At 39.9% G+C, this 60948-nt stretch overlaps 1 pseudogene; it reads right to left on the reverse strand.

Moving 5' to 3' along the window:
- Positions 1–25740: 25740 nt before the first annotated feature.
- Positions 25741–60615, reverse strand: LOC126618089 (thaumatin-like protein; annotated as a pseudogene).
- Positions 60616–60948: the final 333 nt, after the last annotated feature.

The raw sequence follows: 60948 nt of genomic DNA on the forward strand, positions 1-60948 counted from the left end.
TCTGAAAGTATTTTGCAGCAGTATCTTTTATCTGAAAACAAGCATTTCAGCCACAGCACTGATCAGTTGAAACGCCTTTGAAGAAATATCATCATTCATTGTTGTCCCTCTTCAGGATACCTTGTCAAGAATGCACGAGTGGTGGAAGTGTAGTGGACATCAGACATGATTTAGATTTGGATCGCCATTTCGAGTGGAGGAGCTAGGTTAATAGGCATCTCCACGAGTGGTGGAAGTGTAGTGGACATCAGACACAAAACTTTAGCAGGGTTGGCTCAATTCTGCAGAAAAATGGCGCGAAAACTTTGGTTCAACTACTCAGTGTTGGACTGGTTTACTTGACCAGGTCGGTCACTAGGGTGCGGATCCGAGTTCGGACACGAGTCAACCCTCATGGTCTTGGGGCATACACGTTGGACTCGTGCGAATTGAGACGCCTGGGCCTGTGTTGTGATTTTAGTAATTTACCGTTGATCTGATCACTTGGATTTCGAAGGGAGCAAGAAGAATGAAAGAGAAGAAGCTAGAGAGAGAGTCAGAGAGAATTTTTCACAGCTGCAACATTCTAATTGTTGCAGAATGATGCTCCACTTTCATTTATTCATTCATCCCTTACATCAGTTATCATCACCATTCAAATACATAAGCCATTGTGATTATGACACATGGCAATTACAAGGCATGTGAGCCATTGAAAATGAAAACTGATCTAAGTCCTACACTTGGCATATGAGCTCATCTATCTCAATAGAAAACAGTTTCACAAAATGACAAAATAGAAAATCTACTAGGTAAATCATTTACTAACAAGAAATTAGTAAGCAATTTACTTTCAACACTCCCTTCTAAATTGCTAACTGATTTCACACCAAGCAAGCTTTTCAAATAGTTGAATCTGTCCTTGGGAAGAGCCTTGGTAAAAATGTCTGCAATATGTTCTTCACTCCTGCAGTAAATCAAATCGACCACTCATTCTTGAATTGCATCTCTAATGAAATGAAACTTCCTGCCAATGTGCTTGGTCTTTTGATGAAACACTCGATTTGAATTGCATCAAATCGACCACTCAGGTTTGGGCCTGCAGTCTTTGAGCCCAAATTTATCCAAGAGAGTTGGAGCATATTTTTTCTGGTGTATAAATATACTCCCTTCAGTTTAAGTTAAGCCTATTCCAAGGAAATGATGAAGTAAACCCAAATCTGACTTCTTATATTTGCACATTATCTCATCCTTGAATTCTTCCATCATTTCTGCATTACTCCCTGTGTACACTATGTCATCAACATAGATTGACACAATCAAAGTACCAACACCTTCCTTGTTTCTCACATATAAATTTGCTTCACTTGAGCTTCTGTGAAAGCCACAGTGAATTAAGCATGTGTCAATTTCACTATACCAGGCCCTTGGTGCCTGTTTTAGACCATAGAGGGCCTTTCTCAGCCTATACACTTTGTCTTCAGCCCTTTTCATCACAAAACCATCAGGTTGGTCCATATATACCTCATCCTCGAGAACACCATTCAGAAAAGCTGATTTAACATCCAATTGCCATAGTTTCCAACCTTTATGTGCAGTTAGTACAATGAGTGTCGTGATGGTATCTAACCTTGCCACATAAGCAAAGATTTCATTGAAGTCAACCCCAGGTTTCTGTGTGTAGCCCTTGGCTACAAGTCTAGCTTTGTGTTTTTGAATGGAACCATCAAAATTCAGCTTTGTTTTGTAGACCCACTTCACTCTTACAATTGGTTTGTTGCATGGTCTATCAACTAACTCCTAAGTAGAATTCTTTTCTATCATCAACATCTCTTATGTCATAGCCTTTTTTTCAAGCTTCATCTTTGACTGCCTCATTGAAATCTTTAGGTTCAATAATGCTCATCTTACATTGAGCATATACATCACTCAAATTCTTCCATTTCTGTGGAGTATGATCATAGGTTTTTGAGATTGAAACTGAAGAACCAAGTGAACCAAATTCCTAAGATGCTTGCAGGTCTCTAGTTGTTTGTGATCTCATAGGAAATTGCATAGACTAAGGTGAGTCACTTGATTCTGAATTAAGCTCAGATATCCTTGAGCTTCCATTATCATTCAAAGGAATAGAGAATTGCACTACCTCATTAGATTCCCAGTACCATATTGCTTTCTCATCAAAGATTACACTTCTTGATAGTTCAACCTTTTGAGTTCTCAAGTTGAAAACTCTATACCCTTTTGCACAATTGCCATATCCAACAAATACTCCCTTATCACTAGTTTCCTCCAATTTGCGCCTTTTCTATGAAGGAATGTGAATATAACACAAAGAACCAAATATCTTCAAATGTTTGACACCTGGCTTCCTCCCACTGAATGCCTCAAATGGAGTTATGTTGTTCAAAGCACTTGTTGGACATCGATTTTGCAGGTACACGACTGTGTTTACAACTTCAACCCAAAATTCCAAGGGAATTTTCTTCTCATACATCATAGTTCTAGCCATTTCAATCACCGTTATGTTCTTTCTCTCTACAACACCGTTTTGTTGTAAAGAGTAGGCAACAGTCAATTGCCTTTCTAACCTTATATCTTCACAGAACTTTGAAAACTCTAGGGATATGTATTCTCCACCCCTATCGCTTCTGAGTTTCTTAATTTGGTAGCCACTTTATAGCTTAACCATGGATTTGAACCGTTTGAAAATGTTGAAGACTTGAGACTTGTGCTACAAGAAAAATACCCAACACATCCTAGTGTGATCATTAATAAATGTGAGAAAAAATATGTTGCCTTCAACAATGGTTATCTGCATTGGACCATAGATATTAGAGTGAATAAGTTCTAGAGGTTGTGATGCCCTCTAAGTTTTTCCCTTGTCAAATGGTTCCCTGTTACCCTTCCCTGTAGCACATCTAGAGCAAACATGCTCATAGACTTGTAGTCTAGGTAAACCTGCACCACTTCCTTCTCTTGCAGAAGAATCAAACTGATATAGTTTAGATGTCCATATCTTTTATGCCACAACCAAGATGACTCTAGCCATGTGAGGATTGACATATTCCTAAATTAAGGGAAAGCATCTGTTTCCTTTCATTGGAACACTTTCAATCAAATCTTCCATATATATCAACCGTGTAATCACTGAACACAAGCCAATAACCATGCTCTACCATCTGCCTTACAGTCAACAAATTCTCATCCAATCCAGGTACAATCATAACCTCTTTAATATATCTAGTCACACCTTTCATTTCTATAACCAAGGTACCTTTGCCTATTGACTGCATTAAATCTCCAGTGCCCATTTTAAGTCTACACTTCATATTTTTATCAACATCAATAAGCAAGGATTCATGAAAGGTCATATGATTACTACATGCACTGTCTACATACCATATGTTCATATTTTTTCCAATAGTAGCAAAATGATAGGCATAAAACATGGTTGCAGATTCTGTTACCTGATTTGTAACTTTACAAGCTTTCCAGCCTTGTTTGGTTTATCATAGTCCTTGATGAGATGACCAAAACGATTGCATCCATAGCATTTTGGCTTCCCTTTAAACCAACACTCACCATAGTGTAGCTTATCACAATGCTTGCATTTTCCTTTAGCCTAATCAAAATTTCCTCCTTGGTCATACTTGCCACCTTGATTAGCAAGATTCTAAGGTTTAGGGTCCCATTTCTTTCCTTTCGATTTCCATTTCTTCTTTGGTTTAGAGTTACCAAACGAGGGATTTGACTGAGTCCCTTTTGGATTCACACTCATACTACTGCAAACTCTCTCAGGGGTACTCTCAGCATGCCTATCAAGGCGCTGTGCAAATCCTCTCAATGCAGCAATAACCTCTTGCACCTCAATAGTTTCAATGTCCTTAGTTTGTTCGATCACATAGCAAACATGATCAAATTTTTTGGTTAAGCTTATGAGCAATTTCTGAACCAAACACTCTCTGGGTAAATCTTCCCCATACCTTTTCATTTGATTCACCAGCTCGAGACGACAAGTGAGATACACATACAAGGTTTCATCATCCTTCAATCTCGTATACTCGAAATATCGGCGTATGGATCTCACTAGTTTATCACCATAAAATTCCTGGTGTAAAATATCTCAAGCGCCCTTTATGGTCTCCTCATTCGAGATTATGGGAAAAATATCCTCTGAAATAGCTTTTTGGATGATACCCATCGCCTTAGCATCCTTGATTAGCTTATCACTCATGGAAGCTTTATTTGAATCTGATGAGCCTTCATCTTCAACCTTCTTACCCTTCGATTCTGGAATTTCAAGATCCTTTTCAACTAAATCCCAGATTCCATGTGATTTGAAAATAGTTCTCATTTGGATCTTCTAAAATTCATAGTTGTCACCATTGGATATTGGAGCCCAAAGATCACTACTACTTGACCTAGCCATTTGAGACTTGAATCGATGAACGTAGTTGAAAATTTCACGTTGGATTTCTGAGCACATCACTCACAGATCCAACACCCTAATTCCATATAGAACCTAGGCTCGCGATACCATGTTGAGATTTTAGTAATTTACCATTGATCTGATCACTTGGATTTCGAAGGGAGCAAGAAGAATGAAAGAAAAGAAGCTAGAGAAATAGTCAGAGAGAATATTTCACAGCTGCAACATTCTAACCATTGCAGAATGATGCTCCACTTTCATATATTCATTCATCCCTTACATCAGTTATCATCACCATTCAAATACATAAGCCATTGTGATTATGACACATGGCAATTACAAGGCATGTGAGCCATTGAAAATGAAAATTGATCTAAGTCCTACACTTGGCATATGAGCTCAAGCTATCTCAACAGAAAACAGTTTCACAAAATGACAAAATAGAAAATCTACTAAGAAATCATTTACTAACAAGAAATTAGTAAGCAATTTATTTTTCAACAGCCTGTTCGGTTCGTTCCTGACTTTTGGATTGTAGCAAATGGTGATGCAGCGTGACCGTGGGCTAGGAAACAAGCCCAGCATTTGAGCCTTATTCTGGGTTGCTGCTGCTACAACTGCTAATGTTATTGGTGGCAGAGGCTGCCTACCTTCTGTGCTTAATCGTGAAGAATAGCGGCATGGGGTTGGGGCCACGTCGTGGTTTTAATTGTCTGGTCCAAATCTAGGCACGTTGAGAGTGCCGTTCGTCATAGTTTTGAAATTCCTAACCAAGCTTTCCTTTCTCTAGGGCAAATGAATCAAGGAATTAAAAAATTCGAAGATTGGGGTATGTTAGAAAAATTCAAAAAGAGAGAAATTCGAAGAGAATTGCAAGAACTTCTTTGAGATTTGAATCAATTTCTCAATGAAGCACCCACTTGTGGTAGCAAAATTTCGTCATCATAGATTTGATGAAATTGTACCTACACAAAAAAATAAACACATTTGGTTATAGCCAAAGCCACGCGCCCAATAAAAAGGGGGTTTAAGCCAATAAACCTATGATGCCTAAGTTTCTCTGAAAAAAGAGAGAAATTTAGGATTGAGTTGTATAGAGTTCACTTTAACTTACTTGCGAAGTGTGTTGAATAAGGTATTTATATGGAGCATGGTAGTATCGAGGATCTAAAGGGAGGGATAATTCGGCTAAACCACACAATGGGTAGCCTAATTTGGTATTTAATTCGCCATCCACGAGATTCGAACCTAAGATCTCTTTCTTTCAATTGAAAAGGAATACCACTAGACCATAGTACTCAATGGCAATCCTTGTTGATATTATTAAAGTTAATTAATAATATCCTAAAAATTATCTTGAAGAATCTGCTTCCTTGAGGAAAAGAATATGTCTTTAATTGGAAAATCTTAAAGGTAGGATTTAGATATTAATTCTACCATTAATTTCCTTGCCTTATCTCCTTTTCATGGGCAGAGGAGCTTAGAGAAATTGTTATTAGCAACTCAGGTCATCTTGGTGGTTGAACTGCACGTGGGACGAATGTAAGCCTTGCCAATTAATGAAGGCATTTCCGTTAATTGGAAAAAAAATCCACGTGCCAGATCTAGGATTTTTTTGTTTTTTTATAATTATTTTTGGCTTCACAAAATCCTACCGCTAATAAGATGTGAGTTGGAACAATATCACAGGCATAGAAGGTGTACAATGTTGAATGTTGAGCCGAAGTAGTTGATCATATCTTAATTTTGTATATAAGATTGTGACCTGAAGTAGTTGATCATATATATATATATATAAAACATGTTACATAAGTATAGAGACAAAAATAGATCGGAAGAATGTATTTTTTCTCTCCGTCGTGAGAGCCTTTTCTCCTCTGTGAGAATCCGCCGTTGTGCGAGTTTCAGTGTGGGTGTGGGTGCTCTTTCCTGCTGGTTCTGGGTGCTCACCTGGTGTTGATGGATCTACGTTAGGGCGTCGTTTGCGAGGGGTGGGTGGATCTCTTTTGGGGCGAAGTTTCGAGGGGTAGGTAGAGCTTTTTATTTTTCTGCGATCGTCTTTGTTCGGGGTTGCATCTCTTCTGATTGTGGTGGGGCTTTGGTAGGGCTGTCTGTCCATGTCCTGTTTGTCTGCTGTGGTTCTGGATTTCTGTAGGGGGGTTGTCAGATTGGGGTTGGTGGAGCTTTAATTTCGTCTTGTGTTCTGCGATTGGGTTCGAGCTTCTTCTGGTGGGGCGGGTTAGAATAGAGGAGAGTGGTCAGGGATTTTATCCCTTCTATTCTCTGAGTTGGGGGTTAGGGTTATACTGGGTGGTCAATTTGGGGGTTGAGATCTTATATCTAGGTACGATTGGTTTCGATGTGGGGTTGACAGTATGGCACAAATTTGGCCTCTGTGAGGATGGAGTTAAGGTGGGTTCTGACAAATCTCAAAGCATTGAATGCTGGGATGGTCTTTATGGGTCTTATGAGATGTTGGTTGGCAGCGTTAAAAGAGCTCATCCCATTTTGTCCCCAAATGGTAGGTATGTGCAGGCTGATGCTTTTATTGACATAGTTATTGCACTTTTTTTTGCTATTACCGATGATTTGAGGCAGATTCAAGAGTTACGTCTGTCACCGGTGAAAGCTCATAGGGTTTTTCTGAGCATTCCAAGTACTCTGCGGCATCTCTGGGGCTGTCGAAGGTGTGGAGTCTGCTACTTATGGAAAATTCTGGTATGGAAGAGCTAGTTGTTCATTTGGATCGCTCGCTGGATCTGTCTACGATGGAGATTGGTGTTAAGTTAGTTGGTATGGCTTTGACGCAGAAGCCACTGAATAGGTGGTGTATCAGAAACATCCTTAACTCGGTGTGGAAGGATCTAGGTGAAGTGGGAATTAAATGGGTCCGAGAGAATGTGTTCATCATCTCGGTTCCGGATCAGAGTGTGGCTAAGAAAATCTTGGCGCAGGTGCCGTGGGCTGTCATGAAGAAAAAATTTGTAGTGAAAGCTTGGCCCCCGGACCTTGCTTTGGAGGAGGTTGACATGAAGACTGTTCCTTTCTGGGTTCAAATTCTGAGCATTCCAAGTACTCTGCGGCATCTATGGGGCTGTCGAAAGTGTGGAGTCTGCTACTTATGGAAAATTCTAGTGTGGAAGAGCTAGTTGTTCATTTGGATCGCTCGCTGGATCTGTCTACGATGGAAATTGGTGTTAAGTTAGTTGGTATGGCTTTGACGCAGAAGCCACTGAATAGGTGGGGTATCAGAAACATCCTTAACTCGGTGTGGAAGGATCTAGGTGAAGTGGGAATTAAATGGGTCCGAGAGAATGTGTTCATTATCTTGGTTCCGGATCAGAGTGTGGCTAAGAAAATCCTGGCGCAGGTGCCGTGGGCTGTCATGAAGAAAAAATTTGTAGTGAAAGCTTGGCCCCCGGACCTTGCTTTGGAGGAGGTTGACATGAAGACTGTTCCTTTCTGGGTTCAAATCCGGGGAGTCCCTTTAAGTTTGGTTTCCAAGGAGAATGTTACTCGGCTCATTAAGACGGCTGGTGTTTTTATGGAGATGGAGGATCCAGCAAAAGCTCGAGGCTTCTTAAGGGTGAGAGTGTTAGTTAATTCGGAGAACCCGCTTGTTCTGGGATGTTGGTTGAAAAGGGAGGTGAACCGTGAGACTTGGGTGGAGTTTAGATACGAGAGGCTTCAAGATTTTTGCTATCATTGTGGGCGTATTGATCATATTAATACGGAGTGCTCTTTTGCGGCGAATATGGGTGGGGTGGGAGGCTTTGGAGATTGGATCAAAGCTCCTCCTGTGCGCGAGTTTGTGGAGCATGTGCGCCCGTCGCGATTGGGAGTAAGCGAACGGAGGTTGGTTGGAATGGTTAGGGGCAGTGATCGTCCTGAGTTGAGGTTGCAGCGTTCGATCCACAATGAGGCTCCGAGCAGGAAAGACACTTCTGGGGTGACTGCTGGGGAGCTTGGTTCCCATGTTCGTGACAAGAAGAAATGGCGTAGGTTTCAGCGCCAAGCTTGTCCTGCTAGTCAGATTCAAGTGGTAGTGCCTCAGCTGCGTCGCCACCTGAGATGGGAGTGCGGTGATGGGAGTTTCCCGTCAGTAATTAATCAACTGGTCTTTCAGGGGGGAGAAGGAGAGCATTCGGTTCGGATTCGGGATGTTAGTGAGGCAGATTCTGGGACTCCACCAGTTGGTGATTTCGAGGGGTTCATGGGGACTTTGGCTTCTACCTCTCGATTGTGCTCAAGCCTGTTGCGGCATGAGGTGGGTGGCATTAAGCGAGGAGTGGAGCCATCGAGTATGGACTTAGTTCCATCCCCCCAAAAGAAAACTAGAGGGCCCAACCCGGACACTGATAGACAAGTGATACAGGACGGCACTATGGAAGTAAGTGATCTGTGGGATCAGGTGGAGGCTGATGCGGGAGAGAATGGGAGCTGTGTCTGGACTGTTTGTGCGGGCAATCTGGCTCGGGGTGGTGGCGGCTGGCCCTCAACAGCCGCAAGATCGCCATGATTCTGGTGTTTTGGAACTGCCGTGGTCTAGGGTCGGACACGGCAGTTAGGGCCCTCCATGGGCTTATTAGAAACAAACGACCTTCTATGATCTTTTTATCTGAAACTAAAATGAAAGATCATAGATTAAATGGTGTTAGGAGACGTATGGGTTTTCATTATGGTATTAATGTTTCTCCGGTTGGCAGGGTAGGTGGGCTAAGTTTGTGGTGGGATGATTCAGTGGAGGTGCAATCTCTGTTTTCTTCTAAGCATATTATTGATGTTATCTTGCGCAAGGGTGGGGATAGTAATTGGGTCCATATTACTGGAGTGTATGGAACTCCCTACAGGGAGGATAAGGCTGAGTTTTGGGAGTGGATGTCGAGTCATTTTTCTCCTGCTGATATTCCGTGGCTTTGTGCTGGGGATTTTAATGAATTTCTTTGGGATCATGAGAAGTCTGGGGGGGTGGAGGCTCTCTACAACAGGCCTAGGTATCTGGAGACTTTCATGCAGGTTACCAATTTGTGGGATTTGGACTTTAATGGTCCTGCTTTCACTTGGCATGGTATGCGCCACGGTCATCTGGTGGAGGAACGGATTGATCGGGCTTTGATAAACGAGCTTTGGCAGGATTTGTGGCCGAATTCTTTGGTTACGCATGGGACGGTTATGGGGTCTGATCATTGTCCTCTCATTATTCAAACAGAGTCAGAGAGTATGCAGGGGCGAAGAGTGTTCAAGTTTGAGGCGTTCTGGGCTAAAGAGATTGATTGTGATCAGGTGGTGCGCTCTTGCTGGAATAGGCAGGCTCCGAGTGAGATTTTGGTGAGGTGGACGAAGAAAATAAACCATTGCAAATCTAGTCTTATTCGGTGGAGCCAAAATAAATTCAAGAAGAGAGGTCTGTTGAATCAGGAACTCCTGCATCAGTTGCAGGAGCTTCAAAAGGATTGGCGCTCTAATATTGAAGTCATTAAGCAGAAAACTCAGCTCGTCGATGAATTGAGGGCTCAGGAGGAAAGCTATTGGATGCAGCGTTCTAGAGTTAGATGGCTTCGTGATGGGGATGCCAATACAAAGTTCTTTCATAATTCTACTTTGCAACGAAGACAACGCAACCAAATTATCAAAATTAAGGATGAGCTTGGGAACTGGGTGGAGCAACCGGGACGTGTTCGAAAATTGGTGGAGGATCATTTTATTCACACGTTTACTACTGGGGGAGCCCGGAACTGGGGATCTTTGTTGGATTGTATTAGCCCGAGAGTGACGGAGGATATGAATCTGGCGCTCCTTAAGCCGGTGTCCGAGGATGAAATCAAGACATCGATCTTTAAAATGGGTGGTCTTAAAGCTCCGGGACCGGATGGTTTTCAAGGCATATTCTATCAATCATTTTGGGAGCATGTCTATGAGGATGTCTGTGCTTTGGTGGGGGAGTTAATGCAGGGGTCGTCTAGCCCGACTTCTCTTAATGCTACGTATATTGTTCTGATCCCAAAGGTTCCGCACCCGGAGACGGTTTCGCAGTTTCGGCCTATTAGCCTGTGTAATTATTCTTACAAGGTGTTGTCTAAGGTCTTGGCAAACCGGTTAAAGGTGATTCTTCCTATGCTTATATCTCCCTCCCAAAATGCTTTTGTGGCGGGTCGTCAAATTCAAGATAATATCGGGATTGCTCATGAAATGTTCCATTTTTTGAAAGGGAGAACTGCGAAACGGAAGTTTGAAATGGGAGTCAAATTGGATATGCAGAAAGCCTATGATAGAGTTGAATGGGATTTCCTTGATGCGGTTATGGAGAGAATGGGGTTCTGTTGTATGTGGAGAAGGCTTGTCATGGGTTGTGTTTCTACAGTTAATTTCGCTGTCCTTCTTAATGGGTAGCCAGGCAACAAGTTTGCTTCGTCCAGAGGTCTCAGGCAGGGTGATCCTTTATCTCTTTATCTGTTTATCATTCTGGGGGAGGTTCTTTCGTGCATGATTCAAGCTGCGATTGACGACAAACAGCTGGAGGGAGTTAGGATTGGTGTATCGGGGCCCATTATATCCCACTTGTTCTTTGCGGACGACACTTTTCTTTTTTTGCGTGCGGGGGATAATTATTGTAGAAATTTGCTCTCTATTATTGATAGGTACTATGAAGCTTCGGGGCGGAAAGTGAATCTCCAGAAGTCCAGTATTTATTTTGGTGCAAATGTTCCGAAAGGGGTGGTTGCCAATTTGGGTGGCATTCTTGGTTTGTCTGTAGTGGATAATCCTGGCACTTATTTGGGTGTCCCAGCCATCTGGGGTCGGTCCAAAAAGCGTGGCCTTACTTATGTGAAGGGCAAAATTTTGGGAAAGCTCCAAGGGTGGAAGCAGAGTGCGTTGTCGAGGATGGGCAGAGAAGTTCTGATTAAGGCTGTGATCCAGGCCATTCCTGCTTATCCTATGTGCATTTTTAAATTTCCTTCTGTGGTCTGTCATGAGTTGGATGCCCTGGTTGCGAGATTTTGGTGGGGAAGCCATGGGGAGAACCGAAAGATCCACTGGGTGTCTAAGGAGGTTCTGGGCCTTCCCAAGGATATGGGTGGCCTGGGTTTTAGAAATTTTCAGGAGTTTAATGATGCGTTACTTGCTAAGCAATGCTGGCGTTTGCTTACGGAGCCGAATTCATTGTGGGCGAGGGTTATTAAGGCCAGGTACTTCCCGCATTGCTCTTTTTTGGAGGCTAAAAAGGGGCTCGGGCTTCTTGGGCTTGGTCCAGTCTTCTCTCGGGCAGGGAGCTTCTTACTAGCGGATCTCATTGGAAAATCATGGGTGGGGAGGAGGTGAGGGTTTGGGTGGATAGGTGGCTGCTCTCTCTCCCTTCGGGGCACCCTATGCCGCTTGGTTCTGTCTCTGTTACGTCGAACTTACGGGTCAGCTCCCTCATTGACTCCTCTTCCCGGCAATGGGATTTTGATTTTCTAAGACCGTTTCTTTCTTTAGCGGATCAAAGGGCTATTCAGGAAACAATTATTGGAGACTCGAGGTGGAAGGACAGGCTTGTTTGGGCTGCTAACCGGAATGGCAAATACTCGGTGAAATCGGGGTACAGATGGCTGCAAGTTCGCTCTATTGAGGTGAGGGATCATCGGATGCCGGTTGTTCGTTCGATTTCTAAAACTCTATGGAAATGCATTTGGCAGTTGGCTGTTCCTCCCAAAATTCGGCATTTCTTATGGGTTTCGTTGCATCTTGGCCTGCCTACTGGTAAGGCTCTTTTTTCAAGAAGGTTATCATCCTCTCCCTCTTGTCCTCTTTGTCAGAATGCTGATGAAACTGTGGAGCATGTCTTCCTTCGCTGTCCTTGGGTGGCGGCTGTTTGGTTTGGTGGAGCGTTGAATTACAAAGTGGATGCTGCCGGTATTGTCTCGTGGGATCGGTGGTTGCAGGATGTGTTTTCTCCTAACTGGGGTTCTTCGGCTGACAGGCAGTGGTTCCAAGCTTATGTTTCGTTCTCTTGTTGGTTCATCTGGAAAGCTCGCTGTGATTTTGTGTTCAACCAGGTTCCTGTGAATCCATCTAAGGTTATTTTTTCGTTGTCGACCGCCTTTGGGAACTTTTTGCTTGCTATGTCTTCTGTGGGTATTGCTCAGCCTGTCTCGGTTTCTCGGGAGGAGGTTGTTGTCAGGTGGTGTCCTCCTTCTTCTCCTTTTGTTAAAATCAATGTAGATGCTAGTTGGTCTAAATCATCTCGGATGGGTTTTGCGGGGGTGGTTGCTAGACAGGACGGTGGGCGTTTCCGGGCTGCGGTAAGGTCTTCTGTTTTGGCTCCTTCTTCTCTTGTGGCTGAGTCTTTTGCGATCCTGCATGGTTGTGAATTGGGTGCCTCGTTGGGTTTCAGTTCTGTTCTCATTGAATCTGACTCTCTTCAGGCTATTTCCTATTTAAATGGTTCTCTTGAAAATGGCAGTTGGGAGGCTTTCCCCATTTTGGCTAGAGCTCAAAGGTTGGGATCAGCTTTTCAGAACTGTCGCTGGTCTTGGGTTCCAAGATCAGCCAATTTGGCAGTGGATGTTCTTGCGTCGGCTGATTTTACGGAGATGTGTGATTTTGTTTGGGTTGACAGACCCCCATCTTCGTTAGTTCATGTATTAAGTAATGACGGACTGCCTTGCCCTCATTAGCAGGTTGTGGTGGGTTTGGGGTGACACTATCTCTTAGTGATTGTGTCGGTTGTTGTATCCCTGCTCACTGCTTTGCTTGGTCTTTATTTCGTTGTGTTTGCCTTGTCGTAGGCTCTCTTGCTTCTGTTTGGCTTCTTAGCCTTGGGTTTCTTAATTTAACTCAATTCTTCAAAAAAAAAAAAAAAAAAGTATAGAGACAAAAGAAAATAATCGACATAATGCTCCCAAAGATTTCAACGTATGCATTGCTGCCCAAGAATTGTATACAGTATCTCCACACATCACGAGGCCATAATGATGGAGAGAAAGTTCCTGGAAATTTCCTATGCACAGCCATATAGGTCCCCTCAGTTCGTAACTTCATGTGCATTATGATGATTCAACGGTTGTCATCCTGCATGCAAAGTGGCTCATAAAATCCTACTAGAAAAGTATACAACCCAAAAAAAATAAAATCCCTACTTAAATAATAGTATTAATATAACTCTAAAAGTCATTCAGTACTACGGTTTGATGATATTTCTCTTTATTTATAAGTAAGAGGTATTAGGTTCGAATCTCATAAATGACGAATTTGGTACTAAATTAGGTTACCCATTATGTAGCTTAGCTGAACTCCTCTCTCTTCTTAATGTAAAATATATTGTTGCACTTAAAAAAAAAAAAAAGACTTCGTTATTCTTCCTTTTTTTATGTGTGTTGAGATTATCAGTACTATTCATAAAAGATATGATGCAATAGGGACTTGCCATTGTGAAAAATTATTGTTCAGGATAGGGTTTCTCAAAAATATCTTTGGAAAATTTGTGGCAAAACAACTATGTATAACGCAAGTGATTTTCACACTACATTTTAACCTTATATAATACAACTCTTAATTTTGGCCACTGATTCTCTTTTAATTTATTAATTTAATGTTTGAAACAAAAGAGTGCGAGTAGTGAAAAGTGAGTGTAAAAATTATTTTCCATATAAAAATGTAGGACAACAACATTTACAAGAGACAATTTCCCAATGCTAGTTTAGTCCAAGCAATATTCTAAAGGAAAAAGAGGGTTGAACTAAACGCAGTAAATTGGAGATATTCTAAACACAATGACAATCCACCAAGAATAAAAAATATAAAAATACAAGTTAATTAAACTCTTATCTTTTGTTCTGTTACCATCATCCATGATAGAGTCGTTGCGCAAACATGGTGCCCAGAGAAAAGACACATCGTGCTTAGGAATTTGACACATATGCTGATAAAGACACCACCCTTTCCTCATATCCTTCTAGCTGCTGACAACAAAAACCAAAACCTAATTTTCCATATAATCCCAAACCTTTTAATATTTTTCAAGCTCATCACTCTGATTCAACTTAGCTTGCTCATTAAGAGTCTCTCTCTCTCTCTCTCTCTCTCTACATATATAGATGGGTTTTCACATGGCAGCTGTAGCACTCATCAAACTCAAAGTCGTCACCATTTCCGCCTCTCACGGCAACGCTGTGCTGACTGGGTTGATCTGGCCGTTTGTTCTCAAACTCTCTTTCAGCTTCAGACTTCTTTATCAAACCTACTCCGAATTCAGCCATGCATCGAGGCTCTTCTTTTTCCAGCTCAATCAGATTGCAGTTGCTGGTTTGGATGACGATGCAAATCATCGTCATCGGCAGCCAGTTACTAGGTTGCAACGAGCTCTGAGGCTGCTGAGACACACTGTGACTCAAGAAAGACAGTTACAGGCCTTGGAGTTGGATGAGCAGAGCATGCATGCCCTCGCCATGGTTGCACTTTGAGCTTCATGTGGGTGAGAATCTATGAATTACTATGTGACTGCGTTTTGTTTTCCTTTTCTTTTCTTTTTACTGGGATTCGGTGAATGGATTTTACTTATATTTTAACTTTTGGTTCGCTACCAAGTTTAATATATGGAAATGTCGATCTAAACTGTTAATTATGATTAAGATGCTTTAAACTGGCTGGTTGAATTTTACTCTCCGGCTCGTGTGACAAGAGTTTCCATTGTATAATTGTGAAAGAGAAATAATTTTTGCACACCTTTTTCTCTTGCAAAACATGTTTAAAGTTGTTCCTTGATTTTTTTACTCGATCAATATATTAAAAATAAAAAAGGGTTGTTCCCGTTTAATGGCATGTTTACTAATTTAGTGCAGATGAATTGAATTGAGGCAAATGATACACACTTTTTCAAGCCTCTCACGTGTTTAATTTTGTATGTTCTTTTGGTTTCACTTATTCAATATGATTTTCAGATATAAAGAGGAGTGTGAGAAACTAAAAATAGTGTGAAGAGTCGTGTTTATAAAAATTGGTTGGAGATGCGCCCTTTGTTGAAATAATTAATATAAGAAACCTAATGGAAGTCGGTGAAGCCCTGTATCAAGGGATGTCATGTAGTCCCCCTAAATTAAGGGATCTTGTATAGCCTTTCAAAAGCTTAAATTAAGGAGTTGCACGTGCTGTGCTTTAACTCCTTCCCCCTTTTATATTTACTTGAAACTTGTGTAGATTCTTTCAGTTAATACAGAAAAATCCTTTTTGCCATTTTTAATATGGTATCACAGAGCTAAGGAAATCCAAGTAGACCCTAGTTTCTTCTCGTTGCATTTTTTTCTTTTGCTTTTTTTTCTTCTGCGTCGTTGTTCTTTCATGGCTGACGAACAGAGTTCGGATGGAAATAAGTTAGACATTTCCAGTCCTTTTTTCATTCACCATTTTGACCATCCGGCGATGGTTCTCATCTCCAAGCTTCTCAACGGAGACAACTACTCCACTTGGTGTCGTTCTGTGAAGCTTTCTCTGAGTGCTAAGAACAAGCTGGGTTTTGTGAATGGCACACTGAAGGCTCCTGATGAAAGCAAGAAACCAGATGATTTTGCTTTCTGGAAACGATGCAACGACATGATTGTTTCTTGGATCTTGAATTCAGTTGACCAGACTATCCATGATAGCATTGTCTACTACACCACACCCCAAGCAAATTGGCAGGATCTTGAAGATCGTTTCAGCCAAGGTAATGCACCTAGAATGTATCAAATTCAACGAGATATAACTTCTATTTCTAGTAATTAATATAAGAAACCTAATGGAAGTCGGTGAAGCCCTGTATCAAAGGATGTCATGTAGTCCCCCTAAATCAAGGGATCTTGTATAGCCTTTCAAAAGCTTAAATTAAGGAGTTGCACATGCTGTTCTTTAACTCCTTCCCCCTTTTATATTTACTTGTAACTTGTGTAGATTCTTTCAATCAATACAGAAAAATCCTTTTTGCCATTCTTAATATGGTATCACAGAGCTAAGGAAATCCAAGCAGACCCTAGTTTTTTCTCGCTGCATTTTTTTCTTCTGCTTTTTTTTCTTCTGTGTCATTGTTCTTTCATGGCTGACGAACAAAGTTCAAATGGAAATAAGTCAGACATTTCCAGTCCTTTTTTCATTCACCATTTCGACCATCCGGCTATGGTTCTTGTCTCCAAGCTTCTCAACGGAGACAACTACTCCACTTGGTGTCGTTCTGTGAAGCTTTCTTTGAATGCTAAGAACAAGCTGGGTTTTGTGGATGGCACATTGAAGGCTCCTGATGAAAGCAAGAAACCAAATGACTTTGCTTCCTGGAAACGGTGCAACGACATGATTGTTTCTTGGATCTTGAATTCAGTTGACCAAACTATCCATGATAGCATTATCTACTACACCACACCCCAAGCAATTTGGCAGGATCTTGAAGATCATTTTAGCCAAGGTAATGCACCTAGAATGTATCAAATTCAACGAGATATAGCTTCTATTTCTCAGGACCAATTATCTGTTGTTGGTAATTATACAAAACTGAAGAGTTTGTGGGATGAACTTGCATCCTACAATGATCAAGAGTCTTGCACCTGTGGTACATTAAAGAAGTAAGGTGATCAAATTGAGAGAACCAGATTAATGCCATTCCTCATGGGTCTCAATGAGTCTTATGGTGCTGCTCGTGGCAACATCCTGATGATGAGTCCATTGCCCTCTGTGCATTTATGGCGCGTTTACTAATCCGTAATCAAATTGGGAGGAATTGAATTGAGGAGGAAATGAAATGAGGCGGAATCAGAATCGGATTCATGTTGAAGTTGTTTACTAAAACTGTCTGGAATCGGAATAGAATTCCATAAAACTGTTTACTAATTCAACAGAATCGGAATATAAACCAATATGATTACTAAAATGCCCTTGTTCCAAGTAATGTAATTACTAAATTGTCCTTGTTGAAAATAAATGATTTTTATGCTATAATTATTGAAAATTAAGTTTATTTATATAAAATTAAATTTATCTTTACAAACTTGATCTTTTCTTTCTCCCATCCTCTTATCCCCATCTTTCCTTCACCTTCTTCCAGAGCACCCCCGGTCGATCTCTCATGCCACTCCGTTTCCTTTCATCCCCATCTTTTCTTCACCTTCTTCCAGAGCACCCCCAGTCAATCTCCCATGCCTCTCCGTTTCCTCTCATGATCCTCTGCTTCAAAACCCCTATTTTCTCCCTTGTTTTCTTCAACTCCCTCTTCGTTTCCGATCTCGAAATTCGATCCGCTTCGATTCGAATGATCACCTTTTTTCGTATGATGATCATCCCCTGTTTCCAAACTCAAATTCTGTTTCTGGGCATAATCCAAAACCTCCCAAGAGGGTTTAATCACAATACAAGAAGGGTAAAACTTGTTCATGCTCAATCCGCAGCAAGAACAGTTCAACCTCTCCTCTCCATTTTCAGTGACTTTCTCGTTGCCGTCTCGAATCATCCTAATTTGCTTCATCCATGGAAAAAAAAAAGCAAACTTCTTTGACCACCAGAGCACCCTCAGTCTCCCACGCCTCTTCGTTTCATCCTTGATGCCTTCTTCTTTCCCAGCCCGCACAGCCCTTCCCACCACCCATCATACTCACAGGTCCTCCACGCTCCCCAATCCTCCATATCCTCTTCTTCCCCAGCCCCCACAACCTCCCATATTCACAGATCCTCCCATTGCTCCCATATTCACATGTCCTCCCACCACCCCTGCCATCTCCCAATTTAGGTGGATTTGCAGAAGACGAATTGAGAGGGTAATTTAGGAACAAAAGTCTGATTCCTGGAAGACAACAATACAAGGAATTCAATTACCACCTGTTGCTAGAGAATCCGACTCCGGGAAATTCCGGAGTGTGATTCCGGAATTCAATTGGGTCCCACATAATTTTTGATTCCTCTCGCGTTAGTAAACACCGGTGTAATCCGTAATCAGAATTCAATTCCGTTTCTTGATTCCCATTACCCTTACGTAAACGCGCCCTTAGTGTATTCTATGATTGTCTAGCAAGAAAAACAACGCGATGTGAGAGATTCACGTGAAGCTGCAGAGGTATCAGTAATGGCTGTTCGTCAATGGCACAAGTCGCAAACTGGCAGCCAAACTAGCAGCAGCTCATCTTCCCGTAAACAACTCCACTGCACTTATTGTGACACCACCAACCATACCATTAACACATGCTACAAACTGCATGGATATCCTCTCGAACATCGTCTTCATTGTAGCAACAAAGGTGGTGGGTGTGGGAACAATGGTGGTGGATGCAATAAACGCCATGGAAGTTCTGCCAACAATACCACCAATGGGGTTTCTCTACAAGAACTGCATTCCGTTGTGCCTGGTCTCTTTAACGTTCAATTCCAGCAGATATTATCCATTATGAACAACAATGAGATAACATAGAATGCTCCCAAAGCCAATGTCGCCGCCAATGCCACAAAAAACTCATTAGGTTTGTTAAAACCTCTGAAGTGCCTTCGTTGATGGATAATCGACAGTGGTGCGACAGACCATATTACATCTTTACCAAATTCACTCACTCATTGTACCAAGAATGTCACCTTACCACCTGTTCAAATGCCTAGTGGACATGAGGCTCCTATCACACCCATTGTGAATTTATCTTTAAATTCTTCAATTCATTTGCAAGATGTATTATGTGTGCCAACTTTCAAAGTTGACTTAATGTTTGTAAGCAAGGTCACTAGCGCCATGGCTTGTTCAGTAACATTTTTCCCCTACTGGTGCATTTTGCAGGATTTGGCTAAGAAGAAAATGATTCGTTTGGGTAAACAGCGTGGAGGACTATATTACTTGGTGACGCTAGTTTCAGAAAGGCCAACATCTTTTGTCAAACCTTCATGCAACCTTGTCACCTCCTCCACTGAATTATGGCATCGACGTTTGGGTCACATATCGCCATCTCGATTAGAGTTTATGGCAAAAAATATGTTGCATATCCCTTTTAAGTTGAATGATGCTTGCGACATATGTCCATTGGCCAAGCAACATCGTCTTCCTTTTGACATTAGTTCAATTACTACTAAGAAACCTTTTGATCTCATCCATTGTGACATTTGGGGTCCTTATAAGATAAGTTCTCTTTCTGGAGCCAATTATTTTTCAACAGTGGTAGATGATTATTCTAGGTTTACATGGGTCTTCCTCATGCATCATAAAAGTGAAACACAAAGCCTACTCAAAAAGTTTTTTTCCTTTGTGCAAACACAATTCCAAACACAAGTCCGAACAATTTGAACCGTTAATGGTGGGGAGTTCCTTTCTTTACGTCATTTTTTTAGGGATATTGGGGTTGTTTTTCAACATTCATGCATCTATACGCCTCAACAAAATAGGGTTGTAGAACGCAAACACCGTCACATTCTTGAAATGGCACGTGCTTTGCGTTTTCAAGCTCATATTCCATTACGTTTTTGGGGGGGATTGTGTGTTAACCGCTGTACACCTTATAAACATATTCCCAACCCCTATTCTCCATTACAAAACACCTTATGAACTACTTCATGCTAAACCTCCCACTTTTTCTCATATACATGTGTTTGGATGTCTTACCTATGCCACCAATGTACATGTTTCTCATAAGTTTGATGCACGAGCTAGACGTTGTGTATTTCTTGGTTATCCTTTCAGGCAAAAGGCATACAAACTTTATGATTTAACAAAAAAACAAATTTTTACGAACCGGGACGTCATTTTCCATGAAAATACCTACCCCTTTCAAACTTTGCCATCTTTTCCCACGGTAGAACCTCCAACAAACCTGCATCCTTACCCTATTGTCAACCCCATTCTTTCTACATCCATCCTTTCTCCATCCACTCTAGAAACGTCTAGTCCACCATGTCTCCATGCAAACACCTCTGACACATCTAGTCCTACCCTTTCAGACACTTATTCACCCAATTCACCCAATACAAACACCTCTGACACTTCTCCACCCAATCCCATAAATCCTCCTCTTTCCACTGATGACAATATAGCTCCACCAGACTCTACTAGGCGACCCCAACGCCATCGCACTACCCCTGCTTACCTCGGTGATTATGTATGCTCACAAGTGACACTGCCCACACCCAAACCATCGTCGTTTTCGTCGTCAAGTCTTTGTAAAGGTATACGATATCCATTGAGTAATTTCTTATCTTATCACCGTTACTTACCCAATCATTTTTCTTACATTGCTCATGTTACTCATGATGAGGAGCCTAGCACATATACAAAGGCCGCTTCTAGCCCTCATTGGCAGGCCGCCATACATTCTGAATTACAGGCGTTGGCAGAGAATCACACTTAGACTCTTACTTCTCTTCCTCTAGGAAAATCTCCTATTGGTTGCAGATGGGTTTATAAGATCAAATGGCGTTCTGATGGAACCATTAAGCATTACAAAGCGTGTTTGGTAGCCAAGGGCTACACTCAGATGGAAGGCATTGACTACCATGATACTTTTTCACCTACAGCTAAAATGACTACTGTTCGATGTTTATTAGCTATTGCTTTTACTCAAAATTGGTCCCTTCACCAACTGGACGTTAATAATGCATTCCTGCATGGCGATCTTCATGAGGAAATCTATATGTCACCCCCTCCTGATCTTCTGCGATAGGGGGAGAGTTTAGTGTGTCGCCTCAACAAGTCGTTGTATGGTTTAAAGCAAGCTTCTTGTCAATGGTTTGTTAAGTTCTCCACTGCTATTCAAACTGCACGTTTTGTACAATTTAAAGCTGATTACTCTCTTTTTACTCATTGAAAAGGAAAGTCATTCACGGCCCTTTTGATTTATGCGGACGACATCGTCATTACTAGAAATAATATGGCTGCCATATCCTCTCTTAAAAGGCTTCTACACAGTCGCTTTCAAATCAAAGATCTCGGAAACTTGAAATATTTTTTGGGGACTGAAGTGTCACGTTCACACAAAGGTATTTCCCTCTCACAACGGAAATACGCTTTGGAGATTTTGAAAGACGTTGGCCTTTTAGGAGCATGGCCAGTGAACTTCCCAATGGAACAAAATTTGAAGCTTTCAGACAAAGGGGAACTACTTAAAGATCTGTCTCAATATAGAAGAATTGTTGGGCGTTTGATCTATTTGACTATCACCCGTCCTGACATTACTTATTATGTGCATGTGTTGAGTCGTTTTATGCATGAACCACGTAAGCCACATATGGAGGCAGCACTTCGTGTTCTAAGGTATATCAAAGGCACACCGGTTAGGGCCTTTTCTTTTCCTCACATCACAATCTAGCTTTGACAGCTTATAATGACTTGGACTGGGCAGGTTGCCTAATCACCCCGAAGGTCTACCATAGGTTATTGCATATTCTTGGAATCTTCTTTGATTTCTTAGAGATCAAAAAGACAAAAGACGGTTTCCCTATCTTTAGCCGAAGCTGAATACAGAGCTACGACGGGTGCTTGTTATGAATTGTCTTGGCTTCAACATCTTCTCAAAGACCTGAGCTTGTCACATCTAGGGGCCGCAACACTGCATTGTGATAACCAAGCAGCTTTACACATAGCTGCTAACCCCGTCTTCCATGAGAGGACTAGACATATAGAGATTGATTATCACTTCATCAGAGACAAAGTGCAAGATGGTTCCGTTGTTACAAAATAAGTCTCTTCCTCACACCAACTAGCCGATATGTTCACAAAGGCGTTGGGAAAGGATGCATTCTCAACCATGTTACGCAAGTTAGGAGTTCTTGACATACACCCTCCAACTTGAGGGGGAGTGTTGAAATTATTAATATAAGAAACCTAATGGAAGTCGGTGAAGCCTTGTATCAAGGGATGTCATGTAGTCCCTCTAAATCAAGGGATCTTGTATAGCCTTTCGAAAGCTTAAATTAAGGAGTTGCACGCGCTGTGCTTTAACTCCTTCCCCTTTTTATATTTACTTGTAACTTGTGTAGATTCTTTCAATCAATACAAAAAAATCCTTTTTGCCATTCTTAATACCCTTCATGTGAGATATAATGTGGTGAGGTCAAATACGGTTACGAGAGTTCTCTGTTGTGAGTGCCTTTCTCTCCGTTGTGAAAGAATCTAGTCGTCATATGTTTACATGTGTTATCAATGGGCTAGAAGTAATGAGAGAGATCGATGCTAGTGTTTAGGAAAGCCAACAATGTTATGAATTGAGATTAGCATAATCGCAGTAGGAGTTTATTACTTAGTTAAATAATGAGTTTGTTGCTGGTGTTTAGGAAAGTTGTGTAATTGCCAGCTTATAGATTGTTTGGAGTTGTTATATTATTTGGCCAATAGGGCTGGGTTCGGTTCAAAACGGTTCGATTTTTTGCCAAAACTGAAACCGAACCGAAATTTTAGCTCGGTTCAAATTTTTTTCGGTTCGGCTTTTTTCGGTTAGTTTTTTTTTTTTTTCATAGATTTTGTTTTTCTTCAATAGCAAAAAAAATTCTTAAGAAAGCAAAGCTTGTAGTCATTTTGTAATACATGTTCCAGTGGAGTACAAATAAATTCCAGAGGATTAAATTAAGATCTTAAGGCCCTTTCCCACAACTGTTTTTTCCCTCAGATTCATTGCCTTTGCTTCAATAGCTCCGAACATAACAAGCTAACAATCAGCCCCAAAGCTCGCAATCACTAAAGTATTATCAATATTTTTGAAAGCCTCTGCAAGCACATTCAATGTCTTTAGGAAACGGAAAAAATGTTTATTAGGAATCCAAATAGCATTACTCATTTGTTATTCAAAATGTTAGTTCTATGACCATATAAAACTTCATTCTACTAGAATAAAGTATGATTCAATAAAAGAAAATAAATATCATAACCCAGATTTTAGAGACAACTACCTAACAATTCAAAGAAGAATGTCTTACTGACAAAGACTAAGAAATCGATGTGCCTGACAAAGACTAGGAATTCATTTGTAAAAACATATCAATTCAAATGTGTCTGAGAAATCATACCTCTTCTTTATTTCCCCAGCTATCATAAGTAACGAAGTACCCATCCACTTGTAAGCCTCGAGCCTCCTCTCCGGGTGCCGATCCACTGGCAAGCCTCGAGCTCCTTCTCCTCCAGCTCCACCAATGAGATTAAAGACGAAATTAATTGATGCCTCATAGTCTCAACAAAGTTATTGTAATCTAACGGAGTAGTAGGAGCTTCAAATCTTACAAAACAAGGGAAAAGAATAAGGATGGAAGGAGAAAAGATGAAAACTAAGGAAGCTGAGAGGAAGAAAGCATCGGAAGGGGGGAGAGAGAGAGTGTTTGAGAAGAGATGAAAACTGAAATAGGGGTGACGGCTAGGGTTTGTAAACTTTAGGGGGTGTAGTCAACTTAGGATTTGAAAGGATTTTAATAGATTTTGTTAAGTGATGAATTTCATAGGATTATGAAACTTCTACAAAATCCATATGGATTTTGGAAGATTTGAGAAGATTCATATAACAGATTTATGTGGATTTTGATAGATTTTACAATGTTGAATCTTGATCGTCAAATAAATCAAATGGTGATAAATATATTTAGGTCATAAATCCACTAAATGAAGCTGAAATAAATGTTTTCCACGACTCCCTCTTACTCCTCTTCCTTAACAACCCAATTCCAATTCCCCTTCTCTGCCATGAAGAAAAAATTGCATGAAGGGTCTCTGAAAAATAGCATGAAGGGTCTCTAAAGGCTATCTTACAACTAAACGTCTACAGAAAATCAACGAGATTCGCATCCCGCCACCTAGTTGCCGCACGAAATAGTATCCACCTCACAAAAGACAATTTTTGATAATTTGATTCTCTACTCTACATAAATCATTCTACCACCACCAACTTAATTAAAATTACGTTTTAGAGAAAAAGAGTTAGAAAAACTAAGAAAATGCGAATAAAATTCCATGAAAACAATAATTCGTGGTCGAAACGCTTGAGATATGATCAAGCAATTAAGCCAAAAACAGTTTCAACCAACAAAAATCATGCAAAATAGAATCAAACCTGACAACAAAATCCAAAATTCAATCTCTGACAAATAAATGTGACAAATGTTTTCTGCGACTCTCTCTTACTCCTCTTCCTTCACAACCCAATTCCAATTCCCCTTCTCTGCCATGAAGAAAAAATTGCACAAAATTGCAAAAAGAATTGTAGAAAAATTGCATAGGTGAAGTAGAAAAATTGCAAAGATAAAGAAAAAATTGTAGAGATGAAGGAAGAAGATAAAGTGTGAGAGGAAGAGGGAGAGGTTCTTGGATTTGAAATCCTAGGTGTGAGGTAGGATTCTAGTTGTTCTTGGTTATATATATTTCTTATTCTCAAATCTCACAAAATCCACAACTTAATGAAATCCTACAAAATCTTTAATTTTTCAATACACCTAGATTTGGATGAACTATAAAAATGACTATTAAAATCTTGATTGACTACACCCAGATTTGCATTGATTCTAAAAATTCTTTGGTTGACTGCAGTAGGATTTTAAAGTGTTTTAAAATCCTTCCAAATCTGAGTTTGACTACACCCTTAGAAATTTTATAAAGAATTAAAGATTAGAATGCGTATAAATATTTTATTGGTACAAATATATCAACACAAAGCCGACAATCAAGTTGGCTTGAAGCGAGTATCCCCAACTTGGAAGGAAGGGGTTCTCGAACCCTTAAGCCACCAGGTTTTAAGCATTTATATATGATTTTCATATTTCGGTTCGGTTTCCGAACCTCAAAAACCGAAACTGAACCAACTAGATTCGGTTTGACAGCTTCGGTTTGGTTTTCGGGTTGGCATTTTTTCGATTTCCGGTTTTTAGTTTTTCCAATCCACCCCTATTGGCCAACTATCATTTTATTAAGGGTTATGTTAGGAAGATCGAAATTTTAAACTAAATTTGTAAAAAAAAAAAAAAAAGGAAGACATGTCACCAATAAGAAAAAACACGTTAATCGACACTTAGTTAATAATTTAATAATTTACAACCACATCATTTGATTTAAAAAATTTAATCTCCCTAGCATTAGCCTTTTTATTAAAGAATACTTCTTCTCCTTCCCCAAACTTCCACCTCCGTTGCTATCTGTGCTACAGGTTAAGGTCGAAGTGGGTCCTATCAGCTTTCAATTCTGGGAAGGTTTTTGGTTTGAGAGGAGTGCTGGCTCGATATGCTATAAGCTAATCTAGCTAAAAGCCAATTAAGCAAGTAATTAAGAAAACGATTACAACTTTGCGAAGCCATAGTTGCTTGGATGACATTACGTAGTTGCTTGGATAACATTACAAGTACTTTGTTGTGTTACATATATAATGCAAATTACGTGTGCTGGGAAAACCCTCAATCTAATTTTATTTCATCACAAGCTTATTGTTCAGACCATACCATAAAGTAGCAGATATATATGGTTCAATCAAGGCAGAAGCAGCCCTATAGTTAGTCCCGCCAGGGCATGTAAATGTGCTGCTTGGGTCATCCTTAGGGTAGCTATAAGCATCCCCACTCCGTCTCTTAAAAAACCTAGACATGTCTGCAGGGCCGCAGCTCCTAGAATTGCAACAATGTTGATTGTGGAGCCTAAAATAATATCAAAAATTCTAGGGGACATGTGGATTTTTTTTCCCAAGAAAGACAAGATTGCTCTCAATAAATAGGCATGCTCCTCAGATACTCCTACAAGCAGTTCACACCTCTGAAGGTCGTATCATCTAAATACGACTACCAACCGCTCACCTACCATTGGCAAGGAAAAGTCAAAGCATTAAAGATAAAGATTAATTACCCAAATTTTATCTTTAATACATTCCCAATTGAAGATTGACTCCATTCAATTAATCCCAATTTAAATCAATTAGGGATAATTACTCCATTATCTCAAGATATTATTTGTTATTTAATATCTTGAGAATATTTCTTCATAAACCTTGGCCAATAGAATGTCGCCAAGTGTAGAGTAAAACCTTAATGATGGAAATTGTTTATTAACAGGATCGGAAACGGATGTCGTTGGACTATCGATCACAATATGGTGTGAATGATATGAACAGAGTGAATATAGAATTGAATGTTCTTTCTGACAGAAAGAGATTTACAAATATATAGATATGCAAGTAACCTTTCTGGAGAAGTTATGTTCTTCAGGAGAAGTTATAACTTCTCAGGTTGGAATATAACTGTTCATATCCTTTAATTAATTATATTATATTATTTTCTTTATTAATTAATTAACTTATTTCACTACAATCATATGTATATTAGTACACCAATGTTATGGTATACCTTCACATATGATTACACATATTGTGAAAACCATGTTATCATAATCATATTCCAACATCTCCCACTTGATTATGATGACATAAATGGTTTCCTATTCTGATTTGTTTCTCTAGAGTATGACTTGTAAAGAAATTCAATGTAACATCAGATATATGGCTTCTTTACTTGGTGCGCACCATTCCACTTTATCTGATAACATTTTACTCTTTAGTAAAATGGCATCATATCCAAGTAACTAGGAAAAACAATCCATACCCAGTTACAAATGGTGACTTAGTCATGCACTATACGCCACAATGTTATATAAATTATTTCTTGAAGCCTATTATGGATTTTACTTTCAAGACGATTTATTATAACCTGGTTATCTTGCTAGTGCCCTCTATCTTTAACTGACCAAGTACTAAAGAACTAGATAGAGTCGCATCTACTTGTCCATGTTTTAGGCGTCCCTAAAACCATATAACGATGCCCGCCGCACGTCTCACACTACAACACATCTACATGTTTTGCAAACCCATTGTAGTCACATGCTCTCTGAATTTTTCCAGAGACAATCCCTTGGTTATCGGATCGGCCACCATCTCTTCGGAGGGTATGTAGTCGACCTCTACCTCTCATTTCTCCACTATATCTTGTACATAGTGATATTTAACATCAATGTGTTTTCCTTTGGAACTCTTTGCTCCACTCTTTATCAGAAAAATGGTGGACTTGTTATCACAAAACACATTGACGTGCTCCTTAGGTATACCTATATTTAAATTATTGATAAATCGTTTAGCCCATACTGCAGTACTAACCGCTGTGCTACAAGATATATATTCTGCTTCCATGGTGGACTTTGCAACACAGCCTTGTTTCTTACTTAACCAAGAAACAATCGTTCCACCAAACAAGACAATGTTACCACTTGTTGACTTTCTATCATCCAAGTCGCTTGTGAAATCTAAATCGCAATAACAAACTAAATACAGATCATTTAATCCGAAACAAAGTTTCATACCTTGGGTGCCCTTTAGATATCTAATAATTCTCTTTACTGCCATCTAATGTTGCTTTCCAGGGTTGGAGATATCTACTTACCAATCCAACTGCATGACATATGTCAGGTCTAGTGCTGGTCATAGCATACATCAAACAGGTGTACTCACTGGCTTGCAATCTTGCATATTAAATCTTTTAAATATTTTATCCAGATAATTTTGTTGATCCAAATAGAGTGTTTTGGCATCTCTATCCCTAGTAATTTTAATTCCTAGAACATAAGATGCTTCTCCCATATCTTTCATTTCAAATTTGGATCCCAGATATGACTTAGTCTTTTCAATCATATCTATAGAGTTACCTGCAAGTAAGATGTCATCTACATATAGTGACAACATACAAAAATTATCTTGGCACTTCCAAGAGTAAACACAATGATCCAATGGATTTATTTTGTAACCCATTTCCATAATGGCTTGGTGGAACTTTAAATACCATTGTCTTGATGATTGTTTAAGACCGTACAATGACTTTCTTAATTTATAGACTTTGTTTTCATGTCCTTTGACATGATATCCTTCGGGTTGAATCATATAGATGTCTTCCTTTAAATCTCCATTCAAGAATGCTGTTCTGACATCTAACTGATGAAGTTCTAAATCCATTCTAGCAACAATTGCCATAAGAATACGAATGGATGTAAACTTCGCAACTGGAGAGTAAGTATCCACAAAATCTATACTGGGTTTCTGAGTATAACCCTTAGCTACAAGTCGAGCCTTAAACTTATCCAAGGTACCATCTGATTTGTACTTCTTACGAAGTACCCACTTACAACCGATGGGCTTTCTTTCATTAGGTAGATCAACCAATTCCCAAACTTGATTTTTCTTTATGGAATCTAATTCTTCATTCATTGCTTGTTGCCATTGTTCAGACTCAAAACTATCCATTGCTTTTTATAATTCTGTGGGTCTGGATCTCCCATTGAATGATCTACCTCCTCAAGATTGAAAACAAAGTGATCTTTCAATCTTCTAGATGGTTCCCTTTTTCTTTTACTCCCACTGATTTGATCATTTCTCCCACTATTTATATCTTCCATGATAATATCATGATCATTATCCATGTGTATGTCATGATCGACATTGATATGATCACCCATGTTAACGTCTCCCACTTGATCATTGTCAATGTCAGCATCATGAGACAAGTCTAAATCAAGATGGAAATCTTGATCATCCTTAGGAGAATTTTCTTCTTCCAAAGATTCCAATTCGTGTATTGGTTTAAACAAATCAGTAGTTTCAATAAAAGTAGCATCTCTACTTTCGATCAATCCTTTCTTAGGATGATAAAACCTATATCCGATACTATTATCAGGATATCCTATGAATTTACATTCCAAAGTCTTTGCTTGTAATTTATTTCTTAATGGCTTTGGAATGAGGACATGCGCTTTACAACCCCAAACTCTTAAGTTTGATAAATCGGGTTTTCGCCCATGCCATAATTCATATGGAGTTAGTGGCTTTGCCTTTGTATGAACTTTATTCAATATATATGCTGCAGTAGCCAAAGCTTCACCCAAAAAATGTAGAGGTAAGTCAGCATAAGACATCATAGATCGCATCATATCCATTAGAGTTTGATTTCTTCTTTCTGCGATACCATTTTGTTGCGGTGTATAAGGCATAGTATAATTATGCCTTATACCATTCTCTTTGCAGAAATCATCAAAGGCTTCAAATTCTCCACCTCTATCACTATTAAGGGTCTTTATGGATCTTCCCAATTGGTTCTCTACTTCGGCCTTAAACTCTTTAAATTTTTCTAAGGCTTCATTTTTATGCTGCAAGAAGTAGACATATCCATAACAGGAATAATCATCGATGAAAGTCACAAAATATTTCATTCCTCTATGGGTTTTTGTTCTCATAGGTCCACATAAATCTGTATGCACTATCTCAAGTAAATTTGTAGAAATCCAATGCTAAGAAAATGATTGTCTAGTCATTTTTCCTTTAATACATGATTCACATGTATCAAAATCATGTGCATTTATTTGAGGCAACATTCCATTTTTACTCATGCGTATTATTTTATTTTTATTTATGTGACCTAAACGTAAATGCCATAAATATGACAAGTTTTGAACAGTAGAGACAAAGGCATACTCGGAAGAAATACTTTTATTAATACAAACTGAGTACATATCATTGACTCTTATTCCCCTTACATAAATATAACCCTTTTTCCCAATAGTGACAGCACCATTCATGAACCTTGTCTCAAAACCTTTCTTTTCTAGGATAGAAACAGAGACAAGATTCCTTCTTATATTTGGTGCAAACAGAACATTTTTAAGTACAATGGTAGACTTACTATTGTTGATTTTGTAATCTCCTTCACCTAAAACATCGACATAAGTATTGTTGCCCATGTAGAGACGATGTTCTCCTAGTGCTTTCTCCTTGAAATTGATGAAGCAACTTTTGTCCTTACTTACATGACGAGTTGCTCCTGAATCTATCCACCATTGTTCTTGATCTTCAGCAATGAGTGCTTCAGAGATAGTCAAAATTAGTTCTTTAGGATTTTTGTTATTTTTGTGTTGTTTTGGGCACTTATACCTATAATTACCAGTCTCTCCACAATTGTAACATGTACTCTCCTTTCCTTTAAACTTGTTCTGCTTGCGGTGTCCAAACTTTTTAAAGTTCGAGCGCTTGTTACTACTATGTGGCTTGTGCATGTGTTGCTTGTTTTTCTGAGAATCTTCTGCTATGAGAAGGTTGGCTCTGCCTTGTCCAGTTTCCTTTTTCCTATAATTTTTACGAACTTCTTCAATAGCCAACATTGCAGGCAATGTATCCATCGTTAATTCAACTTGACCATAAGTCATGGAAGTAACTACATTTTCCCAAGAATTTGGGAGGCTACCAAGAAGAACACTAACTTGCATTTTATCAAAAACTGGATGGCTAGCATTGGCTAAGTCTTTTGCCATTACTTCCATTTTAGTAATATGATCAACCATAGAATCAGTTTTCTCCATTTTTGTCCCATTGTATTTCTCAAGCAATAACTGAGTGTATGTTTGAGATTTAGGGCCATACTTCTTTTCAAGTACATCCATGATTTCTTTGGCCGAATCATATTCTTCATAGAGAGGTATTAATTTATCTTCCATGTAATTGAGGATTGTGGCCTTAGCCAATTCATTATCTTCCACCCATTTATTATAAACTCGAGACGGCCCAAGGGGTCTCTCGTCCTTGATAGTGTACAAAGTCTTGTCATGGGTTAAAAGATAAGTAATCCTTCTCTTCCATATTCGACAATTAACGTTATTCAACCTCTCTATTTTAAAAACTTCGGATTTGGAAGATTGAGTTGCCATAGCTCAGAAAATTACAAAACAAACACAATACTTAATACAAACTTAAATACAAATACAAATACTACTAGTGTACTTTTAATTATTACAAGCCACAAATACTATATGTTCTTAATAAATTAAAGACTAAAAAAAACAAAATAAAATAAAATAGAATAGAGACTTATTTATTCTTAGCAGCAGAGACCGCAAACACTCACTGAGGCTTTGTCCAATCAGTGAAAGACGAGTACTTATTCAGGCGATCACGTCGATAGAAGGCTCGTGGATTTCTTACTTGTCTACTTGGCCAGGTGTGATCAATCCTTCCTTTATTTTCGTGCACAAAAGCAGTCTCTTCTCGACTACTGGATTCTCTTTCAATTCTCAATGGTCTTGGCCCCCTTAAATTTCTTGTAGTCGAAATTTCTCTTTGTGCCAAATCAGGATATATAAAACCGTAACGGGTATTATGTTGATCCAAATAATTAAGCACTTTGACTCTAGAATTCCGAAAATTAAACCCTTGCTTCCACTTTTGATCTTTGTCACTATTATTCAAATTATTCCACAAATCAACTCTATGAGTGAAATTATTAGGGTAAACGGGATTAATAAAACCTGAATTTGGTTCGATAGTAACACCCAAACGAGTAGGAAATGGCTCCAATTGCAGCTGTCCCGAATTTTGCTTAGAGGAAGAGCCCACTTCAAAAATTCTGTCTTCTTGAATTTGTGATGGACACCTATCACTTTCAGAACCCAAAAATCTGCTGGCTTTAGTTTGTTCCCCACGTGAAACCTTACCAAAAGCAAAACCTCCTTTAAATGCACTTTCTTGATTGTAACTTTGTGATAGACACCTTGCTTTCCCACATGAAGCTGGACTTTGTGATTGTGACCAACACTTAGCTTTTTTATATGCACTGTCAAAATGCAAAGAACCAAAAGAACACCTATTTTTAATTTGCTCCCCACGTGAAGGCTCAAATACAAATGCTCCTTTTTTATTTTCAAAGCAATGCTCCCCCCTTCTTCTTTATTTTTGAAGCACTTTCTCTGGGAATAAACAGTTTCTTCTTTCTGCTTCGTTCCGCAGCCCCGCGGATAATCTCGAACGACAGAGACTAGTTTTCTTGGAGGATATCGATGCCGTCGGTGTTGTGTATTACCACGAAAAGCCGAGACCACGGTTGAACGACGAGACCACGGGGGAAGAACACGACCACGAAATTGTCTGCTATTGGTCAGTGAGTTGCTGCGGTGAGTCCAAGGAGGAGAAAGGCGCGAAAAACGTTGGTTTAGTCTCTGATTTGCAGTAATCTGAGAGTAACTTCGAATCAGACTTAAAGGTGCAGGTAAATCCCTTGGGCTAGGTGACCAAAATGTAGGAAATGGATCTGCACTTGTAGTTTCAATTTCTTACGTAGATTCGGTTTTTGCAGCCAAAAATCCCGATTGAAATGGGTTGTCTGAGGGCCTAATGGGACTGTAAAAACTTTCTGAATTCTGATAATTGTTAAATGAATTTGTATGATGAAATGGTTTATTTTCAAAAAGAATTTTGTTCTTTGTCGAATGAAACGGTGTAGGGGAATAAAGTTCAAATTGTTGGGTTAATTCAGGCCTAGGTTCAAATGGGTTGTAGGTTGGGATTTTGAACGATTGGGTATTTTTGTGAGTTTTGGATTGTACAGGAAAATACTCTGATGACGATTTCGAACTTTCGATCAAAATCGATTCAATATTCTCCTTGGTCACCAACGTCCTCTTCCCTAAATGCTTCTCAAGTTGAAACTTAGAAAGAACGTTGTTGGATTCGTTACTTGACGGAGAGGAAGTCTCAGATTTTGTTTAAGACATCCTCGGATGAAAACTGGGCAAATTGTCTTGATTCATGAAAACCAGGCTCTGATACCACTGATGGAAATTGAAACAGGATCGGAAACGGATGTCGTTGGACTATCGATCACAATATGGTTTGAAGGATATGAACAGAGTGAATATAGAATTGAATGTTCTTTCTGACAGAAAGGGATTTACAAATATATAGATATGCAAGTAACCTTTCTGGAGAAGTTGTGTTCTTCAGGAGAAGTTATAACTTCTCAGGTTGGAATATAACTGTTCATATCCTTTAATTAATTAATTAGTTAATTATATTATTTTATTTTCTTTATTAATTAATTAACTTATTTCACTACAATCATATGTATATTAGTACACCAATGTTATGGTATACCTTCACATATGATTACACATATTGTGAAAACCATGTTATCATAATCATATTCCAACACTTAACACTATGGCCGGCCACTCCCATATATATACCCCAATTCTACCAATTTTCGGTAAGCTTTTGCTACCCCCTAAAAGCATTAAACACTTTATTCTTCTCAGGGAAACTAACTTAGGCATTGGAGATCCATTGGCCTAACCTCCCCCCCACCTCGTGGGCGCGTGAGACTTAGGTTCTTGATCAAAGGTGTTTATTGTTTTGCAGGTCATTTTCGTCAAAGCTAGAGACGACGAAAATTTGCATTGACAAATTGGTGCTTTCATTGAGAGATGATTCAAATACTGGAAGAAGCCTCTTGCATTTGGTTTCTTGAATTTCTATTGCGTTGAATTTCTCACACGTCGTATCAATTAATTTTTCCTAGAAAAGTTTCTTGATCAATCCTTGGAGAAAGGATACAATGGTAGAAATTCAAAAATCATGATGAATGGAACCCTGTACGTACAAGGATTTAGACCGAAGAGTAGAGACAAGGACATAGCCCCGACGATCCTCAAGGCTCAACGCTACGGCGGGAGGAGCCCCACCACTATGGAGCCAAGCCACCACTGTCTCCTCGACCTAGCAGCCACGGCCCAAATACCATCACAACTGCCCTTATAGCCTTACAGCCTTCAAAACCCTTGGCAAAAGGCCCAAGTCCACTTATTGGCCCACGGGCAGGCGGCCTAAAGATTAACAGTAGCCACAGGAGGCCCAGGGCAGGAGGCTCAGCCTATTGCAGTAGCAAGCCTAGTTACACTACAAGCCTACGGGCAGACGGCCCAGGCTCAACTAGATACCAGTTAAGCCCAGCCCACTACAAGTCGAGCCTAAGCTCGCGAAGAACAAGCCATGGCCTAGCACGTAGCACATGCCCAGCGTCAGCCAGCTCACACACGACCCCAACATTCCCCTGCGCACACTCCAACCACCCAGCCCGGTTGGTCCGCCTCGTGACCTGCTTCGGCGACCCGGCCCTTGGCCTACTCTAATCTTAGGCCACCTCCGGCGATCCAGATCCTGACCACCGATCCCACGATCGACCCAGGGTTATTTTCACCCCACTTTTCTACAAGAATGTTTGCTCTAGGCTCAAGCCTTGTACATACAATCCATTACACTTCCACCATACATGGAGACACCCCATTATCCAGACTCTTCTAATCCAATTGACGAGCACCACATGCCCTAGCGGGTCATCAATTTGACAAACACCTTCACGCAACATACCACCTTAGTGAACCAGCTCCTTGAGCGAATCAAGACATAGCGGGCCCCAGATGAGGTGTCCTGAAGCAGGATAAGGGTGCAAGAATGTGACTCATTTGAGCGATGTCCCGATAAAGAGCTGCTCAGCCCGCCACTAACCGTGCGTTCAGGTAGTGTGCACTTTCGTTTAGGCCTTCGGGAAAACATTTTCTGCTTCCTCAGGGCATAGAGAAGCATTCATTCCCAACTTGGTTCACGAGTCAGTGTGCATTCGAGGTTGGGTCAACACTCCGATGAGCATTCGGGAAATTCCAAGCGAAGCGTCCACACGAGGTTAGACCCACAAGGAGATCCTCTTATGATGCATTGGAGTAGCAAGCCACATGACGAACTGAGAAGAGTATAAGAGTAGTCCAACTCAAGTTCCACTGGCAGCCCTCGCTAAGTACGACGGCGAGCAGTACATAATGAACCACGTACATCGTGACTGTGATGCAGACGAGCAGTACATACCAAAGAACAACATAGACTAGCAGGTTAACACCGGGGGCAGCTGAAGACACCGTTGCCCTACCAAGCACAAATCCAGGAGGAAGTAAAAACTTGACCCTGGTCGATTCTTATGCTTTGGTAGAAAAACACTCCCTATGGGATAAGGCCAACGGCTCACAGAAACTGCCTGAGTAGCCACACAAAGACGCATAGCCAACTCAGAAGATGGAAAATGATAAACTTCTTAATGACAAAAACAAGCCAAGAAGTAGACGCAGGGATCGATCCTTGGCAAATAGAGGCTCAGTGCCCAAGATGTACACTAAGTTCTCAGTCCTAATCAATTAGATCATTCACAACCCTAAGGACAAGCTGTGGTTCAAAATGTTGCAACCCATGAGGGGAGACATCTTCAAGATGGATCAGACAAAGTATTGCGCATTCCACAGAAATCGAAGACACGTAACCAACGACTGCATCACATGGATGAAGTACTTCGAAAAGCTTGTGAAGGAAGGCAAATGCGACCAGTATGTCAACAAGCTAGCTACCCGACCAAGTCGATAAGTAGACAATGATGCCAAACCCCCCGCTAAGATGATATAAATCAATGGCATCTTTGCCTAATTTGAGCATCTAGGGGCTACCAACAGTTACAAGAAGAAGAATATTTAGCAAGCGAGATCGGTCTTTCAGGTTCAAACCATAGATGTTGTACCTGGACCAATCATCGGCTTCACCGAGAAGGACACTGAGGGTGTAGACTTTCCTCACGACGATGCCTTGGTGATTTCTGCTCAACTGGCCCACTCCATCATTGATAGAATTATGGTGAACAATGACAATTCAGTCAATATCCTAAAATTATTGGTCATCTAGAAGATGGGCCTGGAAAACACGATCAAAAGCAAAACAGAGGTCTTGATCGAATTCAATTGACTCACATCTACTGCTATTGGCACAATCACGTTCGACGTAACCAGCCCTTCAATTGTCTCATCGCAGACCTTCATGATTGTCAGCAACCCATCTCCCTATAATGGGATATTGGGTTGACTTTGGCCAGTGAAGATTAAAGTTGTGACCTCGATCGAGTATCAGAAGATTTGATTTCACATCTTGGGAGAAGCAATCAGATAGATCAAAGGCGACTAGGCCATGTCTAGACGATGCACTGTACAAGTTTTCAAGAAGACGAAGAATAAGTCTTTCACCCCAACAGTAGCAGTTGAAGTACAGAAATACAATTCTACCTCCACCAAATAGAAATCATGCCAAACTTGTCAAGAAGATAGCGTCAATGTCGACAATGTCCTAGCATATGAATCAAGATGGAAACTCGAAGAATACGTCGAACACATCTTCCTTGACCCTAAGTAGCGGTTAGACCATGTCGAATGCACATCTAAAGAAGATTTGAGTGATCCTGGATATGAAGCCCCCCACTACTATAAAAGAGATCCAAGGTCTGACCTGGCGAGCTGCTGCACTCAATCCTTTCTTCTCGTGATCCACCGACCAATGCAAGCCCTTTTTCAACGTAATCAAGAGGGCATAAAGAGATAAATGGGATGAGAAGTGCGAGGAAGCAATCTAGGACTTGAAAAAGTACCTAACATCACCTCCCATAATGTCCAAGCAGGAAGTAGAAGATGACCTATGCATCTAAGGCGGTATTTGAAGTATCAATGAGCTCTACCTTCATAGAGAGGAGTTGTGGGCTTAACCATCTGTACTCCATAATTCAAAAACTCTAGTGTGAAAACTAGATACCCAAAAATCAAAACTTTGATTTTAGCACTAGTTGTTGCAACCTGAAAGCTTAAGCCGTACGTTCAGGCATACACAGTTATCGTCATAATGCAATAGGCTGCACAATCCAAAAGCACAACGTTAAAGGCGTGAAAATTGATGGACGTTCCAACGAGTACAGCAACTCAGCCCAGAAACGCCCCAAAGGTAGTCGAGCACATCATAGCTGCACCAGCCCCACCTGCAAGAGATTTATAGCATTTGTACGTCGACGGATCATCCAACTACCAGGGATAAGGAGCAGGCCTAATTCTTACTACCCTAGATGGTTCGATGTTTGAGCAGACGATCACTCTAAGCTTCGAAGTGTCAAACTATGAATCGGAGTATGAAGCCTTACTAGGTATTCGATTGGAGAAAGACCTAGCAATGAAGAAACTCGTGATCTATTCCAATTCCTAGCTGATCACCAACTAAACCTTAGAGGAGTACACAGCAAAGCATCCAAGGATGGCCCGATACCTCGAGAAGGTATGAGAGTAGTTAGCGACGTTCCAAGCATACACACTCACTCAAGTTCCACGAGCAGAAAATGCTCATGCAGAAGCACTAGCAGGCTTATACTCTACCTTAGACCATCAGCTCAAGTGCTCCATCCTGGTCGATTACTTGGAAAAGTGGAGCATAAATGAGGAACTAGTAGTCGAGGTGGCATAGATTAACACAACTCCGAGTTGGCAGGATCCAGTCATCGACTACATAGTTAGCAGAATGCTCCCTCCAGACAAATTAGAGTCCAAAAAGCTCCAGATAAAGGCAGCACACTATTACATGTTGGACGACATGCTCGTTCGTAAATCCTTCTCAAGACTACATTTTCGCTGCTTATCACCTTTCAACGACCAGAAGATTCTAAGCTCAATCTACAAAGACATCTGTGGAAACCACTCTAGATGCCGCTCCCTGGCGCAAAAGACTCTTAACTCAGCTAATACTGGCCAACCATGCATCAGAACCCCAAGAAGTATGTACAAATATGCGACATATGCCAAAGCTTCAAGCCTATGCTCGCATTACTTGCCTGCAAACTTGACTTGCAAACGAGCCCTTGGCCATTAATACAGTGGGAATTGACCTTATGGGACCAATGTTGCCTGCCACTATGGGCAAAGGCATGATGATCGTATCAACCGACTATTTCACAAAATAGGTCGAAATTGAACCTATGACGACAACTACCCAGACGGACATAGAGAGCTTCATATGGAAGAACCTCATTTGCCGCTTCGGTATCCCTCACTCCATCATCACAGACAATGGTCTGTAGTTCGTGGGCAATGACTTGGAGAAGTTCTTCGAAAAAGATGGCATCATGCAGCATATATCCATGCCCCAGTATCTATAGGGTAATGGGCACGCCGAGGCATCCAACAAGATCATTCTCGATTGCTTTAAGAAGTCCCTCTCAGACAAGAAGGGTAATTGGCTAGACAAGCTCCCCGAAATTCTGTGAGCGTATTGCACCACCAAGAGATGAGCAACTGGCGAAACTCCATTCTCCCTAGCATTTGGCTCTGAGGCGATCTTTCTTCCCAACGTCATGGTGCTAAGCATCAACATTGTATTGCCAAGTTTCAAGCATAACGAGAAGAAGATGGCCATAAACTTGGACTTGGAAGAGAAAGAGCGCAAAAAGGTTATCACCCACATTGCAGCCTATCAGAAGCAGATCATCTCTAGCTACAACAAGAGGACGAAGATCCAGTAGTTCCAGCCATGAAACTTAGTCCTAAAAAAAGCCTTCATAATCGCCCGTTAGGAAGGCTTCAAAAAGATGGCTCCCATCTGGAAAGGTTCGTACAAAATCAGCCGAGTTAGTGAAAATGGTAGCTACACCATCACCACTATGAGTGATAAAGAGATCGAAAATAGTGGAATGCCTAAACCTAAGAAAGTACTACGTGTAACCTCTCGCCATTCCTTGGACCCTGTTCAAGACAAATAAAGTTCAAAGACTCAAGCAGCTCGATGAATAAGACCTCGAATACAAAGGATTATCAGTTGTTATGTTATTATTGCCTATAAGTAAAGTAAATACATTTATCTATTTTCAATGAAGATTGAAGGAATTATTCATGAACAAACTTACCACCCCTGCCCTTGCAGACATGGCGTGTTGCTCTCCTATCAGGAGAGGGTAAATTGATCCAAGATATCCATACGTGGATGGGTTTTACGACTGCTCAGTTTCCCCTAAATGTATCGACTACCTGCGCCAGACTGCTCTCATAATTGGCCACAATAGATTTTTTCCTAAAAGACATAGTCGACTGAAGGATTCAATTATGCGGAAGCCCTGGTCTCTAACCAGAAGAGACACTAAGTGCAGGATCCCTGCCCATGAAAGAATTCGCGTGACTAGATGGTTCATTCTCGACGTGCAAGCCTTCATGAATGTAACTCGACTCTAAAGTGTAGCAATACTAGTTAAGCGACCTACGGAATCAATTTACAATTACTGCTAAAGATATTCGTATCGAGTTGCGTGAAACTTAGAAGATCTGTAGACTAGCATCTCGAAATGATATGGCCTCTGAGGTGCAATTTCACCTACATCTTAAGCCTAAAATACTCTGAGAGCTAGAGACAATGCCTAAAGTGGTCACGCGAGTCGTCTATTTCTGTAAGCGAGACGCCCGACCGACGACCTAATGGCTGGAAGCCCTAGGTAATCTGTAAGCTGAGATTTACACCTACTATGACTACGTAAACCCATCTGCTTATTTAAAAGTAGCGCCTTCAGCGGATAGTCTAGGGTTTAAGTCTTGCAAGAGCTAAAGCTGAAATGTACGACTATAGCAGCTATGCAGACTCCTCTACTTTCTACGAGAAGAACGTGTCTAGCCGCCAGTTCTATAAGTTAAAAATTTTACAGCATGCCCCGGGAGGGCCACGGCTCGAGCAACCGCTAAAGCTGAAATGTATGACTATAGTAGCTACGTGGACTCTTCTTCTTTTTACAAGAAGCACGTGCTCAACCGCCGGCTCTAGAAGTTAAAAATTTTGCAACTTGCCCCAGGAGGGTCAAGGGTTGTGCAGCCGCTAAAGCCGAAATGTAATACTATAGCAGCTACGCGGACTCTTCTGCTTTCTACGAGACGCACGTGTCCAGTCGCCAACTCTATAAGTTAAAACTTTTGCAACATGCCCCAAGAGGGCTAAGGCTCGTGCAGCTGCTAAATTCGAAATGTACGACTCTAGCAGCTACGTAGACTTCTCTATTTTCTACAAGAAGCACGTGTCTGGCCGTCGGCTCCATAAGTTAAAATTTTCGCAGCATGCCCTGGGAAAGCCAAGGCTCGTGCAACTGCTAAAGCCGAAATGTATGTCTATAACAGCTACGCGGACTTCTTTACTTTCTACGAGAAGCACGTGTCCGGCCGCCGGCTTTATAAGTTAAAAATTTCACCACATGCCCTGGGAAGGCCAAGGCTTGTGCAGTCGCTAAATCCAAAATGTACGATTATAGCAGCTATGCAGACTCATCTGCTTTATACGAGAAGCACGTGTCCGGCCATCGGCTTTGTAAGTTAAAAATTTTGCAATATGCCTTAGGTTCGTGCAACACCTAAAGACGAGATTCACGACTATAATAGCTACGTGGACTCTCCTGCTTTTTTCGGATGCTATGAGTTCGATTGTCGGATCTATAAGTTAGAAATCTTGCATTTTTTTTCCTTATGTAGGTAAAACTCCTTATGCATCAGAGCCGAAATTATATCCTAAGTGACGACGTGAGATAGACTGCTTAGCTCACCCAGTCGCCCGCCCTACATTGAAGTTTTGCAAAAGATATGACGAAATAGAAGGATGAAGCAAAGCAAGGAAAGTTGTTTATTAAATTTCTGGCAAATTGATAAACCAGCTCGAAGGCCATCAAAGTTCAAATAAAGCAAAACAAGAAGGAAAAGAAGAAAATTCCTAAGTCTAAGAAAAAAGACTACTCATCGGCAGCCTGCACAACCACTAGTCTCTCGACTGCCACGCCTTCAGCAGCCACACCACTCTCAGTAGCTAAAGTTTCCATCAGCTCATCCTCAATTGCCCCTGCCTAGACTGTCTAACCCTCAGCTACTCAACCAAAGGCAGCTTCAAACGAGAAGTCAAGCAGATCTACTGGAGAAATGGAGAAAGTTTTGAAGTCCTTCTCGGAAAACTCATAATCTGACGCCCTGTCCTGAATATGGTCTACATAGCCAAGCTTGGAGAAAACGGCCTGACAAGAAGTAAATGCCACTTCATGATTGATTTTCTCATTCTTCAGATGCACATTCTCCTCAACAATCCCAATGTGAGCATCTTGTAGCTTACCCAATTCATTTTTCGAGTTCTCGCTAGCAGATAGCGCACCTTGCAAATCCACTTCCTTTGACTCAAGCTTACTGGCAACATCCTTGAGACAAGACACTTCAGAAAGAATGAAGACAAACTCAATCGTCTTTGGTAAAATAAGCAGATCGTAGCTTTGAATTGATACGCTCAAGCTCCTTGACCACCGGTGCAACACGACTGACTTCCTTCTCTGCAACTTCTAACATTGCTTGAGTCACATTAAGCTTAACTTTCAAATGGATGACCTTTTGATGAACAGTCTTCATCTGCATAGAAATTGGGGTAAAGACATCAGACCCCTTCAAAACGTTGAGTTCATATTCGAGCTTTTCAATCTTTTCAGCAGCCGAGCGAAGCTGAGCCGTCAGTGCCACTTCGGCCTCCTTATCACACTCGACAGCATCCTGATTGATGCGCATAGACTCATCAGTGAGGAACAAAGTCTTATGTATTGTAACAATCAGGGAGGACCTCCTTGAGTAGGTAGGACGCTTCACAAAAAAGTTTGAGCAGACGACAACTTTCCCAACGCTATCAATTAGGGGTGGGCAAACGTGTATAGGAACCGCGGGTTAGGAAGTGTAATCAAGGTTCAAGGTGGATACGGGCCGGTTCCTAATTTTTAAAAAGAGAAATGGGGCAGGGCTGGGCTGTGAAATTTTAAGTTCGGGCCAGTTCCAAAAGTATAGAAAAACAGATACCCGGACCAACTCTTTGTAATTGCAATGGACAAACGAGATTGAAGATGAACTTACCATTGAATCTGAACCGTTAGTTTTACCCTAGTATCTCTCCTCCTCGAGCTCGACCCTATCACTGAACTCGACTCAATTATTTCTCGAGTCTCACCATCTCGCCTTGTTGTCTCCTCCACCACCCTGACATCACGGCGGCCTTGACGACCAGCACGACAGCCTTGGTGACCACCATGACGACCCAGCAACCTCGATTGTCTTCATCCCACCACTCATCTTCTCGATTTGTCATATCTCTCGCAACTTCCGCAACGCAGTCTTATGGTGCACTCAGTCTCACAAGTAAAAACCAAACCCTCATTTTCCTCTCTACTTGTTTTCGGATATCTTGATTTATCATATTTTTTCAATTTTTATTACAAATTTTAATGAGATATGTTTTACTTTGTAATCCCTTTTTCCCTTTTTTTTAATCAAATTTTGTTTTAAAATTAATTGAATTAAACCTGTACTTGTTCGTACGAGATGTGGACGGATATGTGGAATTGTTATGGGGTAAAAAGAATTCAAAGGGTTTTGAGTATTGGTTTTTTTTGTTTCAGATATTTCATAGTATCCTTCGCTTTAAATTGGAACATATGTAATTTAGTGAAGCAAAAAGCTAAGTTCTTGAATGGATTGAACTAATTTGTTTCTTTGATGGATCTAATACTAGTAATTATTAGCAGTGTTCGCCTTCGACACAACTGTGGACCTGATGGTGAATAAGTAAAGGTTAAATTGATAGTAAACATCTGGGTTTTCTGATGCATGTTGTGGGGCTATCTACACAGATGGGACTTTCAAGAATGGTGATGTTGTCATGCAGTGGTTACTCAGCCCAGACCGATGAAGGTTGGTTCTGATTTAGATATCACTTTCTGAACATGTTGAAATTAATCACAGATATGGGTACTAACAGGTTGTATAAGAGTGTGTTTGTCTGATTGTGTTTGTCATGCGCGTTGATAGACCCAGAAACTTTGTTCTTTCTTCTCAATTTAGTTTACAATCTACTGTTATTTCTCTTATGGATGGGAGCAATTGTGCATTTGTGCTTCTCTAAAAATTAATAACTAATATCCAAGTCATGCATATTGTATGACCAACACGTCTTATTGATTATTTAGTAGAGTAAAACGAATTGGTGTCGAAATTTACTTTTTCTAGTCTTTTTTGTTCTTTCTTTTCTTGGTGTTGTTAGGATATAGGGACGTCATTTTTTTTTTTAATGAGACTTGAGAGTTGAGAGTCTGTCTTTGCCATTCCTATTCAAGCGTTGAAGTCTAGTAACTTCTTGTTATTCAATGTCTTTGTATTAGTTTCATGTGTCTAGGGTGGGGAGTGCAAGAGTTTAAAGTGCCAACTGTGCTGCTTCTTTTCGTCCTTTTTTCTGGTAGTTTATTAGTCTTGGTTGATGATGCCTTGGGGCATCAATAGTTATTTCATAGACAAATGTGCAACTTTAATGAAAAAAAAAAGTGCAAGGAAAGACAGAACAAGGTGTCATCTTAATAGTACCACAAGTCTATGTTGATTACAGTGAGATTATGAGAAGGGTGCCCCATTGACTAATTCATTTTAGGTGCTACAATTATTGTTGAAGGTTCTGATTTATAAGAAATTATGGGTTTTTAATGTCTTATGACCTTTCTTCTTATTCTGCTTTTACACCATAAAGTAATATTTATATTCTTACATTTTTTTGGATGTAATGTTGCTCTATGGAGTTGGATGTTGGACTTTGTAATGTTTAGATGTGTTGCGCAAACTGTAAAATATGTATTTAAATATGTAAATGCAAATGGTAAAACAATAAAATTTGTAAAAATTAAGTGTCTTTTTTTTCCCATGTATCCAAACCGAACCGGCCCATTTCAAATGGTCCAGGTTCAGTTTGGTTCCTATTTTAAAATATGTTGTACCTGCATCGGACTGAACCATTTCTTTTAAACTTCGGTCTAGTCCGATTCCTTCAAAATTGGACCCGGCCTGTGCCCAACCCTGCTATCAATAAACTTGGAGCATGCATCAACGTCCTCCAGCAAGACAACCTTCAGTAGCACACAAACCTCGGGAAACTCCCCAACCTCAGACTTGGTGGATCTTTCACAACTGCCCGTGCGAGCAAACTTCCTTTTCTCAACAGGCGAATCAATCGCAACGAAAGAAAGAACAGGCCTAAGTGCCGCCTTAGCAGTAGAATCCACCTTCCTACTTTTCATAGCAGCGAGCCTCTCAAAAGTCGAATCGGACTTAGCTCCCAATGTGCGTTTTAACACAAACCTAGACACCTCAGGCACCATCGAACCTTTCTGCTGGACAATCCTCTCAGCAATGGTCGTGGTTACCTTCGGAGCAACAGGTTTCATAGGCTTAGACTCAATAGTCTTTTTTCATCCTTTTGGCTTCTTCTTGGCTGAAGGCTCACAAGCAGGTGAGAAAGATCTCTTATTTCCACCCTCATTGGCAGCAGGCTCTACAGCAGCGATCGGATGAGCAAACTCCTCATCCTTTATTTGCTTGATATATTCCTTAGGAAGCAGCCCTCTTTTCTCTAGATGAAGTGGACTGAGCAACCAGCACCACTCATGGTACTTAGCAAGAATGCCCAAGGTGATGTGTACTTTCTTCATATCTGTCGAAGTTCTTGGAGTTTAACCAAATTTCAAATCTACACAAAGTAAGAAAGACGATCTATAAACTGAAGTCATGGATCAGCTCAACAAAAATTCAAGCAGGCTGAGAATGAAGCAGTTCACTTACCATTGATAAAGATAGTTGGAATATTCAACTCAAGAGAGGAGTCAGACTCCCACTCTCCACTTACCTCCAAGGTATCTCTTACCAACTCATTATCACCTTTGCAAGAAGCATTAAGCAGATTATGGAGAGACCTCAGCTGCCCCACGCCTTCCTTTCGGTACTAAAACTCATTTATGGACAAGCCAATATCAAAGAACCTGCTCAAACCCCACCATCGCATAAACTACATTTGGGGAGCACTCAGCAGGTGCGCATGTCATGGGACAGAACACCTCCTGAAAAAGATGCGACATGAGAAAAGTAAATCCCAACACAAAGTAATACGGATGGAATTTGATAGCAATCTTCCTAGCAGTGGCATTTTTATCGCACGGTTCATGACTGCTATCATCATTCACCCGCTTGACGCGAACCCCTGACAGAATCGCATGCTTGTATGTCTCAAGAAAATCTTGAAACAGCTAATTAGAATTAATCTTGACATGTGCTGTCTTGAAGTAGCCGACCTTGCTAGAAGAACCACCTTGACGATACAAAGGTGGAGGTTATTCGTCACTTTTACGATCATAGGAAGACATCTCAAAATCCCTGCAAAAAGTATGAAGAAAAATATTTACAAGGTAGTTTGTAATAAAAGAATAAAAAAATTAAAGGAGGACCATAGAGCCCAACGCCCTAATGCTTGGCCCTACAGCCCAACTTGCTAAGCTCGACTAGGCCACAAGGGCCCAGCTCACACACTTTCTCTCCTACATGAAGCCCAAGTCGCTATAGCCCAGCACAAAAGGAGGCCCACGCCTCCCTCATATTCTCTCTCTTGCGCTCAACAAGGCCTAAGGCCCCTTGACCCAATCTACCAACAACAGAGACCCAGCCTATGCCGATCTCTCTTTTTTCTTCCATAGCAGGTCCGAGCCTGCTGCTTGATGCTTGGCCTGTGCCAATCCCAACCAGATGGGCTAGAGCCTCACTGTTCGCCTAACTCCGAGCCCCAGCGCACCTGTCACCTCGGTCCAAGCCGAGCCGAGCACCTAGCCCACGCCAACCGAGCTCCGCCTCTGCATCACCTGTGCACAGCAGCCCCATGGCACTCTTGCCACGTCCTTCACGCCACCTCGGCCTTGCTGAGCCAATTTTCCAAGTACCAAGGCTCCCAAAAAATCAAAAAAAAGAAAATTCAAAATTTTCTTACCTTGGTGCGGCACGGTGAAGAAGAACAACAACAAGAGACGACTCTTATCAAGGGCAAGAGAATAAGAAAGCTAGAGGAGGGGGAACAAATTTCCTTTGGCTTCTCTCTTCCTTGTTGGAATGATGATTGTTCTCCAAAATTTATTTCATCCCCTGCTTAAGGCAGAATTAAATAGGTATTGAGGGTAATTGGTTTCTTTTCCTGGAAGAAGTTTATCTCTAAATCAAGGAAGGAGATCAAGTTCAAATTTGGAAACAACTCTATAACCTCATGCAGCTTAAGATTTCTACACCTATTGCCCTTTTCCTACGTGCAACTCAATAGGTGTGGGAGCATTTTTGGAGCCTAAAATAATCCCAAAAATTCTAGAGGCGACACGTGGACTTTTGCCCAAGAAAGACAAGATTGCCCTCAATAAATGGGCATGCTCCTCAGATACTCCCACTCGTAGCTCACACCCCTGAAGGTCCCAGCAGCTGAATACGACTGCCCACAATTGACCTGCCCTTGGCAAAGAAAAGTCAAAGCGTTAAAGATAAGGATTAATTACCCAAATCCTATCTTTAATACATTACCAATTGAAGATTGACTCCATTCAAGTAAGTAATCCCAATTTAAATCAATTAGGAATAATTACTCCATTATCTCAAGATATGACTCCATTCAAGTAAGTAATCCCAATTTAAATCAATTAGGAATAATTACTCCATTATCTCAAGATATTATTTCCTATTTAATATTTTGAGAATATTTCTCCATAATCTCAAGATATTATTTCCTATTTAATATCTTGAGAATATTTCTCCATAAACCTTGGCCAATAGGATGCCGTCATGTGTAGGGTAAAACCATAACACCATGGCCGGCCATTCCCCAATATATACCCCAATTGTACCAATTTTTGGTAAGCTTTTGCTACCCCTAAAATCCCTAAACATTTTGCTCTTCTCGGAGAAACTAACTTAGGCATCAAAGATCCATTGGCGTAAACCCCTCCCCCCCCCCCCCCAAAAAAAACAAACCTCGTGGCTGCGTGAGGCTTAGGTCCTTGATCAAAGGTGTTGATTGTTTTGCAGGTGCATTTTCGTCAAAGCTAGAGATGGCGAAAGTTTTCATCCACATTGATCGGTTTTGAACAACAGTACAAGGGGTTGTTGCACCCTCTTGGAGCCCCCCTTAGACGTTGGACTAAAGTCCATACGTACATTAAACCCATCTACAAGAGAGATGCCACAACAATCCAAATTATTATATTGATTAAGGGCATACTCAGCTAGGGTGTTTGGAGGTCAACCATATCCTTGGCATCGGAGGACACCCCCACAATCACCTGTTTGGCATCAGCCACATCCTGCTCTATCAAAGTTGTATCCAGTCCAAGCCCATCTACTAGCCCCTTTGGTGCCGGGACGCACATCTAAGACCCAAGTTTGGCCTTTGCTGAGCTAGAGACCAAACAATGTATTGGGACAGTTATTATTATTTTTTTTGTGTGTGTTGAATCGAGCTGCATTGGTCGATACAAAGAACAGAGCCGCACTTAGGATGGAGAAAAAACTGAGGAGTCACATTGTGGAAATTGTGGAAGCTAAGCAACACTAGATTTAATATATTGGTTTTTTGGTGTGGCTATGAATTTTAAATCCTGAGGAGGTTCATGAGGTTATATTTTGTTGTACATGAACTTACACATGGTCACCAAACGACACCATTTTCTAAGCTTGTTCATTTCCACCTATGGCAATAGGAGGACCAATATTTCTTCTTTCCACTATTTTCCACAAGATAAAATGAGACAAACTTTTCTACTAAATGGTAAAACTTTGAGGGTTGAATTAAATTGCCAGCCCTGATTTGTGCCAAAGAAAACCCAAATGTTGACTGACTAAGAGGGCATTGGGCATTGACCAAAAAAAGGGCAGATAACATTTTTGATGGAAACACTATCCAACTAGTTACAGAACAATGGTATCAACGAGCGGAAGAGAAGTTGTAAGCATCAGACTTGTACCATCTGTCATTGGTTTTTTTGTGGGGAAAATTATGTATTAGTGATGACAATTAAGGTGCTACCTTTCACAACCAAACAAGGATAGATAGTTTCTTTATTCCGTTTTTATTCATTGAAGTAGTTTTTTTTCTTTCGATTTAATTAATAGGAACAAGGCATAACTGAAACTTTGTCAAATGACGTGACCAAGTGAGTTTTCTTAAACAACAGTGTGGATTCAACAAAATGATGTCAAAAAGCGTGTTTTCAAAGTTATCAATTGAATACAAAAGTTAAGTTATTAGACTGCACGATAGAGGATACAAATTAGTATAGCATAAAGTAGGGGAAGAAAACTATCCATCTTGCCAATGAAAGTGGGCTTCAATGGAGCAAATGACTAGTATGCCCTCTTATCTCCAAATCCAACGGCCACCATTGTGGCCATTTTGTAATTTTGAACTTCGGTATGTTGGGAGTTGTTCGTTCGATGTGTTCGAGGGATTCAGTTTGGGTGAGGAGATCCCGCAGAGGGAGAGGGATTAGGATTCTGTTTTGTTTTTATCTCTGGCTTACTTTCTTCCATTTTGTTATCAACTTAGGATTGTGATTATCGTAGGGGGTGTATTTAATTGAGAATTTAAGAGACTTTAATGGATTTATAAATCCATAAATTTTTATAAAGTTTAATTGATTTGTAGAGATTCCGTATAAAATTTTGATTCAATTTATTCGAAATCTCATAAGAAGAAGTGAGATTTGTGGATGCTTAAAATACATTACGAAATCTCTCCAATTCCCTCTAATTTCTCAACTTTCTCAAATTCTTTAAAATCAATTTATAATTGAATACACCTAAAATATTATAAACTTCTTTAAAATTCTAATTGAACACACTCAGATTTCTAAGGATTTTAATAAACTATCTTAAAATTTTAATTGAATACACCTTGAATTTCATATAATCACTTAAAATCCTGATTGAATATCCCTAGATTCATTAAAAGAATCAAAATCCCTCAAAATCCCAATTGAATGCAATCACAAATTAAGAGTCAAGTTAGTTGTAATTGAGGGTTTTACTTGTTATTAGGGGAATTTGCTAGAAGTACCAGCTAGCAGTAGTCACACTTTGTGTATACGAGCACTTGCTCTTTGGTTTGAAAACAGATCAGAATTTACAAGAAAGAAATTAAATACAAATATATTTGGAGCTCTGCTCCTTCATCTCTCCTTCCCTCTTCTTCCATAGCTTTCTTGTGCTACTTGCAGATTGATTAAGGTAATTGAGAATTGGATCATATTGGATTTCTACTTCTGAGAAAAGGTAACAAAGCTATTGCTTATTTGGCGTTTAAAATTTTTCCTTTAGATTCTGGTTTTGTTTTACTATTTAGTGATACGGAGATTATATTCACACATCCCAAATTACTTCCTTCACATTCTTTTAATTTTTTAATATTTTTTTTATAAAGTGTTAGAGATCTGTAAAAAAATATTAAAAAAATATGAGAGAAGTAATTTGGAGTACGAAAATAATCTCTCTAGCGATTTAGAGAATTAGAGATACACTTTTGCATGCATGTTTCTCCTCATGACTTACACTATTAGAGATACAGTTCAGAGTTTGTATGGTTGTGATTTGAGAATTAAATACTGACTTACCAATTTGTTTTTGGTTGTTTTAAAAAGACAGAATCCAAACTTAGAAGAAGTAGGAGGCAATCAAATTACCCCCTAGCTTTAGTTGAAGCTCTTTCAGCTTCCACTCTCTTTAGTTCAACATCTTGCAACTTTCCACAGTTAATTTACCTTTTCGTGCCGTTTTAGGTTGACTTTCGGATAAACAGTTCCTTAATGCAAGCAAATTTAAAAAATAATGCATGCATTAGTGTCTAAAACTAACTGCTAAATCGAAGACACAAGGAGGTAATTACAATTACAACTCGGTCTTAGACTCTTAATAAAAATTTGTTGTATGAAATTTGTTGAGCACTTGAAATATTACAAGTTAAGACTTTGATTTTTATGATATATGATAACTGTTTTCTATGTTTGTTGTTAATTAAGCACGCGGGATACAACTCGGTCTTAGACTCTTAATAAAGATTTATTGTTGAAATTAAGGGGTTATACTCTTAATAATGATTTATTGTTTGAGATAACTTTTAAGGGGTTAGGCTCTTACCAACGCAGAAAAGGCTCTTGAGGCAACTTTTACATTTATAGCATTTTGGAACTCGCATAAATACCATAAAACATCTTGAAAGACTACCATTTCAAGTGGATTTTTTCTTTCATGCGAACCAAACTTCTTTTTTTCTTAGCTCATTCTACTAAAACTTCAAATTATGTTCAATTTGTTGATTGATTGTTAAGCACTTAAGTTGATCTATTTATTTTCCATGCACCCTTTTCTACCTTTTTCTATGCATGAGTGCTTTTCTGTTGCATGTTGTAGAAGATGAATGCATGAATCCTTAGGTAACCTTCATTTTTCTTTCATTCTATGATGTAGGATAATAGAGTGGGGAAGCGGAAATTAGATTGCATTAACGGAAGCGTAAACACATAAAATTTAAATTGAAACAACAATAAAGGATAACTGGAATCACTCCAGGCACCTCTCACCCGTTCTTGGCCTCGCACCAAGACTTGGAATTTGGAATCACTCCAAATTGTTAAGAGTTTTTAGTTAAGTTTAATTAAGTTGTTTTTAATTAAATAATGTTGACTGGCTATGTAGAGACCTAGTCAAGCTTAAGTCCTAGTTTGTAGGAGTTGTGGTTGAGCATGTTCACCACGGTTAGGATTGCTTCCATTGCTTAGGGTTAAAATCTCTATGAAATCAGCATGTGATCGTGGGAGAGTAGTTATTTGTTTTTCAGTATTTTTCCTTTAAAAACTGTAATCTTCCTTCGACAGATTTAATGAGAAGAACAGTTCAATATTTTACGTGAGTTTTTCATACTTAAGAGCATTGCTAGGGTTCTTAAGTTCTGGTAATCAAACCAACATTTGGTATACGGGCCAGTTTTTAGGGGTCTGAGAAAGAAACAATGTCGAGTGAGAAGGCAACTGAAAGTTTGATGGTCATTACGACCATTGGAGCATGCTGATGGAAAACTTCCTAAGGTCTAAAGAGTACTTTGACCTTGTTGAAACGGGAATTGAAATACCTGAAGGTATCTTGACAACGGCACAACAAAAGAAGGTCGATGAACTAAAGCTAAAAGATTTAAAGGTAAAGAATTACCTATTTCAGGCGATTGATAGATCCATTCTCGAAACCATTCTCGAGAATGATACTTCCCACCAAATATGAGAGTCAATGAAGAAGAAGTACCAAGGATCCAGAAAGGTGAAGCGAGCACAACTTTAAGCTATAAGAAGAGACTTTGAGACTTTTCAAATGAAGAATGGAGAATCTGTGAATGAGTATATTGGAAAGGCTATGTCAATGGCTAACAAGATGAGAATCCATGGTCACAAGATTGAAGATAATGAAGTCGTGGAGAAAATCTTAAGATCAATGGCTCCTAAGTTCGACTACGTGGTTTGCTGCATTGAGGAGTCAAATGACATAGAGGATATGTCAACTGATGAGCTACAAAGCTCCTTGTTAGTTTTTTAGCAGAAGCTCAATTGTGGAGGCTCCCAAGAGCAAGCTTTGAACACTTCCACCTTCACTGAATCTTCAAGTTCAAGAGAAGGAAGAGGACGTGGAAGAGGTCGAGGAAATCGAGATGGTGGACGGTTTGGGAATAGAGATGATAGCAAATCATCTTATGTTTCCAAGAAAGATGATGATCGTCAAGGCAAAGGCAAATAGCAGTTTGGCAAATCACAGGTTGAATGTTACAAATGTGGTAACTATGGCCACTACAGACATGAGTGCTACACCAAGCTTCCTAAAGAGAAGGGAGAGAAGTCAAATTTTATTGAGAAAAAGGAGGAAGAAACACTACTGATGGCATTTCATGTTATGGAGAACTTTGACCAAGAGACTTAGTATGTGGACACTGGTTGTAGCAACCACATGAGCGAGTGTAAAGCATCCTTTGTTAATATGGATGAAAGCTTTTGTACCACTGTAAGTTTTGGAGACAAGTCAATAGTGAATGTGATGGGAAAAGGAGAGAGTCAAATCAGGACCAAAAATGACTTCATTGAGACAATTTCAAATGTCTTCTTCATTCCTGATTTGAAAACAAACCTTCTAAGTGCTGGACAACTTCAAGATAAGGGGTATATGATCACTATATTTCAAGGAGAATGTGAAATATATGATCCAAAGAGAGGCTCCATAGCTATGGTGAAGATGTCACCAAACAAGTTGTTCCCGTTGAAGCTTAAGGGTGTAAATACTTGTTTGGTTGCAAAAGGAAGATGATGAAACATGGCTGTGGCATCACAGGTTTGGGCACTTGCACTTCAATGGACTAAGAACACTCTATCATAAAAAGATAGTGACTAGTTTGCCTAAGATCATGAACTAGACCAAGTTTTGTGAGGAGTGTGTCATAGCAAAGTAGCCAAGAGAAACATTTCCAAGTGGGAAAGTAACAAGGGCTCACTCGGTTTTGGAATTGGTTCACTTGGACCTATGTGGACCAATTAATCCAAGTTCAAACAGAAAGAAGAGGTATTTCATCTCATTTAATGATGATTTCAGTAGAAAAACATTAGTGTATTTCTTGCATGAGAAGTCAGAGGCATTTGATGCATTCAAGAGCTTCAAGGCTTTTGTTGAGAATGAATCTGAGAAGAAAATCAAGTGGTTGCGCACTGACCATGGAGGAGAGTTTTATTCGAAAGCATTTGAAGCTTTGTGTGATGAAAGTGGAACAAAAAGGCAGCTCACTGCAGCTTACACACCGCGGCAAAATGGGGTCTCGGAGAGGAAAAATAGAACCATACTCAACATGGTTTGAACCCTGCTAGCAAAGAGAGAAGTTCCAAAATAGTTTTGGCCTGAAGCAGTTCTTTGGGTAGTTCATGTTCTTAACAGAAGTCCCACCTTTTCTTTTAAAAATATGACACCCCAAGAGGCTTGGAATGAGAAAAAGCCCTCCGTAGAGCATTTCAAGGTATTTGTGTGCATAGCATATACACACATTCCTGATGAGAAAAGGAAGAAACTGGACAACAAAGGTGAAAAGTATGTGTTTCTTGGTGTAAATGATGTGTCTAAAGCTTACAGGTTATACAAATCTTGAAATTGAGAAGATCATTATCAGTCGAGATGTGGTGTTTAAAGAGAATACAACATGGAGTTGGTTTGCAAATAAGAAAAACAACCAACAGATACAAGTTGATGATGAGTTTGATGAAGAAAACACCATGGCTCCAACCCCACCTCAAACTGAAGAAGAGGTGAAGGTTCAAGAATAGAGATATAATTTAAGGGGTGAAGGTTCAAGAAAGATGCCAGCTTGGATGATGGACTACAATACAAGCTACACAAGCTCAGATGATGACAGTGCTCACTTTGCACTATTTGTAGACACTGATTCGATCACTTTTAAAGAAGCTTCAAAGGAGATGAAGTGGAAAGAGGAGATGGAAAGTGAAATAAGGTCCATTGAAATGGGTAGACATGGGAGCTGACACATTTGCCTAAGGGACACAAGACTATTGGTGTAAAATGGGTCTTCAGAACCAAAGTTAATGAGAAAGGAGAAATAGACAAGCACAAGGCTCGTTTGGCGGCAAAAGGATACAAGCAAAAACATGGCATTGATTACAAGGAAGTGTTTACTCCCGTGGCTAAACAAGATTTAATAAGGTTGGTAATCTCGCTTGCAGCTAAACATTCATGGTTGATTTATCAATTGGACGTAAAGTCAGCGTTCTTGCATGAAGAATTGCATAAGGAGGTGTATGTCGATCAACCACAAGGATATGAGAAAAAGGGAGAAAAAGGAAAAGTGTATAAACTGAAGAAGTCGCTTTATGGAATAAAACAAGCACCCCGTGCTTGGTACAGTCGAATTGATGACCATTTTGGAAAGCTAGGGTTTCAAAAATGTCCCTATGATCACTCACTATATGTTAAGAGTGAAACTGGAGGTAAAATGTTAATTCTTTGCTTATATGTCGATGATTTGACATATACTGGTAACAATGTTAAAATGATGGAAGAGTTCAAGAGGTCTATGATGAAGGAGTTCGAGATGACTGATCTCAGCCTCATGAGTTATTTTCTGGGTGTTGAAGTCATTCAAAAGGCTGCTGGGAACTTTATTTGTCAGAAGAAATATGCACAGGAAATCATTGAGAAGTTTAAAATGGTTGATTGCAAAGAGATTGGAACACCATTAGAGCTTGGACTGAAGTTGTGTAAAGGTATCAGTGGAGCAGTAATGGATAGTTCATTCTACAAGCAACTCGCGGGAATTTTTATGTATTTGACTTTCACACGACCTGATTTAATGTATGGAGTGAGTGTCATCAGCAGGTACATAGAGATACCAACTGAAATGCATTTGAATGCAGCAAAATGAATTCTGAGATATGTAAAGTGAACAATTGATTATGAAGTGTTCTACAATAGTCAAGAAGGTTCAGATTTTGTTGGCTTCACTGACAGTGACTACGCTGGGGATATTGATGATAGGAAGAGTACTTCAAGACATGTTTTCATGGTAAATTGTGGAGCAATTACATGGTCCTCAAAGAAGCAGAAAATTATGACCTTATCCACTACTGAGGCAGAGTTTGTAGCAGCTGAATCATGTGCATGTCAAGGTATTTGGCTGAGAAAGATGAGAAACTGAAAAGCAACTTGGAGTGTATTCACTCAAACATCTTGAGAATGAGTGGGTTGAAAACCTAGCAGGATATGTGATGGTTGAAGAAGCTGATGAAGCTTTCGTGTTCGTATCTAAACCCTAAACTGTTTTCAGTAGAAATCAGTTTAAGGGAGGGTGTTAAGAGTTTTTAGTTAAGTTTAATTAAGTTTTTTTTAATTAAATAATGATGACTGGCTATATAGAGACCTAGTCAAGCTCAAGTCCTAGTTTGTAGGAGTCGTGGTTGAGCATGTTCACCACAGTTAGGATTGCTTCCATTGCTTAGGGTTAAAATCTCCACGAAATCAACATGTGATCATGGAAGAGTAGTTGTTATTTGTTTTTCAGTATTTTTCCTTTAAAAATTGTAATCTTCCTTTAACAGATTTAATGAGAAGAACAATTCAATATTTGACGTGAATTTTTCATACTTAAGAGCATTGCTAGGGTTCTTAAGTACTGGTAATCAAACCAACACAAATAAGCTCCTATCACAGCCAATTTAACTCAACTTTTATTCATAACTCATTTGTCCACTATGAGGTACAAGGAAAGGTTTTTCTAGAGCCTTAAATCTAAATAGGAAAATAAACTTATCCTAGGAAAGAAATCCAAATCCAAAATAGAGTAGTAAAATCCTACTCCACAAGGTTTAATCCAGTCCTAAAGGAAATTGGATAGTCTTCTTTCTCTTTTTATGTCTTCAAGCAATAAACCGCAAGAGTAGTCCGTTCGTGACCAATGTGTATTTGGTTCCTGGGATAGCTATATAAAGTATGCAAGTAAGTGACTGTCATTGGTTTAAACTCAATGAGTCCCCGAAAAACAGGATGTTGTGCCCTTTATATACCGACAAGAAACTACTTCCATCGAATTTGTATCATCAAAATTAAACACACAGGTCACTATCAAAGTTTTATAACTTGTTAAGTAGAGAGTATTGTTACAAAGATAAGTAAATGGCCTGATTTGTGCAAATGTTCTCTCGCTATTAATCTATGTTGTTACGTCACAAGACTGTTAATCTGGATTGCACATTGAAATCTCGATTGTGCCCCTTGTCCATTTTGGAAATTTGGCATAATCTGAATGCATACATTTGATATTCCCTTAAAAATCACATGCTACAATTAATCTGGTGAAAACTTGACAAAATTCAATGAATACATTTTGTCTTAGGAGTCTTCTATTCGAAATGTTTTTTTTTTAGTACATCGATATTTTTACACTAGGGCGAGGGGGAGTTCGACTAAGCTACACAATAGACAACCTAATTTGGTATCGAATTCGCCATCCACGAGATTCAAACCTAAGACATCTAACTAATGCCACCAGACCGTAGTATTGAGTGGCTAGATTCGAAATGTTTTTGAAATCTCATTTTTTTAGCGTAGCTTTGGTTATTTAACAGAAGTTTCGTTAAATTTGGTCCTCGAATCTGAAAGTCTCTTAATTGCTAATGGATTTATTTTCTTTGGAAATTTCAGAAATTCTGATCGTGGCAAGAAAAAGCTAGTTTCTTGGCATTTTGAGGTATATAATTATACACCCTGATTGCATATTCAAAACCCAATTAGTTATTTACATTTTTTATAAGCAATCATTCCTCCCAATGCCATCGTACCAAGTATCAACACTCTACTGCCAAACATCGAGCATAACAGAAATGAGATGGCCACAAACTTACATTTGGTAGAGGAAGAACGCGAGAAGATCATCACCCGCATCGCTGTCTACCAGCAGCAGCTCATCTCCAGCTACAACAAATGAGCCAAAATCCAGCTGTTGTAGCCCGGAGATCTAGTCCTAAGAAAAGCCTTCATCACTGCTCGTAGAGAAGGCTAAAAAAAATAGATCTTATATGGGAAGGTCAACAAAGTAGGCGACAAGGGTAGTTACACCCTCGCTACCATGAATGACAAAGAGATCGGAAAGCAGTGGAACACCTACAATCTGAGGAAGTAGTATTTGTGACCTCCCGTTACATTAAAGACCGAAAACTCAAGCAGCTCGACGGGCACCACCTTGCAAGCCGAAGACTATCCAGTTGTTATGTAGTTCATACCTTACAGCTAAGTTCTCATTCGTTTTGCTTGTTTTTCAATGAGGAATTCAAAAGTTATTCACAACTTGGCTAGGCTATATGCTTACAACAACTGATCACTCTGCACTTAAAAAACAGATCGTGTTTTTTTTAGGGACTTATCACGAGAATTGCACCTATATGGGGACCAACCATGCTCTCCAGTGTGAAAGGGTAAACTAATCCCCCGACACCCACATGGGTCCACTATCCAATGCGAAAGGATAAACTATACACTCTGAATATCCAAACGTGGATGAGTCAGGCTGCCTTGGTGTAACTAGGTACACGATGGCTTGCATCGGGATTCCTAGAAGTAGTCACCATAGTATTTTTCAAGGCTTAGCCAACTGAAGGATTTTTGGTCTTTGGCCTAATTCACGGGGAACTGAGCCTCAGCGATTAAGGAAACACATTACGCAGTACGCCCTATGGACGGCTGCCCTGGAATCTTAAAGCTGCTACCAAGTACACTAAGGTAGCCTACAACTTGCCTTTCTAGTAGTAAACCATGCTAAACTTATACAATCACACATTTTTGTGAAAGGTTAAACAGTTAGCGTGCATATACAAAGCTCTATCCACTACCGACATGCTACACAGTTGATAAGCTTCATCTATGCCAAGTGTGGAATGATCGTTCTGATCTTCACTAATTCCTAAAGTGTTGTGACACTTGCTATGTAACCCATGGGATTGGTTACATAAAGAGCAAAGAGTTCTCTCAGACCTTTGCCTATGAAATTTCATATAACCACGTACTTTTGATTCGAAAGGATAGCGAATTTCATGCTCCATAAATCTTTAGTATGTTGTGATGCAGGCCACACAACTCAAAGGATTGAAGAAAGTTGAAGTTAACAGTCAAGTGGCTACACGAACTCGTCTAGTTCTGCAAGTAAGGCATCCTGCTGCCGACCTTATGGCTAACAACTTTGCAAATGTTATACACTAAAACCTACGGCTATATAGGCTACGTGGGCCTGTTTTCTTATAGAAAAGCATTATGTTTGCAGTTGGTCTAAAGGTCAAAGGTTGGGTATAAACAAAATAAGCAAAGATAAAAAAAAAAGCGAAGAAAGCAAGTTTATTAAATTTTCTAGTAAATTGATAAACAAATACCAAAGGCAGATGAAGTTCAAGAAAAGAAAAAAAAAGCAACAAGGAAAACAAGGAAAATCCTAAAGGCTATCTAGAAGACTACTCTTCAAGAGCTTGGACATCCCTTGACTACTCGGTCGCCACACCTTCTATAGCCTCCACATTATTAATAGCGGCATCATCCATCACTTCACCCCTGGCTACCCTAGCTTGAGCACTAACTTCTCCGACCATTTCACCAATGGAAGCCTCAAAAGTAAAGGCAAGAAAGTCTTCCGAAGAAATACAAAAGGTCTCGAAGTCTTTCCTAGCAAACTTAAAGTCAGACAGTTTACCAAAGAGATTATCTACATAACCCAACTTGTAAAAATTGGCCTGACTTTGAACAAGCGAAGCCTCGAGTCTAACCTTCTTACCCTTCAGCTGCTTGTTCTCCTCGAGCAAACCAACATGGACGTGCTGCAACTTATCAACTTCCTTCTTTAGATTTTCATTGATCTTCAGCGCACCTTGGAGTTCCAACACATAGGTTTCAAGCCTATCGACGATCTTCTTGAAGTGGATCACTTGGAGTGTAGAGATTCTAAACCCCTTCAAAGCGACAAGCTTAGACTCCAACTTTTTGATCCTCTCAACAGAAGAATAAGCCTCAGCCGCCATAGTCGTTGCTATCTCCTTGGCAGCCTTGGTATCCTCTTGGTCAATAAGCATAGACTCAGCTGCCAAAATCATTGTTTTTTGCATCATGGCAAGCAGAGAAGTTCTCCTATATTGGGTTGTATACTTCGCAAATGAACTTGGTCAAACAACCCCTCTAACGCCATCAACAAGCTTGGCACACGCGCCCATGTCTTCAAGCAGATCTAGTCTCAAAAGCGCATAGATTTCAGCAGACTCTCTACAAACAGGCTTGGTGGATTTCTAACAACTGCTTACGCGATTAGTCTCATCTTTCTCAGCAGGGGAACCAATCTCAATAGCAAGAAGAATAGGCCTTGGCACCATTTTAGCAGTAGAGTCCACCTTATCGCTTTTCATAGTAGCAAGCCTCTCCAAAGGTGAACTAGACTTAGCTCCAAACTGACGTCTTGGCACAAACTTCGACTCTGTGAGCACGACATAACCTTTACGCTGAGCAATCCTGTCAACAATCGTACTAACTATCTTCGACATGGCATATGTCACAGCCTCAAATCTAGCAACCTTATCTTTCTTTCCCTTGAAAGAAGTCAAGTCAATTACAAGCCTCTCAGCTGCAGACGGACCCTCACGGGCAGCATAGGAAGATTGCTAGAGAATGGGGAACAAATATCATCTAGCTTTCTCTCTACTGTAGGTTAGAATAAATTGCTCTCTGAAGTTGATTTAATCATCTACTTAAGGTAGACTTAAAATAAACTTTGGAAGTAATTTACTTAACTTTCCTAAAAAGATCTAATTTCCAATTAAAGTGGGAATCTACATCAAAATAAATTGGTCTCTGAAGTTTATTTAATCATCTACTTAAGGTAGACTTAAAATAAACTTTGGAAGTAATTTACTTACCTTTCCTAAAAGGATATAATTTCCAATTAAAGTGGGAATCTACATCAAAATAGGAAACAATCTTATGTTTCCTAAAGCAATGGAAGATCTCTACACCTGATGCCCTTTCCTGCAAGCAGCCCAATAGGTGTGGGAGCATTTATGGAGCAAAAAATAATCAAGAAAATTATGGAGGTGACATGTGAACTTTTGGATAAAAATGACAAAATTACCCTCAAAGCACACTGGATTCCCACGCACATGCAACGGACAATGATGGCTCAATTAAGGAAGAGTCAAAGGTGATCAAAAAGGTATTTATTCAAATCCCTCTCATCACTCCTCATAAAATCCTTATTCAAAAGATAACTCCCAAATTTCATATTTAATTTAAGATTAATTGCCATGTTAATTGTAAGATATTATTTCACATATTATCTTGCAATTATTCACCCAATTAAACCATATATGGCTGGACACTATTCTCCAAATAGGGTTGGCCACTCCTCTATAAATATCCCTATTATCCCACTTAAAAATGTTAAGCCATTTGCTACCCACAAACTCCTAAACACATTCTTTTCAGAATTCTAACTTTGGCATAAGAGATTCATCGGCCTAAGCCCCTCATTCATTGTGGGCTCGTGAGACTTTCGATCTTAATCTTAGGTGTTATTATTTTACAGGTGCATTTTCATTAAAGGAGAAGACGGCAGAAATTTGCATCCACAATATTGATCAGTCTTGAACATGGTGCAAGAGTTGTTGCACCCTGCTGGAGCCTTCAATTGGTCAGGACATTGCCCGTTAATATTAGTTGTGCACCTAATCTCCCTAGTACACACACTAGACGTAAAGTGCATAGGTACATTAAACCCATCAACAAGAGAGATTTCAAAGAAATCCATGACGCTACGTTGGGCATATTCAGCTAGGGCGTTTGGTGGTTGACCATAGCTTTGGCATTGGAGGACACATCGACAATCACCTTTTGACATTTGCCATGTCCTGCTCCATCGAAGCTGCATCTCGTCCAGCCCCTAATGCGAGCCCTTGTAATATTGGCACTCACATTTAAGGCTTAGGATTTGCTTGTCGAGTTGGCGGCCACTGCCTGGTACAACAGACGCCCAAACAATGTAGGCACAATTTTTTAAATGTGGAATTGAGCTGCATTGGTTGATGCAAAGAAGAGAATGGCACATAGGATGGAGAAAACTAAAAGGCTTTTAAGGAGGCTCATTGTGGGTGCTAAGCAATACCAAAATTTGTAGACTGGTTTTGTGTGGTTGGGTTTTGAATTCTAAGGTGGTTCATGAAGTTATATAGATTATGTGTAGTACTTATATTCGTCATTAAATGACATTAGTTTATTTATTCAACATTTCCGACTATATTAGTGAGGGACCAAAGCTTCTAGTTTCCATAGTAAAAAAGTGATAGAGACATTTCCAAGAAATGATACATATTTCCAATTTCTCTCTCTACACAATATCTTCTTTTTTATGAGCCCAAATAACCATATATTAAAAGAGAGAACCCTCTGATACAACCATTCCCAACATAATCAAAACGAAGAGCATCTAATGCAAAAGGAGGAA

This window comes from Malus sylvestris, chromosome 4 (genome assembly GCF_916048215.2).
Source record: "Malus sylvestris chromosome 4, drMalSylv7.2, whole genome shotgun sequence".
NCBI classification, from domain to species: domain Eukaryota; kingdom Viridiplantae; phylum Streptophyta; class Magnoliopsida; order Rosales; family Rosaceae; genus Malus; species Malus sylvestris.